The following is a 72,089-nucleotide window of genomic DNA, read 5'->3' as shown; positions in this document are numbered from 1 at the left end:
TAAAAACTCTCCCTCCTGCAATGGCATATTTATTAAGAGAAACAGAGTGGGGGTAAGAGTAGGTTGAATAGGAAGCCCTTGTGCTCTAATCAAAACATATCAGGGGATGTTTTACGACCTTGTGGAGGATGGGACAAGGTAGGTTATTTATTACCGGTTGCTTTCCAACATAATCATACGATAAAGATAACCTGGAAAACCCTAACATCTCCCTCCTGTTTTATCATATGATTATGCTACCCCAAACAACAAAGACAAGTAAGAAAAAAAAAACCATATATATGTATAATGAAGAAAGAAGAATAGGAAAAATAAAAACAACAAACAATGATAGCAACACTTTCCAGTGAATATGAGGCATTACCTTAATACCCCAGATCAAACTTATTGTGTAAGCGAAAAACCTGCTGGCCAGATGTTATTAGCAGGAAAATTCTTACACGGTCCCTTTGCCTAAGATGACCAGAATGCTATCAATAAAAAACTAAACAAAAACACAGAAACAGTACATCATTGTATCCATCACTTGCGAAGCATTTTCGATGGTCAAATCATCAAGTTTCTGTAAAACATGCTCAACAGAACAGCATCTACGCAATCCATGTTTCATTATCGTCATCACATCCGTCATCTCTAAGAAGTTGTATATGAACTTGGGCTACAGTAGAGGACACAAACTTCGACACAGCAGACTTCAAACATGGGATGACGCAGGACGTAAACAAGCACAACACCACCAGCACAACAAGCACAGGAGACAGCAATTTAAAAAGCAGTTGCCACCAGTTGCCAGAGAATAGCCACGAAAAGAAATCAAACTGATGTGGGACCTTGTCATTAGACATCGCCTGCTGTAAGTTCTTCAGTGAATTCATGGCGTCGTTGATGTGGGTGTCATTTTCTCCTGGTATGTATGTGCAACAGGAAGTCCCAATGATGTGGCACACACCACCTTGTGCTGCCGTCAACAAGTCCAGAACCATCCTGTTTTGCAAGACCATCAGTCTAATAGCCTGAATCTCTCTATTTTGTTCATCGTTGATTTGCAGTGAGAGATTCACAAAGGATTGAAAACGATAGTTCAGTGTCTCGATGAAGAGCGATAGTTTCCCAACCCTAATCTGAGGAAAGAGCGCAAGGACAACTTTGTCTCCGACGGACCATACTTTATGGTCGTCTGGAACGTTTGCACCCCAGACAGGGTCATGAGGGTCGAAGGTTGCAACTGCCCTGCGTTGACGTCCAGAAGAGTTGTGTGCTTCTGTCAGCTGATGATGTCGTATCCTGTAGGTGTGGTCTGTCACCCACACCGGTGCACACACTCCTGTCCAGTTGGCGGGCAGCATCGGATAAACCTGAAATGGCTCTCTTATCTTGACACTCATCAGTGATGTCCAAAGCTCCCATCCAGTTTCCTCCTGTCGAGCAGTCGTCGTTAATGCAGACGTGGGTCATGTTACCTTGGATGTAACGTGTAATTCACTCCAGCTGGTCTCTCTGTGTAGGCCACTTGTGGTATTGTTCATCCTCTAACAGTCACATTGAGATTTGCCCAGAATAGCTGATCACAGGCACTGTCTGCAAGTCCAGGGCGGTAAGGGTCAGCATCTTTGACTGTGACAGCACGGTGTTGATATCCAACTCCTGGATGCCGTGTCCCTGTAAAACAATGCTCTAGACTTTCCTGCTACGTTTCACACAATAATAATGAGTAAATCATCAGATACCTCTCGTGCATACACTCCAACAAACGTTAAGCAGATGTAAGATAACTTGCATGAAGTCTACTTAACCAAACATTGAGTAAATATGGGATAACTTAAAAACTGTCCCGGTCAACAACAATTCGTAAATAGAAACTACAAGGTATAATAGATAAAGAACTTCTCTTTAGCTAGACAAAGAACAAAGGTGTTCTGTTCATAAATAGTGAGGGCCTCTCACAGATAAGACAAGGAAGGGAGTATAAGAACTCCCTAAAACCTGGCAGATGTGTTGGCCTTGAGCGAAGGTATGAGATCTCCGGTTCAGGCCGGCCAGTGCTTCTACAAAACTAATTATCCTGACATTTCCCCACTGTTTATGACATATTTGCTGAAATTCACACATCACCGTAAACAACCCCTTTTCTCGACTCTCAGTCGTCGGATCACATTCATGAGGACAAATATGTTTACACCAAAGGATAAACGTTGCGATGTCATCATTCAGAATCCCATGGATCTGGGAAAAGTCTGGTAACAGATGCAGGAATTTTGCCATCAACATCATCATGTTGCCGCTCAGACATTAGGTATATCTGAGCAATCTCGTCCTCCATGGGCGATATTACTGTAGTGGCGAGACAATTAAACAGAGCACGAAGACACGGTATGCAACATCCATACAAGGTGAGCATAGCAGCAACACTGCAACTGATGGTAAAATTGAGGACACAATGGCGTTATACTTCCCAAAAGCATTCATCCACTTGTAGTGCTCTTTCATCCTCGTTTTGAGGGATCGCAGGCCTGCAATCCGTCAGGCTCCCATCAGGGGCGGTGTTGTTGGGGATGAAGGTGCAGCATTGTTCTCCAAACATTGCGCAGACGCCTCCTTTCTCAGACAACAACATATCATGAGCATTGTGGTTCTGCCTCGAGCCCCGCTTGTGTCCGTTTGCCTAATTTCTACATGTTGTAATGGATGTAATTTATCCTGTCTACGTTCTTGTTCATCGTTCACCAGCAGCAAATGGAGGACTCCCATCCCGCTGCAATTTGGTCATTTAATTCTTATTAATCAGGAACTCCTCTAGGGACTCCAATTGCATCAATTTCGGTCAAATCATCGTCGCCTCTCAAATTTAAAGATATTTTAGTTTTTACCAGCTTTTTCCCAGATCTTGGCATGTTGATGTATATACAATTTCGCTTGACTACATTCTCTGAAAGCAATGGTTTCTTTTTTTTTTTTTTCTTTTCTTTTTTCTCTCAATGGATATTATATAGACTGCTCTGTCACACACTTCACAATCCAGTAGACGTGACAGATTTCACACAATCTTTGGTCAATGGCAACGGTACAACATAAATAATCGGTCGCAAATCCATACATATGACATATTCAATTTTTTTTTTTCTCTTTGCAGCTTAGTTTGCCATAAGCAATCAATTGTTTCTTTTTTCAGTTACTCTTATAGTTACCTGAAACAAATTATCCACATTCATTCTAGATATTCATCCCATTCTTTAACATCTACAGAGGTTGTTGACAAAGTACACATATAAACATCATACTTTCATGGCAGTCCAGATCCGACACAGCAGATCATCCTGCAAAGGTCAAATTGATCTTTTAAATTGGAGGCATTCAGTGTTATTGTTTTTGTTGAAACAAGCTCTACAAAAAAAAAAAAATGTTTTGTTTTGAAAATGTTTTGAATATGAATCAAATCCATATGTTGTATAAAGCTGACTGACCTGCCCCACTATCCCTCCTCTTGAGCCATGTGACACGCACCATGGCTCAATATTGCTCACCATTAGCATAGGTTCTTTGGTGGGGTAGGTCATTTATAGATGCCATTCTCTAATCTTGCCCCTCTTTTCGTCCATAATTGAATTTCACTCTATGGACTTTGTCGTTGCACATCTTTAAAAATCTTTCAGTGATCTAATCTGCTTCTTGTGTGTATAAAATTTGAAGTGTCTTTTGCGCTGCAGCTTTGTGGTTCTGTCTGCAAGCTTGTTACCTCTTGACACCTTATCAGTCTCGTGTGTGTGTGTGTGTACTGCACACGTGCACATAGCTACTTTTCGTGGCAATTGGACTGTTTTGACAACTAGCTTAGCAAGTAAATGGATGCCCTCCCCGAATGGGGAGTGACTCAGCTAGCAAATGATTAGACATTTTCACTTTCTTGTAGTTTCTTTAGTTACTTTTCAATCGTTTATCACAAGAATCTTAGAAATTTGAATACGAATCAAAACGTATGTTTTATTTTACTCAATTGTATAATTTAGAGAATCCATATGTAGTAGTGTTGTATTACTACATATGATTTCATCATCTTTTAATTTGACTTTCTTTCCAAAACGCTTCTTAATTTCTCCGTTCACACATCTTCTACATGTTACTGGTTCTTCAGTTTTTTCTCTAGTTAACTATCAATCCAAAAGCTACGTGTTTCTTTCTAACATTCAACCTGCTCAAAATCACTCTTTCATCAATGTCGCTCTACTAATTTTCTATAGTAGTCGCCAACGACTTCAACCATTCAACCTTTCATTCAGGCAATCATTCATCAATGCTGATCATATGCATCTCACACAGTCTCCAAAAAGGAGTCTTCCCATCACATTGGTCCCAATTCATCCAAGCTCACCACACAACATTCATATATCATTTTCAACTCAGGTTTCCTGGTAGAACAATCCACCAATTCAAAAAAGACTTAACTAAAACAAACAACTGGCAAATTAATCTGAATTTTTTTCTTTGTTTTTAAATTTGAAGAACTCAATCTCTCAGATTTAGCTTGCAATTAGAATTTTGCATAATCTTATAACACAACCAATCAATTATTCCTATTAAATGTAGCATTGCAAAATCTTAAATTCACAATTTAGCTTCTCCCAATTCCTGAAAGCATGTTCTGTTGTTTTGTTAACTCCGAATTTCTCATGAGGGCTTGACACTAACATGCACTAGTGTGGATTAGTTTCTGCTCGCAAACAGATTTCTCTCTTTTTCTTTCATTTTTATCTGTCAAAATTGTTTCTGTTCTGCGGTGTAAATTGAATAGACAACAGTCTAGCAATTTCTTTATACTAAAAGTTTAGCCAATCTTCATCAACTTAACACATACGCACACACATGCACAGCTCACGCTGGCCATTTCCTGTGGTCGATCATGAGCTGGTCCCTCCCATGCACACGAGGACAGCACATTCTAATTTTATTTATTTATCTTCTAGAAGCAAGTTGCATTTCTTTACCACTTGATTTGCATATTTTAACTTCAGTGTAACACAATTTGATCCCTATTCATTTGTAATTGGGCCTACAAACAGCATTGTCATACTTCTTGTGTGGACAGGGGCTCTAACAATCTAAAAAGATTTTTGATAACCTGACAATGACATGTTTTGCTGTCATATGGGAGAGGTTTCAGATCTTTTAAATTTCGATACATGATTTGCATAGGACCGGAAACTCCTCTTGCCCCTTGCTTGAGCCGCGGCTTGAGCTGCGGCCTTGCACCTGCTCACAGGGGCCTTATTGTCTCCTGGTCTGACAAACACTTGTGACCGCATCAGTTTTCATCTTTCTAGCTTTTGTCTCTTGAATTCGTTCTCATCTCTTTGTGAAGATTTCAACCACACTCTAGCACTTCTACCACTTCTTCCACATTTCAAATTTCCCTGTACTCCATACATTTTCTTCCACTTCAGCATGTATTGCATACAATTAAGAAATCTACTTGCCATGAACTTCTCGTTTTAAAGAAGAGCAGAGCAAGAGATTTACCGTTCTTATTTCCCATCTTAATTTTAGTAGTTTAAGGTTTTACAATTTTTTTTTCAATTTTTTTTTTCTTTGAGGATCCTCAATGCAGGTTTAAATTGACCTTTCGACAGATTACTAGCCTGTTTTATTGCCGTGGATCAACGCTAGAACTGCTTTTTAGTCAATTTATCCTACCAGTCACACACTCAATCACACAAACTCCAGCGCTTTTTTAGGCCTATCCAGGGATGGGTGTAAAACCCTCCCAAACAGCTTTGGAAAAACGGACAAAAGAAAAAATCTACGCCCTTCTTCAATTAAGAAAAAGAAGCTCTGTTTTTCTTAGCCCGTTTCTTCCACTGGGACTTGAACCCAAGCTGTTCTTTGGCTTGGAAAAACATACAAAGAAAAATCTACGCCCTTCTTTGATTAACAAAAAAGAAGCTGTGTTTCTTAGTACGTTCCTTCCACTGGGACTCTAACCCAAGCCAGATCCCTCAGCTCGGAAGAACAGACAAAGAAGAGTCTACGCACCTCTTCGATGAACAAAAAAGAAGCTCTGCTTTTCTTAGCCTGTTCATTCCACTGGGACTTGAACCCAAGCTGGCTCTCGTGCACCTCTACATTTTACGCGTTTCACAACAACACAATCACACAACTTCAGGCCTTTAACTTACTTGTCCCCTGGTTCGTTGCACTACCGGGTCCCGTCAATCCACCTCTGTCAGACGAAGGCAGACCTAAGATGCTGGCCCAGCGAAGAATTCTCTTCCCAGGACTTTCTCCTCCAGGTCCTCTTAATGGACGCTGGCTTGTCGACAATGCAGCACGTCCTCCTTCGTCAGCCAGATAGCGGGTATGAGGGATCCCGGGTTTCGGCACCAAAATGTTAGAGATTTGCTCACTCCAACTTATTTTGCAAGAATCACACGGTAGACAAGCAAGTTCTTTTAGACACCTGCAGGTGGAGAGTTCACTCGTTGAAGGAATGAAGTCTAAAAACTCTCCCTCCTGCAATGGCATATTTATTAAGAGAAACAGAGTGGGGGTAAGAGTAGGTTGAATAGGAAGCCCTTGTGTTCTAGTCAAAACATATCAGGGGATGTTTTACGACCTTGTGGAGGATGGGACAAGGTAGGTTATTTATTACCGGTTGCATTCCAACATAATCATACGATAAAGATAACCTCGAAAACCCTAACAGTTTTGTCCACATATAGTGCGACCCCACCTCCTTTTTGTTCATTAGGTTCATTGTCAACATTGTTAGAGTGGTGCTCACTCTAACTTATTTTGCAAGAACCACACGGGAGACAAGTAAGTCCTTTTGAACACCTGCAGGTGGAGAGTCCATTCGTCGCTGTGCGTACAGCGATGATCGAATGAGGTCTGACTCTGGCCTCCTGCAAGAGCATTTTTATTAAGAGAAACAGGGTGGGGGTAAGAGTGGACTTGATAGGGTTGAAACCCTTGACCTCTTGTCAAAGCATATCAGGGGGATGTTTTACGACATTGTGTAGGATGGGACAAGCTAGGTTATTTATTACAGGTTGCATTCCAACATAAGCATAAAACTAATCTAGCTAGGTTATTCATTACAGGTTGCATTCCAACATAATCATACGATAAAGGTAATCTGGAAAACCCTGACAAACATCTCATATCCATCCATTTCGACATCTTTTGTTTTGTCATTGTTGAGCCGAGTGTCTTTTAAAGCTATTATTTATTTATTCTTTTTTTTTTTCTTTGATGGCGCCGCTTGAGTGGTAGCCCGTTACAGCAGCTCTGTCCTTTCTTCCCTTCTTTTAGTGTTTTGATTGTGTTATAGTGAGTTTTTTGTTGTTTTTCACCTTCTCACATCATTAAATTAGGCTAGTGCGCGGCTATGGATGTTCACGTTGTAACATTCATAGTTTGTTCCCTACTGATTTTGGTGCGGCGTCAGGTGAGCCATCCATACTCGGCATACTTAGCCTGGCGCTACACACCCCTTCCCTGCGGGTTGCGGCCGGAGATCCCCAAGGAGATATGGCCGCGGAGAAGAGGATGCCGAGCCGGAGTGAAGTGCAGGCAGCGGAAGAGACGTGCTTGCCGTCGGTCATCATGGGAAACGTGAGATCTCTTCAAAGCAAAATGGAAGAGCTAACGGCGCTAGCCAGGACGCAGAGGGAATATCGCGAATGCAGTCTCATGTGCTTCACGGAGACATGGCTAAACGATCTCTTGCCTGACTCACACCTCTCCCTGGACGGTTTTCAAGTGGTGCGGGCTGACAGGAGTGCTACGGAGAGCGGTAAGAAGAGGGGCGGGGGACTCGCTGTGTTTGTGAATGATAGATGGTGCCATCCCGGACACATCAGTGATAAGGAGCGTCTCTGCTCCAGTGACTTGGAGCTATTGGTGGTTAACATGCGACTGTACTATCTCCCGAGGGAGTTTTTACATGTTATTGCTATAACTGTGTACATCCCTCCCTCGGCTGTCGCTGCTACCGCTACGAACCGGATCCATGCTATTCTAGGCTTCAAACCCAGCACCCCCAATCTCTCCTCCTCATCTCCGGGGACTTCAATCATGCTTCCCTGGCCTCTTTCCTCCCCGCCTTTACTCAATATGTTGACTGCCCCACCAGAAGCAATAGAACTTTGGACTTGTTGTATGCTAATGTCGAGGATGCATACACCTCTTCCCCCCTCCCCCCACTTGGTCGCTCGGATCACAACCTTGTCCATCTGGTCGCAGACTACACCCCGGTGGTTAAACGGCGTCCACCTGAGAGGAGGTCTGTGATGTGGTCTGAGGAATCCACTGCCAGGCTCAGAGACTGCTTTGAGAGTACAGACTGGAAAGCTCTCTGTGGCCCCCATGAAAGTGACATTGACAGCGTGACCCACTGCGTTACGGACTACATAAATTTCTGTGTGGAGACCACTGTGCCCTCCAAGTTGGTCCGGTGTTTTCCCAATAACAAACCCTGGGTGTCGTCCGAGATAAAGGCTCTGCTTAATGGGAAGAAGACAGCCTTTGGTTTGGGGGATGTGGTGGAGCTGCGTAGAATCCAGAAGGAACTCCGGCTGAAGATCAGGCAGGGGAAGGAGAACTACGGGAGGAGGCTGGAGAAGCAGATGGGGCTTAACAACACCAGGAACGTCTGGAGGGGTCTGCAGTCCATCTCGGGCCATGGTAAAGGGGCTGATCGGAAACCGGCTGATGGGGACAAGGACTGGGCGGATGAACTCAATCTGTTCTTCAACAGATTTGATTCCACCTCCCCCCGCCCCTTCACCTCGCTCCGCACCTCATTCTGCCACCTTCGACACTCCAGCCCCCCGCCTGAAAATTTATACCATATTGACCCGAATATAAGACGACAACTATTATAAGACAACCCCCTCTTTTTCAAGTTTGAAAAATGACTTTTTGACTCAAGTTTGAAAAATTACTTTTTGAACACCAAATTTAAAGGGCTAGAGACACCGGTATATGTATAAATCGGTTTTAGTTAGCTTATGGGCTTATAAATATAAATTGACGCTCGAAACAACGAAAAGGAAGCTGTTGCTCTGAAAAATATCATTTAAATTTGCCGCACAGACGAGTTTGACTGCACCGAGCCGCCAGCCGGAAGTGACGTCTCATGACGTCTCAAGTTGTACGCGTTTAGCTTCAGTGAATGTAAACAAAAAGAGAAGAGGGGCCAGCGCAGAGACGTCGGGCCAGGTTTGCGGCCAACCCAGCTCGCCTAGCCGTGCCTTCCATTATCCTGGCGTACATTCGTTCGCGGGACGACAAGATGGGTTGAGTTCGCCTGATAGGATCCACGAACCGGACAGTGCGTGCCTGCTGTGTGCTCGTGTTCACAGTGGCCTGGTTGACTGTCATCTTTCCGGACCCTGCTGTGCATCGGGAGCGGCTAGCGTGCTATCACTCTTATTGTTCATCATCTTGTTTTATTTTTCCTGTGTTGTTTACTTGTATGTGCGTTGTGAACGCTGTCTTGTCACCCTGGGATAGTGAGAAACGTAATTTCGATCTCTTTGTGTGTCTTGACATGCGGAGGAATTGACAATAAAGGAGACTTTGAGACTTTGACTTTGAAAAGTATGTCGAAGCGTGACGGGAGGGGCACAATTCAGAAAACGTGCTCAGCTCGTCGAAAAAATGCTATTTAAGAAATAAAATTAAAAATGCGCCTAAAACCTAAACCAAACGCTGCAGATGTTCATTTCTTCATTCGCAGTGGTCAATTCGGCACTCTACTCTTTTTACTATGCCAACCTAACCACAGTGACGGGAGAGGCACAATTCAGAAAACGAGAAAATGTGATTTAAGCAATAAAATTAAAAATGCTTATAAAACCTAAACCAAACGTTGCAGGTGGTCATGTCTTCATGTGCCGAGATCAACTCGGCACTCTAAAGCCCCCAAGAGCACTTTTTACCATGCCAACCATGCGTCAAAAGAGGTTTCTGAATCGGATAAAATGTTGCTAATATTGCCGCTAGAAACGGAGCTGTCGCTATCATCTGCCATGTTGTTTGGGTTTGTTGACATCCAGATGTACAACTGTCATGTTCAGTATATTGAAATGTTTGGTTTTATTTCTCATCACTTACTGTGTTTGTATGTTTCCTATTTGTTAGTTTTAATGTCTTAAAGCTTGTTTTTGGTTGGATTGTGTTCGTTATGTCTTCATTTGTGATAGCCATAATATTCTTTTGTTCAGACAAGTTGCAAGGTCTTACCTTAGTAGCTTTTTCTGACAGTTTCGGCAGTAACTTCTGCCTTCATCAGAGAGTGTCACATGACACGGCTTTTCAGCTGTTGTTACTACGAGGGCGTGACCCTCCTGTCAGATTTGATAGGTGGGTCACACCCCCTGCTGTCCTCTCTCCGCTCCAAAATGCTGGTCCAGGTGTGTGAGCGCATGTATGCTCCTTCATCCAGCGGTGGTGTCAATTCTCTTCGGTGCGGATGACTCTGGCTCGAAAACTAGAGGATCATCTACAAGTCAGGAGGGTTCCACGCATGACTTCCACGGCGTCATCCGCACCGAAGAGAATCGACACCACCACTGGATCATGGAGGCCATAGAAATCAGGAAAAATGGACAATACACCATGAACCGAGATGAAGGAGCATACATGCAAGGCGGAAGTTAGTGCCGAAACTGTCAGAAAAAGCTACTAAGGTAAGATCTTGCAACTTGTCAGAACAAAAGAATATTATGGCTAGCTTGTTTTTGCTCGACATGTTTTGGTGTACTTGTCCGGGGGTGAACAATGAATTGATCATATTGCGGATAGGCAATTTCTCTTCTATTATGTGCTGCTTTCAATTAAGTTATCAATTCCTTTCTTTTTTTATTGTACAGTTTTAGTAAAGTCCTCATATATATATATATATATATATATATATATATTTTTTTTTTTTGAGCCTTTGAGGTATTTCGCTTTCTGTAGAATCTGTCACGTCTCGTCCCCAACTGCTCCATTATCTGTCTGTTGTCTTGGTTTCTGTCTGTGTGCTCGCCCCTCCCCTCCTGTGTGCCCATGATCAGTGTGATTGTTCCCACCTGCCTCTCGTTACCCGTCGTGTATAAAAGTCCTGTCTGCCCCTCTCTCCCTGTCGGATCATTGGTTTTGGTTTTGGTTTTGGTTGCTGTCGTTCGGTGTTGTCGTCCTGTCTTGGTGCCGTCATGTCCTGCTGTCTTCTTATTCCACGTCCCGGTCAGTAAGTCAAGTTATTGTTTAAGTCATGTCAGTTTGCCGAGTCTGCATTTTGAGTTGCTTCAGTAAAGCCTGGTCCAAGCTGCACTTGGTCGTCCTGCTCCATGCGCTACACCAGACCGTGACAGAATGATCCGACCATCACAACGACCAGCGCTTGGACCCCCCTCCACCACCAGCTCCCGCTGCGACGCCCGATCGTCGTCCGAGCTTGTTCCAGCGCCATGGGCTTGCAGCTGCCATCGGATCTTGCTCCAGCGACGCCGGACCCACGGCCGCCGTTGGAGTGCCTCCCGGCGTCATCAGAGTCACGGCCGCCATCGGGCTCCACCCCAGCGTCGCAGGACCCGCGAACGTCAGCAGACATCCAAGCCAGCTGCGTCGGACCCGCGATCGTCCCTGGCTCAACTCCCACTGCTGCGGCGCGTGATGGCTCTTGCCGCCGCGCACAGCCCCGCCTTCCGAATACCGCCGATCACTGTACGGACTTTGTGAGTGGCCGCCGATCGCGGTACAGACTTCCCAAGTCGCCGCCCCAGTGCGGTTGTGTTTCCCCGAGTTTCCGCGGAGCGCGGATCTGTTCCCCAAGTCACCGCCAGAGTGCGGCTCTGTCCCCTAGGTCACCGCCAGAGTGCGGCTCTGTCCCCTAAGTCGCCGCCCGAGTGCGGTTCTGTCCCCCAAGTCACCGCCAGAGTGCGGCTCTGTCCCCTAGGTCGCCGCCGGAGTGCGGTTCTGTCCCCTAGGTCGCCACCGGAGTGCGGTTCTGTCCCCTAGGTCGCCGCCGGAGTGCGGTTCTGTCCCCTAGGTCGCCGCCCGAGCGTGGTTCTGTCCTCGAAGTCGCCGCCCGAGTGCGGTTCTGTCCCCGAAATCGCCGCCCGAGTGCGGTTCTGTCACCGAAGTCGCCGCCGGAGTGCGGTTCGGTTCCCCAAGTCGCCGCCCGAGTGCGGCTCTGTCCCCTAGGTCACCGCCAGAGTGCGGCTCTGTCCCCTAAGTCGCCGCCCGAGTGCGGTTCTGTCCCCCAAGTCACCGCCAGAGTGCGGCTCTGTCCCCTAGGTCGCCGCCGGAGTGCGGTTCTGTCCCCTAGGTCGCCGCCGGAGTGCGGTTCTGTCCCCTAGGTCGCCGCCCGAGCGCGGTTCTGTCCTCGAAGTCGCCGCCCGAGTGCGGTTCTGTCCCCGAAATCGCCGCCCGAGTGCGGTTCTGTCACCGAAGTCGCCGCCGGAGTGCGGTTCTGTTCCCCAAGTCGCCGCCCGAGTGCGGTTCTGTTCCCCAAGTCGCCGCCCGAGTGCGGTTCGGTTCCCCAAGTCGCCGCCCGAGTGCGGTTCGGTTCCCCAAGTCGACGGTTCGGTTCCCCAAGTCGCCGCCCGAGTGCGGTGCGGTTCGGTTCCCCAAGTCGCCGCCCGAGTGCGGTGCGGTTCGGTTCCCCAAGTCGCCGCCCGAGTGCGGTGCGGTTCGGTTCCCCAAGTCGCCGCCCGAGTGCGGTGCGGTTCGGTTCCCCAAGTCACCGCCCGAGTGCGGTGCGGTTCGGTTCCCCTTGTTTTTTTTTTTTTTCGGGACATCGGGAGACGTCCCTTGGTTCTGTCACGTCTCGTCCCCAACTGCTCCATTATGTGTCTGTTGTCTTGGTTTCTGTCTGTGTGCTCGCCCCTCCCCTCCTGTGTGCCCATGATCAGTGTGATTGTTCCCACCTGCCTCTCGTTACCCGTCGTGTATAAATGTCCTGTCTGCCCCTCTCTCCCTGTCGGATCATTGGTTTTGGTTTTGGTTGCTGTCGTTCGGTGTTGTCGTCCTGTCTTGGTGCCGTCATGTCCTGCTGTCTTCTTGTTCTACGTCCCGGTCAGTCAGTCAAGTTATTGTTTAAGTCATGTCAGTTTGCCGAGTCTGTATTTTGAGTTGCTTCAGTAAACCCTGGTCCAAGCTGCACTTGGTCGTCCTGCTCCATGCTCCACACCCGACCGTGACAGAATCATGGTTTTGTCTTTATATTTTTCAATTTTGACAATAATTGGTCTGGGTCTGCCCTTGCCTCCTTCTGTTTTTCCAATGCGATAGGCTCGTTCCACATCAATCTAGATTGGTATTTGTAATTTTTCCTTGAATTTGTTTTAACGTTTTTTTTTTTTAGTACCAGTCGAAGTTTCTTCAGGTGTCTCTTTCAATCTATCTATAACCAGATTTTCTTTTTTATTGTTCCTCTAAATAGTCCAGTTTGTCTGATAGTTAAATGCACTGTCACAGATTTTGTAAATGTCTATTTGCATATTTTTATTTTTTTTACCTAGATGTGTTTTGATGTCATCAACTTCCTTTTGAGTGGACTTTGGGACTTTAACTTTAACTGCAAGCAGGTCTTAATTTCTTGCAGTTCCTTCGGAATTGTCAAATCTTGTGTTGTTTGAGTCCAGGATCATATTGACATAACCCTTTAAGTATTCTTGTTAGTTTATTAAATGCAAAGAATAGATTCTTCTGTTACTGTAATAGATCGACCTGTGAAACTGTCATGTAATCGTCCTCAGCTTGGATTTTTGTTTTGAGGTCATGAATTCGCTGGGTTCTGTACATTGGCCTGCCTCTTTTGATGGTCATAGGGTGTTTGGAGGGCACCCGGCGCGAGGATTGCTGCTCTTATTGCTGCTCTTATTGCTGCTCTTATTAAGAGCCGGGCTTGGGCAGGTCGATAATGCTAGCGTTAGCTGCTCCCGTTCTCCAACTACAATTGCAAATACCAATCTAGATTGATGTGGAACGAGCCTATCGTATTGGAAAAACAGAACGAGGCTAGGGCAGACTTTGACTTTTCTCGTTGGTCAACAGGTCTCAGGAAAGGACATGCGGTGCCGCTCTCCACTCGTGATCACCTCCCCTGCTGGTCACTGGAAGCAATTGCAGCCGCTTGGCCGGTCACCGAGCCTCTGGAAGTGCCACTAGCCGCCTGGAGGGCACCTGCTGCTAGGATGGTCACTCTTGTTGGTCACCAGATCTGGGTTGGTCGATGGTGCAAGCGAATTGCCGCGTTTACTGGTTGGTGGGTCCTGGGGAAGTACTTGTAGCCGCTTGGCTGGTCACCGGGCCTCTGGAAGCGCCACTGGCCACCTGCAGGACACCCTCCACTAGGATTTCCGCTTTCGTTGATCGCAAGTCCTGGGCTGGCCAGTGGTGCAGCAATTTGCAGCTCTCGCTAGTCGCCAGGTCCCGGGGAAGAACTTGCAGTTGCTCAACCAGTTGCCGGACCGCTGGAAGCCTCTTTCTTCGCGGTCAACCTCCGTGAAGCACTCAGTGGCAAGAGCTTGCCCGAAAGAGGCACAGGTATAGAATCTGGCTCCAACAGGCGTTTTTGGAGGTATTGGGCTGTTATATATGCCTTCAGTTTTTCAGAGAACTTGGTGAAATATACAACTGGGGATAGTTTCTTAAAAAAAAATATGGTTACACCGCTCAATTTAAAAAAAAAAAAAACACAACAACAATAAACTAATATTTTGCCAGAGTTTATTAGTATAGCCCTTAATCACAGACAAGTCTCCAAGGTCTTCACATGGCTAAAGTTAACAATTATTCTCAACATCCCCTGATCTTAACTCACAGGAGGCCAAGGAAAAACTCACATAACCCCAACTGGGGAAAAGTGAGAAACCTTGAGAAGGGACCACAGATGAGAGGATCTCCCTTCCAGGATGACCAAGCTGTAATGAATGCAGAGTAGGCAACATTGAACACACAATATAAAACAATCTAAAGAAAAAGTCAAGTAGATGTCCATAGTCAAAATGAAGAGCTGCAGGAAGATGCCCTCAGTTGTCATGGCAGTGTCTGCAAGGGAGTAATCCGCCTCAGATCTCATCTCGAAAGTCAGTGCTACTTTAAAATGTTTAAAGAGTGTTTAAACATACAATAAAGTGTTTAACAATGCAATAAAATCTTTAAAAATACAATTAACATCTTGTGTGAATAACGTAAAAATAATTACTCCACATCGCGGATTTTCACTTGTCGCGGGGCTCTTGGAACCAATTATCAGCAACGAGGGATCACTGTAGTACACTTATTTAGCTTTACGGTGGTTACCTTAAAAAGTTGCCGATAACAAGCAGGACCAATTACCAACATCTCGGTTTTATCTGGGTTAAGAAGTAGGAAATTGAGAGACATCCATCACTTAATCTCAGCAAGACACACCTCAAGATTACAACAATCCCGCAGATTTATCATTTCTAACATCATATATAATTGGGTGTCATCTCCATAACAATAAAAACTAATGTTATATTTATGTATAATGCCCCAAAGCCGAATCATGTAAATACTAAACAGTATTGGTCCGATTATTTTGATGACATTCATCATGTCTATGTAATGATTATAAACAGATTATTTTCCTCAGACAAGTAAAAGTTTTAGTTGTTACCTGCTGACAGTTTCGACTGTAACTCCAGTCTTCCTCAGAGCCGGCGACAGTCGAAACTTTTAGTAGGTAACAACTAAAACTTTTATTTGTCTGAACAAAAGAATCTGTTTATACTATAGGTCAGGGGTGGGCAATTTCGGTCCTTGAGGGCCAGTGTCCTGCATGTTTTATAGGTCTCCCTACTGCAACACACCTGATTCAAATGATCAGGATTGTTATCCAGCATCTGCAGACCTTGCTAATAATCTGACCATTTGAATCAGGTGTGTTGCAACAGGGTGACATAGAAAACATGCAGGACATCGGCCCTCGAGGACCGGAATTGCCCACCCCTGGTATAGGTCCAAGTATCGATCCCATGTAGCATTAATGAGCTCAGAGGTTGTGTTGCCATTGACTACGCGGTGGGTCCTCTCTGAGAAACAAGAACTAAACCAAGAAAGTGCTGACCTCGAAATTCCAACGTAGGTTTCAAGGCAATCTAATAAATATGTTGTGATCAACGGTGTCAAAGGCAGCACTAAAATCGAGTAATAATAGTACCGATGAAGTGTTGGATTCCATAGCTATGAGGAGATCTTTGGTCACTTTAGCAAGAGCTGTCTCAGTCGAGTGGTTAGCTGTAAAACCGGACTGAAAAGGTTCATATTGATTGTTAGCAACCACATAATCATTAAGTAGCTGCGCTATGACTTTTTCAAGAATTTTCGCAATGAATAGATTTGAAACCAGCCTATGATTACTGTCCAGTTTCATATGGTTTCACCCAGAGGTGCCCAAGTCCAATGAGCTCCTATCTAGCCTCTTTGTGGTCTATCCTTATTTCTACACACCTGATTCAAATCAACAGCTCATCAACAAGCTTTGCAAAAGCCTAATAATGATCCCTCATTTGAATTGGGTGTGTTGAAGTAAAGTAGGATCTGGATCTTGACGACTGGACATCGTTAGCCCTGGTCTAGATCTATATAGCATAATGATTTGTGGGTGTGCTTTAGCCTATTATAGGGTGAATATATTTATTAAATTACACCAGTTTTGCTCATTAGTGTTGCTTTTGAAGAGTAAAAAAAAAGTGGTGTCACACAATTCTCAGTTGCAAAGTAATACTTAAAAAATCATTAACTTTAAAATAGCAAGAGTATTACAACAGAATGAGGCTCATTGCTTTACTGTCTGTCCTATAATTATGATGATGATGATGATGATGAGGAGGAGGAGGAGGAGGAGGATAATATTAAATACAGTAACAAAAGAAAACTTGGGCCATGGTTGAATCAATGGTGTTAGGTTCAGATTTAGCAAAAGGATCAGCAGACAAAACCAGTGAGACAGAATGTTGAGTCTTTTCTCGCGAGGAGTGCATCCAGACTTACAGCAATCCAAAATACACTAAAGGTCTTGTTTACACTCCTCTCTTTTTATTCAGGAATGCCCTACCTACAATGTGAAACTAGCCCCTGATAGGTGGGGGGGGGAAGCGTGGGCTTTGTCTCATGAGAGAAGAAACGAGATTCTATGTGAAACTAGAAGTCGCAGACAGGATCCCATGAGAAACGAAAAGTGAATGTTATGGGAAACAAAGTAGTCATGTGAAAAGAGTGCATAGACAAAATGACATGTGCAGACATCAACAACTTTCTTGGATTCCCAGATGTGTAGAAGGTCAGGAAGCTCCAGACAGCATCGTTTGACTTGTTGTGGACTGGGTGATGTCTGCAAGAAGAAACAGCAAGCATTCTGCGCAATAACTTTATTAATAAGTACTCATTAGGGAACGCATGATAACATATATATACAATTTATCTAACAATTCCCCCCTGTTTTATCATAAGTTCCCGGAGAACAACCCATCACCCATATGGCCACTTCAAAAAGATTTTCAGCCAAGGGATCACATTTCGCAAGAACTAACTTATACTCAGGAGGAAACTGAGTCATAATCGGCAAAGCTAGGGTCAAGAAACAAACCGGACAGGTTTACCACAATAGAGTCGCCGACCGGGTCGTCACTAGAGAAGGAACCCGCGTCGATCGAAAGGTCATCCCTTTGGAGCAACGGGAAAGTCTCAGCTGGTGGAGAGATAGCAGTTGTAATTAGTCTGTTAATTAGGGATCGGAGACAAGGGATGCAACAACATCCACACAAGGTCAAAATGGCAGAGAAAACGGCTATGGAGACCAGGGCAGAGGAAACCAGGGTGCGGTACTTTCCGAACACGTTCAACCAGTCGGTCCAAACCTCTGTGTTCACCCCACTGTGCTCCTTCATCTTCCCGTTCAAGGTCCGCAGGCCCTCAAGGGCCTGGGACAGGCTTCCGCCGGCTGCAGTATTATTCGGAATAAACGTGCAACATTGCTCACCGAACATGGCGCAGACACCGCCCTCCTTTGAGAGTAGCATGTCAAGGGCCATTCGATTCTGGAAAGCCATGAGGGAAGTAGCGGCCAGTTGGGAGTGGACCGCCTTGAAACCCGCTTCGGACCAGTTTCCAAGCCTCTGCACGTTGTAATGGACGTAGTTAATCCTGTCAACATTTTTGTTAATAGTACACCACCAACACAGGGCGGATTCAAAACCAGCTGCCATCTGATTCACCAGCTTATACTCATCCGGTACTCCTCTAGGAACACCAATGGCGTCAATGTAAGTTGGATTAGCCGCGCCCCGCCATTCAGCGTTTCGTTTCGTTCTCGGCCAGAATACGGGAACCACGGATTTAGCAAAAGATGTTAGATCATAAGAGGACATTGGTATCAAATGAACAGGTAGCAATAGGGTTACCAAAGCGCAAATTCCGGAGCTGTCGAAAGTTTGTTACTATTACACCAAAACCAAAAATCACTACGAGCAATGGGCAAAAAAGGGGCAGTGACATTGGCCATGGACCCACACCCTAGAGAAGGTAGGGCGCCGAGCTTCTCACCGGTACCAGGTAATCTAATACATGCAAAATTACCCTTAGCTACATCGGACGAAAAAAGGGGTTTATATTTTGTCATAGAGGCAACAGGGTAAACCTTATCCCATTTAAAACAATCATGAGTGGGTGAAATGGATAGGCTTAACATTAAAGTAACAGCACACTTAGGACCTATATACGCAGGTATGATTTTCAAAAGAGGTCTTGGACCCATGCATGCAACGCAACTGGCGCCAGCCATCTTTGCGGCCTGCTCAGCCATAAGAAGCCAGTTGTTAGTATGACCGCTTATCCCTGTGGAGGCCACAAAATAGCTGTCTACAGCAGTGAGGAGCGTACTTGTGATTTTTGGTCCTGCTGACAGGGTGTATTTATTTGTAACGGGACGGTCTGCGACCGACATTGTTCTATTAAGGCAAATAGCAATAGGAAAGCGAGGATCGATTCCAGAGGACCAAGCCCACAGTTGAAAACCCCAACAAGAAGTGTTAAACAAGGTGGCATTTGGAGGACGAATTTGACCATCAGGGAGTGTAAGAGTCAAAAGGAGGCTTGTGCCCCGATTCATCAAAGTCACTCGTTTAGCAAAGAACACAGCCTCGTCACTGGAACCAGAGGGCCAATACCCTCGCATTTGTGTGGTGACAAGGGTGCCCCAGCCGGTGTTAACCGGGTGGCCAGTTAAATACCACCAATACCCGAGCCATTTATCTCCAGTAGTGGGGCGACCATTACGAAACCCTTTCAAACTTTTCAAAGGTAAAATAATAGAAGAAGATGTATTAGGAGCCACAGTAAACATTAATGAGTTATTATAAGCCCAAGACAAAAGCCATGGTACACAAGTTGGAACACGGACGGCTCCTGGAACACAAACAACATGATCAAAAGGGGATTTAGTGTCGCGCTTATGTCTAGCAATTTCTCGCCATGAGCCATATCGATTAGAATTAGCGTTAGCAGTCGCCTGAGAGAAGAATGTTCGAGGCTCATGGTACTCTATCCCTCCAAATAAAATAACCCCCGAAAAAAACACAATGGTAACACAAACCAGCAAAAGCAACCAAAAACACATGGCAGACTTAGCGCAGGCCACAGCCTGATTAAAGCACTCACCAAATGACTCTCTAATGCTCATGTTTTTGGATCTCCTCAGAGTCAACACCCTGAGCTTCGGGTTGGTGTCTTGGAAATTGGCTTCTGCTAGCTTTCGTGTCAACCCTGGATCTTGGCACCAGGATCAGGCACTATTACCAGACTTTGCTCACCTTCCGTACTTTATCCACGTGTTGCGTTCGGCTATTTTCAAAGCATTAGGTGTCATGAGTAGTACCAAAAAGGACCTTCCCACTTGGGTGAATGCCAATTCTTCCTCTTGATACTCTTGATCAAGACCCAGTCTCCCGGTACCACTTTGGGGTCTTCCTGCGGAGAAATGGGTTCATCATCAGTGTTATTGGTTAGATTCTTTTGACGTTCCAACATTTTTCTCATGTAATCAGCTAACGTGGCTTCCTCGGGGATCTCCCATGTGGTCTTGAACTGAGGAAGCCTGTAAGGTCTTCCAAACATAGTTTTATAGGGAGTTAGCCCTGTTGTACTTGTAATATTTATGTAAATTTTGACCAGGTCTAAGCACTGAGTCCATGGTCGTTTGGTTTCTTCCATACATTTCTTTAATCTGTTTTTTATAGTCGCGTTAGATCTCTCAACAACTGATTGTGGACGATAGGAACAATGGTTCTTTAGATTTATGTGGAACATTCTCCCAATGTGATCTGATTTACAAAATGTGGACCATTGTCGCTGTAAATTTTTCTGGAATACCGTATCTTGGAATGATGTCTTTGCATAAGGCTTTTGCCACTGTGAGTGCATCAGCATGTTTGGTAGGAAATGTTTCTACCCATTTAAAAAATGCGTGTATTATGACCAAACAATATTCTTTCCCTTCACATTTATGTAATTGGATATAATCCATATGTATTGTCTGAAATGGATACAATGGAGTCGGGAATTTCCCTCTCTGAGGTCTTAAATTGCCTTGTGGGTTATGTTTAGCACAGATCAAACACGCTCTGCAAAATTGTTTTGAAAAAGCTGCAAAGCCGTATGTAGTATAAATAGCTTCAACTTGTTTCACCATACCCCCCGTCGAGACATGGGTGACCCCATGACTCGAAATAGCAGCCCATTTGAACAAGTTATGAGGCAAGACAGGTTTGCCCAAAGGTCACACAAAAAGACCAACAGTGTTTTTAGTTGCACCCCGTTTTTCCCAAGAGAGCCGTTCCTGGGAGGGGCTCTGAGACTGCATGTCAAGCAACACATCAGGGGAGATGTGTGACATCGAATCATGAGCTGTGAGAGACGAGAGGACACGGAGCAGGCCTTCTGCAGCGGCCTTCGCGGATTTGTCAGCAAAAGCATTACCAAGAGAAACAGGATCAGAGCACGCAGTGTGAGCAGCACACTTGCAAACCGCTACCTTTAAAGTTAGCTGGACAGCGCCCAAAAATTGAGTCAGTAATGTGGAATGGGTGACGGGCTTCCCTGCAGAAGTTATCATGCCACGGTTGCTCCACTGCTGAGCAAACACGTGTACTGTAGCAAAAGCATACTGACTATCAGTCCAGATAGTGACGGATTTGTTTACAAACAATTTGCAGGCCCCAGTCAAAGCAATGAGCTCAGCGGCCTGTGCAGACATATTGGATGGCAGTTTAGCAGCCTCCAAAACCATGTCGGCAGTAACAATGGCATACCAAGTAAGGGTCACACCAGATTCATTTTTTCTTAGAAGACCCATCAACAAAAACCACATGACCATCTGGCAGAGGCGTATCTTCCAAATCAGGCCGAGCCTTAGCAACTTGTTGGGCAGCATCGACACAATCATGGAATTCGCCGTCGTCAGGAAGGGGAATGAGAGTGGCAGGAATGAGTGTCGTGCATCTTTCAACGGTCAGATGCAGCTGAGACAGCAACGTAGCCATGCAGGAAAGATGACGTGCAGGCGACAGAAAGGCGACAGAAAAGTCACTCACTCACTCACTCACTCACTCACTCACTCACTCACTCACTCACTCACTCACTCACTCACTCACTCACTCACTCACTCACTCACTCACTCACTCACTCACTCACTCACTCAATCAATCAACCAATCAATCACACAGGTGTTAATTAAATCGCAATTACATTGCAAGCAATTTAAACTCTAATGGAATATGTGGATGTCCATATCCGTTTCATCAAATTCCAATCCAACTTTACCTTTGTATAAGGCACAGGTGTCAAATTGTGCTTCATATACATGTGCCATCACTCGAATCGCAAATTATCTTCACTTTTAGTAATATGTTAAATTTCAAATATCAGACCAGTTTTTACTTGTCTGATTTGAAAGCGAGGTACTCGTCAGCTTGTTCCGCAGCCCCCACAATATGAGGCGCTCACACATCTACTCGGGTATGACAGTCATACCGGCCCTCCAAAAGAAGCCATGACTAAACCGCGGCCCGCGAACAAATGAGTTTGACACCCCTGGCACAAGGGCCTTCTCATTGATCAATCGCGTATCTTAAATCATGCTTTTCCTCCTTTGAAGCGACTATGTACTTCAAACCCAAACGGCACCATTTTATAGGGAAAAAAAATGTCGAATTTATTCGTTGTCGACATAATACTGGTCGCAAATTTGCATGTAGAGCATTTTTGAGTTGTTGATCATAGACATCAGTTGAACACTCTTTCTGGTCTGTGTCTAAAGTCTTCAAACAACTTATCTTGTTTTTGTTTAGTCCGGCCAATGTCTGTGTGGTTAGCTCTACGTTGAAATTTAATTTTTATCCTGCAATAGTTGGTCAATTTGTATTTGTAATGGCACCCCGTTATATTCCAATGGACGGCCCTGGAGATCAAAAGGACTCCAGGTGTCTTTAACGCTTGCCCAATGTTTGGTTAAGGATGCCATGAAAACTTGTTGTACTTCATCACCTCTCAAATTATAGGAAGCAATGAGTTGTTTAATTTGGGGTACAAAGACGGAAAGGATGGTTCGCTTTGTCAACATCTGTCTTTGTAATTTGATCATTTTTCTCATCGCCATTCATCACATTCTCAGCTGCGGTCTTTAAGCGAGCTCGTGCTGACACTGTGTCATCATCTTCCTGTCTGTGCAACAGCAAGTTCTTTTTTATCTTTTCTTCGTCTTCCTTATCTTTCAATTTCCCTCACATCTGGGAAAATGAGAATGTAATTTTGCTTTTTAATTTTTAATTTTAAGTCTTGCAAAATTTCTATATCCTTACTGCACCGAGATAAACTGTTAAACATATCTTAAAAAATAAACAAACAAAAACAATCTATGCTCTTCAAAATGGGACCCAAATGTCAGATTACAAATCAAACCTCCTCCTTCACTCTCACATTTTTTGATAGAACAGTCTACTTAGCTAGACACCGTCATATCATACTAAATAATGGCCTGGAAATTAAATATAATGTTGTTGCTGTGGTCCCTCAAAACATGTGACTAGAATTTGGACAATTGCTAACCCCCATCAATCGACAAATTATCTCCTCACTAAAGTCCCAGCCTGTTAACCTATCTGCATCAAGAAGACATTTGCAATGCAGGGGATAAGAGAATAACAAGGGACACCTTAACAATAAACAAAATAAACCCAAACCACAATCAAAACCAAATAAACTAGGCCCATGACCTATGTAGACCAACAACGTGCAGAGAGGGGGTCAGTACTCCAAATATTTCCCCATTAAAATTTAAGCCTTTTTGTGTAGAGCACCATTGATTTCTAATCATTGACCTAATTTTATCCTTAATTCAATCCCAATCACGAATGCCCACTACTTAATACTTTACTTGGTGTTCTTTTGATAAAAAGTGCCCCCCTTGCAATGTTGTTTTTAACTCCAAGTGATTCAAATCTTTGACTTGTCCTTACATGTGTCCTTGTATAGTCTTATGTCATAACGAATCAATAATTTAATTTTATCCAATGCTACAATGTATGTTCTCTCCTACTCTCACATTTTTATGAGGGCTGGGCACTCTCCCCGTTGGCCGAGTTTCTAACCACAACCCTCAGATTATTCTATCATTTCTAATTTTTACATTTAACAATGCAAATCTGATAAACCATTGTCTAGCACACCGCTTTCGTGCACCAATTTAACGCAATTCCAACCTTTATAACGAACTGATACACAAAGACAAACATACACAGAAACAAACACACGGGCCCACAACATAGACATGACAATCTTCCCAGCTGATAACAAGGGTGGGGGGAGCAACTGAAGTGCGGAGAGCCTCGCCACCGCCACGTCACATAATGCAATCCCCTCTGTCCAAAATATGCATTTGTCAAGATATTTTATATTGTCGGTGCCGACCCCTTGCATTCCAATTCATGTCGGGGTAGCGGCTTTTGTTTGCTATTTATTTTCCCATGGTTTATTTCTCTAAATTTCGGAGTTGGCAATTCGAATGGCACCTACAGTGTCCTAAAGCCAACTTTATTCACCGGACAGTGGTAAAATATTCAATGAGTGGTAAGTCTCCTTTCCTCTGCTTTTACACAAAACCACTGTTTACATAAAGGAGAGCTCAAATGAGATCACTCTCAGTCAAACCATACACACACACACACACACAATGCGCATCCTTATCGTCTCACAGGCAAGCAGGGGAGTCCGCCCTCCCGTGGATCTTTACAAAATCTAAACTCTTTAACCTTCCTATTGTGTAAGAAAAACTTATTTTTGCCTTTTTCTCAAAGTAGATATAAAACCTATCTTTTCATGGATAAAGAAGCCAAACCAGCTAAACAAGAGTTAAAAAAAACACCCCAGATGGCAGCAGAAAGCTAACACATTAGGAAGGTTAACTAGGAGGCCCCACGACACCTCAGCGGAATTTAACTGCTCCAAATTACCTGTACTTCTTTAGAAAACAGATGGGTCCGCTCTCCCATGGAATTTAACTGACTCATCAGTCAGGGGACTCCATCATCCCAGCGGAATTTAACTGTTTCTAATTGCACTTGATAGGGTCTAGAATTGTCAAGGTTTTAAGTGACCTCTTGTCACTGCACTTCCATTACTTTCAACAGAATCAAGATTTGTACTCACAATCTGCTGGGCCTTCTCCTCGGATGATCTCGTCAACCACTCCGGTGTCTAACCGACTGATCGAGACAGCCCCGTGAAAAGGGTTTCTCTATCTATATGCCTTGGCCAAGGACTTGTCCTGCGTCGAAAAGTCGGCAGGAACCCCGAAATAGGTCTTTTGAGATCCCGGACGAGCCCCCAAAAATCTGTTAGGTTTAGATTTAGCAAAAGGATCAGCAGACAAAACCAGTGAGACAGAATGTTGAGTCTTTTCTCGCGAGGAGTGCATCCAGACTTACAGCAATCCAAAATACACTAAAGGTCTTGTTTACACTCCTCTCTTTTTATTCAGGAATGCCCTACCTACAATGTGAGACTAGCCCCTGATAGGTGGGGGGGGGGAAAGCGTGGGCTTTGTCTCATGAGAGAAGAAACGAGATTCTATGTGAAACTAGAAGTCGCAGACAGGATCCCATGAGAAACGAAAAGTGAATGTTATGGGAAACAAAGTAGTCATGTGAAAAGAGTGCATAGACAAAATGACATGTGCAGACATCAACAACTTTCTTGGATTCCCAGATGTGTAGAAGGTCAGGAAGCTCCAGACAGCATCGTTTGACTTGTTGTGGACTGGGTGATGTCTGCAAGAAGAAACAGCAAGCATTCTGCGCAATAACTTTATTAATAAGTACTCATTAGGGAACGCATGATAACATATATATACAATTTATCTAACAATTGGGATGGCAACAATTGTGGCAATGACTTGTGCAGCAAAGAATGGCTTGGCAAGACTTTTCAGTGAGACACTAGTTTTTATGTTATTTGGTGAAAAAGTCCACAAAGCATCCCAAAATCTTAAAAGCAGTTTCATAGAAACCAAAATATTGATTCTCACGTTTAAATAGAAATCTTGGAACTAGTTTCATGTCCATCCATTGAACTATATCCGTAGCTACTGCGTACCATAAAAGTGACTGCGACGAGAACCCTCTCAAATGTGTCAAACAGATTTTTGTTGTGCGCCGCATCGTAGTCATAATTTCCTTCTGAGGGCCATTATGACTGCTAACCCAAACAAATTTATGAACGTCTTATATTATATACAGCATAGGCTACACAACAAACTGATAACTAACATTTTCTGGACTATAAGTTGCAGTTATTTTCAGTTTGTCTGGGGGTGCGACTTATACTCAGGAGCGACTTATGTATGAAATTATTAACACATATAATTTAAAATGTTGTTTTCACACTAAACCGCATGAGGTCGCTCTAGGCCGGTGGAATAATTGGAACTGCAACTGATGATGAGTCTGACGTAAGCCACGTAGAAGAGAAGGCGCTGCATCTTCTATTTGCGGGGTTAGCGGAGTTGTTTATAAATAACACAGAGGATGAAGATTTCGTTGGATTTAATGATTTGGAGTGACGCAGATGATTCGACAAACTTGTTAGCATGTTATTTATGCGATGGTTATTGGAACAACTTAATATGTTACGTCAGCCACGTTCTCATTTCCTTGTTTATTTAACGTTAGCATGCCGTACCTTCAACCTGTTGTTGCCTACTCTATTTTTATTTTAAATTCCCTTTCAAGACGACCGGTTTGTTCTTGGTGTTGGATTTAATCAAATAAATATCCCCCAAAAATGTGACTTATACTTTGGTGCGACTTATATATTTATATAAGTTTTTCTTCTTTATTACGCATTTTATGGCTGGTGCGACTTATACTCCGGAGCGTTTACAGTCTGGAAAATACGGTTATTTTGAAATCAGAGACTAGTAAAAACTGTTCAAATAATTAAAAAAAAGAATGATAAAAATTCTCTAGCAACATCTCTATTTTATAAAAGTGAAGACAATTTGTAATTTTTGTTTTGACACAAAGTCAATGGACAATTTGTCTTTGTGTGCCAAATATAATTACACTACAGACCAGAGTTTGACACCCCTGCTCTATATACTCCGAAGTGGAATTCCTTCTTTTTCAGTTTTGAGGGCGCTCTTCTTGCCCCTGCAGCAAACTATTGTTACAACTGCTATGATGATCAGCAGCAAGATCAGGACGATGGCAGTTGCAATCACGCCCACTGGATACACTGTATGGAAAAAAAAAGACAGTTGAGATACATTATCAGATGAGTTAATAACAAATATAGAGCACATAAACAAAAACACAGCCTGACACAAAGTACAATGTCTTGCTTACACATATGTTCATGTGCTGCAACCTTGCCTCAAAGTCCGTCCGTGCGTCTGTCTATCCATTCACTACCGCTTATCAGGACTAGAGTCGTGGAAGCAGTAGCTTCAGCAGGGAAGCAGCGTGTCCTGGGTTGTCCCCGGGGCGTCCTTCTGGTGGGACATAGCCGAAACACCTCACCAAAAAGATGTCCAGGAGGCCTCCTAATCAGATGACCTAGCCACCTCACATGATTGCTCTCAGTGTGGAGGAGCAGCAGCTCGACTCGGAGTCTCTCGCAGGTGACCAAGCTTCTCACCTATTTCTAAGGGAGAGCCCGCACACCTTGCGGAGGGAACCAATTTCAGCCGCTTGTATCTGGGATCATGTTCTTTCGGTCGAAACTTAACTCTTAACTTTATACCATTGTCTCTTCCCCGTCCCCCTCCCCTTCTGTATGTCTTTGCCTTGTTCCCTGTAAGAGTCTTTGGGTTTTTGAAAAGTGCTATACAAATTTAATGAATTATTAATTATTATTAAAACTTACAGCTCGTGACCACAGGTGAGGATAGGAACATAGATCGACTGGTAGATCAAGAGCTTTACCTTTCGGCTTAGCTTCATCTTCACCACAATAGACAAATACAGTCCGCATCACAGTATACGCCGATCAACCTGTCAATCTCCCGCTCCATCGTACAAGACCCCAAGCTACTTGGACTCCTCCATCTGGGGTAGGATCTCATACCCGACCCGCAGAGGGAATGCCATCCTTTCCAGACTGAAGACCATGGTCTCAGATTTAGAGTTGCTAAATTTTATCCCAACCGTTTCACACTTGGCTGTGTACCGCTTCAGAGAGAGTTGGAGATCACGGCTTGCAGAAGCCAACAGCACCACATTATCAGCAAAAAGCAGAGATGTGATACTGATGTCACCAAACCGGACATCCTTAATGCCTCAGCTGAGCCTAGAAATACTGTCCACAAAAGTTATTATGAACAGAATCAGCGACAAAGGACAGCCTTGACGAAGTCCAACCCTTACTGGAAATTAATCTGACGTATCGGCAATGTCAACCAAATGCTGACATCTGTGATACAGGGTACTGAACCGCATGCCAGTCCAGCACCCTTGTCCAGCCAGCACTCCAGCGTTCCACTTCCCCTTTCCCTCAAATCAATAAAGTCTTCCTCGTGCGGCATTTGGCTGTCCCGTCTTGTCTGTCACACAATCCCTTTCAGGCATGTTAACTTGTTACCAATATGCTCGTGTGTTATTTGTTAGAATATGACACTATGTTGAAACAAAAATAAAATGAAATGTATAATAAGTTTCTTCAAACACTATTTTGTTAGTTTGAGTGAAGAGCTAAATGTTTTAAAATCAACTCTATTGACTACATCTCAAATGTTGATCCCTAAAGCAGATAACATTTTCAAGTAATATGGTGAGCTATTTTTGTATTAGAAGACATTTTGTTGCCCTGTGGTCCCCCTTAAGGCCTACGTCACATTGTTAGCTGGAGTCAATAGAAGGGAAGCCAGCAGTATACACAGCTTTTATGTAGGAAAATGTCATATTGATGTAGTTTTGGTTGCCAATACAGTAAAAGAGCAAAAAATTGAAATTATATTGTGGCAAAAGTGAGGAACACGTCTTTATTCCATGACTGTCTGCTTCCGTGAGTCGTCACCTTATCGTGGTGGAGGGGTTTGCGTGTCTTAATGATCCTAGGAGCCATGTTGTCTAGGGCTTCATGCCCCTGGCAGGGTCACCCATGGCAAAAGGGTCCTAGGTGAGGCCAGACAAAGCACGGCTCACTAGAACCCCTTATGATGAGTAAAATAAATGGACTTCGTTTTCCCTCGCCCGGACGCGGGTCACCGGGGCCCCCCTCTGGAGCCAGGCCTGGAGGTTGGTCTCAAAGGCGAGCGTCTGGTGGCCGGGCCTGCACCCATGGGTTCCGGCCGAGCACAACTCGAAAAGGAGCCGTGGGTCCCCCTTCCCATGGGCTCATCACCTCTGGGAGGGGCCAAAGGGGTCGGGTGCAAAGTGAGCTGGGCGGCCACCAAAGGTAGGGACCTTGGTGGTCCAATCCCCGGCTGCAGAAGCTGGCTCTTGGGACATGGAATGTCATCTCTCTGGCTGGAAAGGAGCCTGAGCTGGTGCGCGAGGCAGAAAGATTCCGAATAGACATAAACGGACTTGCCTCCACACACAGTTTGGGGTATGGTACAAGCCCTTTTGAGAGGGGCTGGAATCTCTTCCACTCTGGAGTTGCCCACGGTGAGAGGCGTCAAGCAGGTGTGGGCCTACTTGTTGCCCACCGGCTGGGCGCCTGCACATTGGGGTTCACCCTGGTGAACAAGAGGGTCGCCTCCATCCGCCTGCAGGTGGGGGTACAGGTCCTGACTGTTGTTTGTGTCTATGCACCAAACGGCAGTTCAGAGTACCCACTCTTTTTGGAGTCCTTGGAAGAAGTGCTGGAGAGCGCTCCTTCTGGGGACTCCATCATTCTGCTGGGTGACTTCAATGCTCACATGGGCAATCACAGTGAGACCTGGATGGGCGTGATTGGGAGGAAGCCCCCCCCGATCTGAAACCGAGCGGTATTCTATTATTGGACTTCTGTGTTCAACACGGATTGTCCATAATGAATACCATGTTCAAGCATAAGGGTGTTCATGTGTGCACTTGGCACCAGGACACCGTAGGCCGCAGTTCGATGATCGCCTTTGTAGTTGTGTCATCGGATTTGCGGCCTCATGTTTTGGACACTCGGGTGAAGAGAGGGGCGGAGCTGTCAACTGATCACCACCTGGTGGTGGGTTCGCTCCGATGGTGGGGGAAGATGCTGGTCCGACCTGGCAGACCCAAACGTACTGTGAGGGTCTGCTGGGTATGTCCGTCAGAATCCCTTAATAGGTAGAGCTTCAACTCCCACCTCTGTCAGAGCTTTTCCCACGTCCAGGAGGAGGCGGGTGACATTGAGTCCGAGTGGACCATGTTCCGTGCCTCCATTGTTGAGGCAGCCGACCGCAGCTGTGACCGTAAGGTGGTCGGTGCCTGTCGTGGCGGCAACCCCCAAACCCGCTGGTGGACACTGGTGGTAAGGGATGCCGTCAATCTGAACAAGGAGTCTTTTCGGGCCATATTGGCCTGTGGGACTCTGGAGGCAGCCGACGGGTACTGGATGGCCAAGCAGAACGCGGCTTTGGCGGTTGCTGAGGCAAAAACCCGAGCGTGGGAGGAGTTTGGCGAGGCCATGGACTTCCAGACGGCTTTGAGGAAATTCTGGTCCATCCGGCGTCTCAGGAGGGGAAAGCAGTGCACCGTCAACACGGTTTACAGTGGAGGTGGCGTGCTGCGGACCTCGACTTGGGAAGTCTTACTTCATACTTCAAAGACCTCCTCAATTGCACCGACACGCCTCATTGTGGAAGCAGGGCCTGGAGACTCTGAAGTGGACTCTGCAATCTCTGGGGTCGAAGTCACTGAGGTAGTTAAAAAAGAACCGTCCGCCCATAGTTCTTAAAGGCTCTGGATGTTGTGGGGCTGTCTTGGCTTACATGCCTCTGGACATCGGGGACGGTGCCTCTGGATTGGGAGACGGGGTGGTGGTTACCCTCTTTAAGAAGGGGGACAGGAGGGTGTGTTACAATACAGAGGAATTACGCTCCTCAGCCTCCCTGGTAAGGTCTATTCAGGGGTGCTGGAGAGGAGGGTCCGTCGGGAGGTCCAATATTGGCTTCGGGAGGCGCAGTGTGGTTTTTGTCCTGGCCGTGGAACAGTGGACCAGCTCTACACCCTCGGCAGGATCCTCGAGGGTGCATGGGAGTTTGCTCAACCAGTCCACATGTGTTTTGTGGACTTGGAGAAGGTGTTTGACCGTGTCCCTCGGGAAGTTCTGTGGAGGGTGCTTCGGGAGTACGGGGTGCTGAACCAACTGATAAGGGCGGTTCGGTCCCTGTATCATCGATGCCAGAGTTTGGTTCGCATTTCCGGCAGTAAGTCGGATTTTGAGGGTTAGAATCCACCAAGGCTTCCCTTTGTCACCGATTCTGTTCATAACTTTTATGGACAGAATTTCTAGGTGCAGCCGAGGTGTTGAGGGTGTCCTGTTTGGACACCTCAGCACTGCATATCTCTGCTTTTTGCAGACAACGTGGTGCTGTTGGCTTCTTCAAGCCGTGATCTCCAGCTCTGACTGGAGCAGTTCGCAGCCGAGTGTGAAGCGGTCGGGATGAGGGTCAGAACCTCCAAATCTGAGTCCAGCGTCCTCAGTCGGAAAAGGATCGGGGATGAGATCCTGCCCCAAGTGGAGGAGTTCAAGTATCTTGGGGTCTTGTTCACGAGCAAGGGCAGGATGGAGCGTGAGATCGACAGGCGGATCAGTCCAGCGTCGGCTGCAATGCGGACTCAGTATCGGTCCATTGTGTTGAAGAGAGAGCTGAGCCAAAAGGCAAAGCTCTCAAGTTACCGGTCGATCTACGCTCACCTATGGTCACAAGCAATGGGCCGTGACCTAAAGAACAAGATTCATACAGATGGCCAAAATGAGTTTCCTCTGTAGGGTGTGTGGGCTCTCCCTTAGAGAAAGGATGAGAGGCTCGGTCGTCCGGGAGAGACTCGGAGTAGAGCTGCTGCTCCTCCATGTTGAGAGGAGCCAGATGAGGTGGCTCGGGCATCTCCTCAGGATGCCTCCTGGACACCTCCCTGGGGAGGTGGTCCGGGCATGTCCCACCGGCAGGAGATCCCGTGGATGACCCAAGACGCGCTGGAGAGACTATGTCTCTCAGCTGGCCTGGGAACGCCTTGGAATCCCCCGGGATGAGCTGGACGAAGTGGCTGGGGAGAGGGAAGTCTGGGAGTCCCTCCTAAAGCTGCTGCCGCCGCAGCTCAACCCCAGATAGGCGGAAGAAGACGGATGGATGTCTGCCGACATCTGTGGCTAGTTATAAGTCTTTAAAGCAACAAGACATCATGGCATCACAAAGGACAAACATATCACCCCACTCCTAACTGTAGGCCTGCTGGGTGAGGTCCGCCACAATATCACATCCCAGCCTCTGCCAGTCATGAAACATTGAAATTGATAATCGCAAGTCAAAGTATCGCTTGTCATGCCTGTCTGTTTTCTTTCATCCGTCACCAATGCATTTCGGGAGGCATTTTGTAAATTGCATTGTTCATAGGGTGTTATACATTACATTGAAATCGGTAAGGGTTCATTTGACTTAATTTCCCCTGACATCACGTATGGCGTACTCCCTTCAGCACCTATCCGAAAACAAGGTGCCACACTCGGCTGGCCACATATCACTGGAAGTCCGGTGCTCCAAATACAGCTTTTATATTTCAACAAGCCAACCTCAGGAGGTTGTCTTGCAGTTGTATAATTGAGGCACAAAGCAGACTGGCAGAGCAACGACGCACACTGGCTGGACTGGCAGCGCAACATACATTGCTGCATTTCCTGCTCTGGCTGGATGGACTGTGAACGGGCAGCCACGAAGAGGTCTGGCAGCATGCAAGATGTTTCTATGCTACATGGCCGGCTTGGCGACACGGCTGGGAGGTGGCTACCTAACTGAGTCAGTGAGGGGCTTGGAGCAAGAGTTCTTTATTCATTCACTGATACACTGCCTATGCTGTTCAGGGCAATCAGGTAATTCTTACGAAATCTGGTATTTTAACAGTAGCTCGCACACTTTGTCAACCAATATTTTATTATTTGTGGATTACTTTTCAAGTCATTGCTCTGTATATAGCAGTTCAAGGATAGTTAGACAGTTAAACAGTTACTAGAAGATCTTTGCATGCTGTTTTTTATAACCACTATGGCTGTTGAAACAGTGCGAATGCTCCCATTGCGAGACTAATAAATCTTACTGTATCTTATCTTTGGTTGGCAAAACACATCAAATACTTACCCTCAAAGATGGATTGTTTGTCGTCATCAGAGCACTGAGTTTGGCTCAATTTTCCTAGCTGTTTATTGATGCTGCGGCTTGGAATGAAGGCCTGAACGTTAAAACAGTAGCTTTCTCCTTGATCCAGATTAGTCATCTCTATTACATTAGTCTGAGAGATGAACACTTTCTGAAAGCAGAGGGTTAGGAGAGAAATAACAGTTCGCTGATGATAAACTCATCATTCATTTGCAGTTGGCGCTGATTTTGATGACGGCTGAAATTTACCTTGCCAGAGCTCTTGTTTTTACGATATGTGACTTTATAATGTAGCTTCTTTAAGAAAATGTCTCTAATGTTCAACTGATGATCATCTTTAAACAATGCGGTAAGTGGGTCAGTCACATACAGCGTAGTCTTCTTTTTGTCGTCGCTCACGTCTAGCTTGAAATCAGGTCTGCCTATATCAGCTGGAAAAAGAGACTGATCAGATGTGGTTTGTTAGCAGAAAGAGTAGTGTTAGCTTTGTTTAATGGCCATCCATCGTCCATTTTCTATACCGCTTGTCCCAATGGGGGTTGCAGGCGTGCTGGAGCCTATCCCAGCAGTCAACGGGCAGTAGGTGGGGGACACCCTGAACTGATTGCCATCCAATTGCGGGGCACGCAGAGATGAACAACCATCCACACTCACGCCTCCAGGCAATTTGGAGTGCTCAATCAGCCTACCATGCATGTTTTTGGGATTTGCCCGGAGAATACCCACGCAGGCACGGAGAGAACATGCAAACTCCACACAGGGAGGGCAGAATTGTAATCGAACCTGCACCCTCTGAACTGTGAGGCTGATGTGCTCACCAGTGCGACTCTGTGCTGCTTTTTTAATGGCGTAGATCAGGGGTGTCAAACTCGGTATCGGTCAGTGGGTCACTTGGTACCGGGCCGCCATGCCGCACAGGAAAAAAATATATATATATATTTTTTTTTATCGACGATCAATTCATTCTGGTCAAGACGCTCGTCCCGGTCACGTGACATGTTTTCCCAGTCGAGCGAAAACCTAGCAAAAATGAGTAAGAATTCATTTTGAAAAATATTTAAAATATTGGCAATTCTCTCCCAATTACATCCGTCGCTGTGTCTCTTGTCACAAGACGCTCGTCTCGGTCACGTGACATGTCACTCCAGTCGAGCCCGCGAGGCGAGCAAAAATAAGCAAGAAACAGAGAGTTTGGAAAGCTTCTTCGGAAAGGGAAAAAAAGCCCAATGAGGAGATCGAAGAAGAAGAGGCTACCACTTCTAAGAAAAGGAAAGCTGCATTTAAAAGAACATTTCTGGAGTCCTACTTAAAATATGGATTTATCGCCACAGGTGACTCTGACGCGCCAAGCGCATTCGGCATATGTGGCGACAGGCTAGCTAACGAGGCAATGAAGCCTTCAAAACTGCTTCGGCACATGGAGACCAAGCATCCTGCATTAAAAGACAAACCTTAACCACTTCGGCTGTCATTGTTTCCAATTACGCCTCGATGGGACAGGCTCGTTTCTGAGAAACAGCTTATGAACTTACTTGGTTCCGCGATCGTGTTTGTAAGTAGAAAAGTGATCCTTCGTTTATCACTGATAATTGGTTCCAAGATCCCTCGCAATAGGTGGAAATCCGCAATGTGGAATCAATATCAATCAAGACGCAAGTCAGCGTTTCATTGAGCGCCACACCGACTCCCGCATTAGCGGCGCGCGTCCTTCCGCCACTATCTGCCAAATTCATCACCATCCACTGCAAATAAGGCAAAAACGGAACCGAAAAGTTTATGACCACCACGAGTGATTTCATTGCGGCGATTTGACCCGGTTGGACGGCAGGATTACTTTGGATTGTTAAGTAAGGGATGTGGAAATCACCCACCATGTTGGCTTGGCCGAGCAGAAGAGGACACGTCACTTCCGGAGGCCACAAGGACAACGGCTTCTAAAGACAAGACCACTGAAAGGTATGGATGGATTGAGGATAACAAGTATAAAAGAATAATACATTTAAGGGTTGATTCACACATTCGAATCCAGACCGAAGGATAAACGAACTCCAACGGTAGAGACTGCAAGTGAACGTAGCAAACTTGAGTCAACTCGAGTCGGGAGAGTAAGTGACGCGTACTGAAACGAAGGACAACAACTTTACGAGCAGGTGAAGATATCTGAGGCGGCGTGCAAAGTGACGTTTGTACGGAACAACTTGGGACATATTTTGGATCTATACGAGCAAGTCGCCAGCTAGCTAGCGTCGCGTCGTTGGGCGTTTTGCCTGGCGTTCACCGCATCAAATCAGCAGCTCTCCGCATCAACTGCATAATTTGGAATGCCGCGAGGAAGGACACTGGTATCCAAGCCTAGTTTCTGCGGATCAGGCGACCATGCTGCGATGATCCAATGCACGAACTGTAAAGCATTCATCCACTACGAATGCCTGGCAGGGTTAACGGTATCAGAAATCAGCTCGGTGATCAACGATAAACTTGCAAGCTACATCTGCAAAGTCTGCATTACTTCGTTGTCCAGCCAAGATCTACAATCGTTTGCCGGTCCGAGTGAAAACGGGAACGTCTACCACTTCGTGAACCGATCAGGCACCGAGGATTCAGGACCACCAGGGTCTTCGGTTGTGGGTTCCGTGGCACCGGATCAGCTGTTGCAGATAATTCAAGCTGCCACAACGGCGGCGGTTAAAGCTGCGATGGAGTATATGGAGGAATTCGTCGAGCGCCGAGAAAAACGGAAAAACTTAGTGGTCGTGGGCGTCCCCGAGAAAGAACCGGACAAGGCGACACAGGATCGTGTGGATCTGGCCATGGTTCAGAAGTACTGTGACACTTTGGGCATTGATCCCGGATCCATCAAAAAGACATTTCGGGATGGAAGGAAGAAGGGCTTCAGGGTTATGAAGGTAGTATTCGACGATGGCTGTGGGCACCAGAGAATGACATTTCTAAAGAATGCCAAACGGGAATGTTTTGAAAAGGATTCCAACTTCAGAGGACTCAAATTTGTCCCATTTGTGCGATTTGACTTGACATTCACACAGCGACGTGAAGACCAGAAGCTCCGAGAAGATCTTAGAAAATTGCGCGAGGGAGGGCGGGATGTGATTATTCGAGATGGGAAGATAATTGATCGTCCGTTGCAAGTTGGAAATTCTCAACAGGGAAACGAGTGACATTTGGTCAGAATGGAGCCAATGTGGCATTTCGTGATAGTATTCGCAAAGGTGAAACTAATGGTGTTCGTATACCCGTATTTTTACTGAACGCTCAGAGTATTTGCAATAAGTTCGTTGAGTTTCTATACCTCACTAACATTCAACCCGATGCCATTTACTGTGTCTGTGAAACTTGGCTATCATCTATTATACGTGACGGTTTTTTCTCGGAAATCCTGAAAAAATTTAATTTAGAACGCTGTGATGACAGTGTTAGGAGGGGCCCGGGAGGTGGTGTCCTATGCTTGATCCCAAAAATACTTAAGTACAGACCAGTTGATGCATTAGCTAATGATTTTTTCGAGCTTTTGTGTATTGATTTGGTAACGCCTGGTGCTAGAAATAAGGAGCCTATAAGAATGATTGTATGTTATCGTTCCCCCACTCCGAATCGTGTTAATTCAACTGCAGCCTTGATTCAAGCTCTAAATAACTTATGCCGTTTCGAAGGCCCCATCGCTTTGCTGGGTGACTTTAACTACCCTAAGATTCAATGGGAGAATCCGTGTTCTGTCAACACTGCCTTGTCCGATTTTATCAATTTCATTGAAGACAACGGCCTCATGCAGCAAGTTACTGGCCCAACCCACAAAAATGGTAATACGTTAGACTTGGTCTTCTGTAATGAGCCTAACCTCTACACCCACGAAGGCCAAGCTGAGCGTTTAGGTTTCAGCGACCATTTCATTGTTCAAGGCTTCTTTGGTCCCTTCGTCTCATTTAACGAATCCAAACCTGTGACAAAATTTTTTTCCAAAACTGACTTAAATCTTTTCAGAGATTTTTTTAATTCAATTGATTGGGTTAGAGAGTTTGATGGTCTAAATTGCGAATCCATGTGGAAGAAAGTTACCGAAATTATACAGATGGGAATAAGTAGGTTCGTGCCTCCATGCAATCTGCGAAATCACAAATTTCCTTGGTCGGCAGAATCTCATAGATTGCATGTTCGGCAAAAAAGTCTTCACCGCGTCTACAGGAGACGAGGAACGGAGCACTGTTACCGAAGATGGAAGGCTGCTTCGAAAGAAGCTCGCGATAGAAAAAGGCTAGATTATTTGACCTACGAGACAAAAATGCTTGAAAATATTAATTCAAAGACTTTCTGGAATGTTGTGCAGGGCAAATTCAAAGTCAAGGCTGAAATTCCATGTCTCAAACTCCGAAATGGGCAGATCTTAACCGATGCGAAAGAAAAAGCCGATGCCTTTAATCAGTATTATTCAACCGTAGCTCTGAACTTACCAACTCTGTTTGACACTGATGTCTTAGATCAATTTGATGTTGATGAAGATTCAGTTCTGGAGGCGATTCAAAGTTTGGCGGGCAAAAAGAGTTTTGGTGTCGATGAAATTCCACAATTTCTCTTAAAAGAATTGAAGCAAAGTCTTATTCTGCCCGTAACAAAAATCATAGAGGCATCGCTGCGAGATGGCATTGTCCCAAATTGTATAAAACAATCAAAGATAACCCCCATATTTAAAAAAGGTTCCCGATCAGAATGTGAAAATTACCGACCCGTCGCTTTGTTACCAGGTTTGAGTAAGATTCTTGAAGAAACGGTTAAGTTAAATATAAATCTTTTTTTTTTTTACCGCAATCATATAATATCGGACCAGCAATACGGATTTAGAAAAAGCCGTTCATGTACAACCCAAATGTTGATGTGTTTAGACCAGTGGATGAAAGCCTTGGATGCGCATAGAAATGTAGATATTTTCTATGTGGATATATCTAAAGCTTTTGACACCGTTTCTCACCCAAAGTTGATCGAAGTACTGAATGCTGCAGGAATTACTGGCCGCGCGCTCGACTGGCTCAAAAGTTACCTTAGTGACCGTTTTCAATTCGTGTTCGTAGACGGAGAAAAATCTGGTAATTTATCTATTGGATCAGGGATACCACAGGGTGGGAAGTTAGGTCCTCTGCTTTTTTCCTTATTTATCAACTATCTACCTAGTAGTGTTAATTATTGTGATGTAAAAATGTTTGCAGATGATGCAAAGCTCTCCTTTGTATTTGAAGATTTGAACGACACTGCGTTTGCAGAAAATGACCTGACAAGTATTTTCGAATGGTCAAGAAAATTTCAACTAAAGTTATCATACGCTAAGTGCGCAGTTTTGCATCTAGGGCGTAGCAACCCGAAAAAAGAATATTTCATCAATGGAAATTTAATACCCTCGGTAAACCAATTCAAGGATCTAGGATTTACGATCACAGAAAATTTGAAATCTTCAGCGCATGTTTCGAACATCAGCAGAAACGCTAAGCAAATGATTTGTTTCCTCTATCGATCGTTCAAGTCAAGAAATATAGACACTCTCGTTTCGATTTACAAGTCCTGCATCAGGCCCATACTTGAAAGTTCAACGCAAGTTTGGAATTCATACTTGCTCGGAGACATAAAGAAACTTGAAAGCGTGCAGAAATTGTTCACAAGGCGACTACCTGGGTTGTCGGAAGTACCGTACGCAGTTCGCTTGGAGGTTGCAAAACTTGAGTTGTTAGAACTTAGAAGATTACGTTTTGATTTACACATGGTCTATAAAATTATTCATGGGTTAGTTGACATACCTTTCAATTCGCTTTTCGAGTGGGCACCTTATGCCGCGACCAGGTCAAATACATACAAGCTTGCAAAAAAGCAATCGAGGCTAGACTGTCGAAAATACTTTTTCTCAAATAGGGTAGTTAACCCTTGGAACTTTTTATCTGAGGATTTGGTTTCTTCACCTAACTTGGCTGTGTTCAAACAAAGATTGTTAGCTGTAGATCTCTCGAGATTTTTGAGAGGGGGGGATTATTAGTGGCCCAATGGGCCCATACCCTCCCCGCCATGCCCATTTCATTGTTCACCATGCGGTATCATGACATAAATATCCAATAACTACTCGCTATGCTGTATTGATTTAATTGAAAATGCTATTATCATTATGGTATATCTAATGAGCTCGTTATATGGCTGGCTAAATAAAAGAAAGAAAGAAAGAAAGAAAGAAAGAAAGAAAGAAAGAAAGAAAGAAAGAAAGAAAGAAAGAAAGAAAGGAATATGTTACGATAGCCACAGAAGACTTTTATAATAGTATTCTTTAACACTTTATCATATGTTTTTTAAACATTTTAAAGTTTAACTGACTCTGAGAAACATTCTTTAGGGCTTTACCAAAAGTCACACTCAAAAAACTACCGTGAACGTGTCATGGGTCCACTCGCCGTGCTGGCCGGCTGATGCGCCCTCGCCCTAGTCCGCGGGGGTGCGCATATCCAATGCCAAACAGCTGCCCGCTAATCAGTGCTGACCACTGCCACCTGTGCCCTTGTTACCGGCTGATTAGGGTGTGTAGTTAAAACCCACAAGCTCGTCAGTCTGCGGTGGTTTGTCTGCCTCGATATGCTTGCCACCTGTTTCTGCTATGCCACCTGATTTGTGTTTTCCAGATCCCCCTATGCAGCGCGATGCCTGTTTGCTGATTCACTGTGTTTCGAACGCCTGTTTTTATGATCTGCTCTGCCTCGTTTGTAACAAAACTAATGATGCGTCAGTTCGGAAGTAGAAAATTAGTTCGTAAGCTAATGCAAAAAAATTACGAGGCTCCGGTTGTATCTCAAAAAGTTTGTAAGTATAGCCATTCGCAAGTAGAGGTAACACTTTAATTACACAGCCATAGGGCTACCTCAGTAGAGTTTTTTTTGGTTGGTCAGTTGGTTGGTAGATTTTATTCATCATTCATTACATTCAAGAAACCAAGACAATCGAAAGGGTATAGAAAGAAGCGAAAGCTTGTTAAGCCTATGCCTTTTTTCCATTGCAAAGCATATTTCAATAAGAAATTACCTTATTTTTCGGATTATAAGTCGCGTTTTTTTCATAGTTTGGGTGGGGGGGCGACTTATACTGAGGAGCGACTTATGTGAATTTTTTTCACAAATTTTCAAAATAAAAACAATAAAAAAGTGAAAACGCGATAAACGAACCGCGATGTAGCAAGGGATTACTTTAATTTGAATTTCAAGTGACGTCAATGGCGCCGCGGCGTGGCGGTTGTTTACATAAAGGACAAAAATTCGATCACGGAGATGACAAGGGCCCCACGTACTACCAGCATCATTAGCGGCTTTGTTTGTAAGTGACACGGAGAACGAAGAGTTTGAAGGATTTAATGATTTGGAGTGACACAGAAGGTTTGAAAAACTATTATAGCTTTTACGCACGCCTGGTCCTACTCTACGGAGCTCTCTTTCACCTCCGTGGATGGAAGTCGGGGGCCGGCGCTCGGCCGGGTGGCTGTCCGGGGACGGTGGATGGGGCTCGGACATGGCTTTTACGCACGCCCGGTCCTACTCTACGGAGCTCTTTTTCACCTCCGTTTACGGAAGTCAAGGGCCGGCGCTCGGCCGGGTGGCTGTCGAGGGATGGTGGATGGGGCTCGGACATGGCTTTTACGCACGCCCGGTCCTATTCTATGGAGCTCTCGTCCACCTGCGTGGCTGGAAGTGCCACCTCCGGGGATGGAAGTCCACGCCGCCACACTCCTGGAAGTCGACGCCGGTGCTTGGGGCCGTGTGGCGGTGAACTATTTGTTATAGTTATTTGATATATTTTATTTTGTGTAGCAACTTGTATATGTTTTTATCGTTACAGTTCAGTAGTTGTTGACTCGTTGAACTCTTGTTTTGTTAAATGAAGAGCCGTTTACCAAACCCACGTCTTTCCTTGTACTTTAACGCTACAATATAGTTATATACTAGATCTGTGGAATAACGACGAGGCATTGTTGACAAAGGACGAGGAATTTGATCGATGGATTTAATGATTTGGAGTGACACAGATGGTTTGATAATAATATTGCTTATATAATGGTTATTTGAAATTGTTGGAATCATTTTAAGTGAAGCTTTGGCCTGCCAGACCTGGAGGCCTCGCCTTTACGAGTTTATCTTTTCCTTTTATCTCTTTGTTCCTTTTATGTGATAGGGATGTCTTTTGATCCCTGTCAGCCATTTGTACCTTTCCTGTCCTTATGTTGTCTGTGTGTTTTGGTTCCCGTAAGAGTCCTTCACTAACAATGAGCAGGGCTTATTTGCATAGGTGAAATGTTCTTTGTTTGATTCACAGGAACTTCATTCCTTCTATTTAGATATAGGTTTGGTTCATAGATTGTAGTTTATCAGACCTGTTTTTCTTTGTTAAGGGATACATACAGTTAGAAGTAGTTGCATTAAAGTTATCCCATATTTACTCAATGTTTGTTTAAGGAACTGCATACCGGTTACCTCACGTTTGCTTAATGTGTGTTGAAATGTTTAGGACAAGTTACTTATTACTATTGTGTGTTAATTACCAAGTAGATAAAGTTAGCAAAGGTCTAGTTGCATTTGTTCCACAGCAAAGCGGCAATCAACGTGCGTCAGGACATTTGTTGACCTCGAGGACAGGTCAGCCAACTGTGAAGGAAGACAGCTGCGGACGGCCTCTGCGGGGGGTCAAGAGCCAACAGCGAAGTGCTAATTCACACCACACTACATTATTTTGCTAATCAGCGTTGCTACAGACACAATCCCCCCTCCCTTTAGTGTAGCAACGCCTCTGTAACCAGGGCAACCATAACATTAAAAAGAGGGGCACGTGGAGTAAAGACTCAGAACTGATGGAGGTTGTAACTGAGAATGCTTTCTCTATCGTTCTCCTCGCGAGTAAACCTGTTCTGGTTGTCTTCTCCTCTTCATTCCAGCGAGTGATTTAATGTCTAATCGTATTTAGACCCAACAGAAATATAATTTATATATCGTTATATGGGCCTGTGGAATATTTTGAAGTGCAAGCGCTGTTGACATAAAGGACAATCGATGGATTTAATGATCTGGAGTGACACAGACGGTTTGATCATATTATTGCTCATATAATAGTTATTTGATATATAATTTACATATCGTTATATGGGCCTGTGGAGTATTTTAAAGTGCAACCGCCGTCAGCGGCGCACACCCGGCCGCCATTGTTGACATAAAGGACGATCGATGGATTTAATGAATTGGAGTGACACAGATGGTTTTATGAATGTGTTATTTATGTAATAGTTATTTGAATAACCTCAGCTCTTTGTTTGTGTTTATGTCACGTTAGCATACCTATCGTTTAGCCTGTTGTTGCTCGTTCATGTCTGTTCTTGGTGTTGGAGTTTGTCGAATAAATTTACCCCAAAATGCGACTCATACTCGGGAGCGACTTCTATATGTTTTTTTTCACGTTATTGTGCATTTTATGGCTAATGCGACCTATATTCCAGAGCGACTTTTAGTCCAAAAAATACGGTAACAACACACCAATATAAACAATATTTATCATCAAGAAAAGTGTTTTTTCTTTAACAAAACAAAAAACTTGTTCCATGCCTGGCAAGCTAATAAAATTTTGACACTTACTCATTGATTTTGTCAGTATAGTGCAGTGGTTCTTAACCTCATTGGAGGTACCGAACCCCACCAGTTTCATATGCGCATTCATCAAACCCCTCTTTAGTGAAAAAAATAGTTTTTTCAAATTCACAACATTAATGTTTATTTATAACTGGTGCAAAGAATGAGCCATACATGAACATCACCTTGTTCAAAGAACATAACCAACACAACGCATAAAGTCAAAACAAATTACATACCGTATTTTTGTAACTAAATGTCGCTCCGGAGTATAAGTCGCACCAGCCATAAAATGCACAATAAAGTGAAAAATATATATATAAGTCGCACTTTTGAGGCAAATTTATTTGTCAAAATCCAACACCAAGAACAGACATGAACCAGCAACAACAGGCTAAACGATACGATATGCTAACGTGACATATACACAAACGAGGAGCTGAGAATGGGCCTGACGTAACATTCAGAGTTATTCAAATAACTATTACATAAATAACAGGTTTATCAAACCATCTGTGTCACTCCAATTCATTAAATCCATCAATCGTCCTTTATGTAAACGATGCCGCGTATGCGCCGCTGATGTCGGACTCGTCGTGAGTTGCAGTTCTAAATATTCCACAGACCCATATAACGATATATAAAGTATATATAAAATAACTATCACATAAACAACAATATTATCAAACCATCTGTGTCACTCCAAATCATTAAATCCATTGATCAAATTCCTCGTCCTTTGTCAACAATGCCGCGCGTGCGTCGCTGACGTCAGCCTCGTCGTTATTCCACAGATCTAGTATGACTATATTGTAGCGTTAACAAAGTACCAGGGAAGACGTGGGTTTGGTAAACGGCTCTTTATTTAACAAAACAAGAGTTCAACGAGCCAACAACTACTGAACTGTAATGATAAAAACATATACAAGTTGCTACACGAAATAAAATATATAAAATAATTATAACATAAAAAGTTCACCGCCACATAGCCCCAAGCACCGGCGTCGACTTCCAGGCGTGTGGCGGCGTGGACTTCCATCACCGGAGGTGGCACTTGCAGCCACGGAGGGGGCTGGGAGTAGGACCGGGCGTGCATAGGAGCAGTGTCCGACCCCCATCCACCGTCCCCGGACAGCCAGCTGCCGAGCGCCGGCCCCCCGACTTCCAGCCATGGAGGTCGAAGAGCGCTCCGTAGAACAGGACCGAGCGTGCGTAAAAGCCATGTCCGAGCCCCATCCACCGTCCCCGGACAGCCACCTGGCCGAGCACCGGCCCCTGACTTCCATCTACGGAGGTGAAAGAGAGCTCCGTAGAGTAGGACCGGGCGTGCGCAAAAGCCATAATAGTTTTTCAAACCTTCTGTGTCACTCCAAATCATTAAATCCTTCAAACTCTTCATCCTCCGTGTCACTTACAAACAAAGCCGCTAATGATGCCGGTAGTACATGGGGCCCTTCGTCATCTTCGTCATCCAGTGATCGAATCTTTGTCCTTTATGTAAACAACCGCCGCGCCGCTGACGTCACTTGAAATTCAAATTACAGTAATCCCTTGCTACATCGCGGTTCGTTTATCGCGGTTTCCCTTTTTTTTTATTTTGAAAATTTGTGAAAAAGTTCACATATAAGTCGCTCCTCATAAAAAGTCGCCCCCCCCACACAAACTATGAAAAAAAAAATGTGACTTATACTCCGAAAAATATGGTACCTGCAAATCAGTGTGACTTCTGCTGTTGCCTTTGAGAGACTGGTTCAGATATGCATCGTCACAAATTTACACAATAATTCAGGTGTGTCCGGACCTCCACAGTGGAGGCTTTGCCGAACCCCTGAGACTAACTCACCGAACCCCTAGGGTTCGACCGAACCCAGGTTAAGAACCACTGGTATAGTGAAACCTCTTCTTCCAAATTTAGGACATTCCGTGATGTGATTTTTTTTCCATAGGAATTAATGTAAAATGTAAAATTAATGTTGAAAGACAGGACGACGACTTGCTATAGGAGTATGTGCTTGAGAGACGGGGGGAGGGTTGTGCGAGATGGCAAGTCGACGGGGAGTGTGGGAGAATCCATGTATGTATGATTAATAAATTTTACGTTCGCCCCACCCTCTTCTGACTACCCTGGCCGCTTTTTGCACAAGCCTTCTTATTATTGCAAATGCGGATTCATGTAATGCATTGTTGGATTTGATGTAAATATGTCACCAACTTAATCAAACTATACTGTGCTATATTAGAAACCACATTATTAAGTGTTTGATTCGGGATGGGAGTACATTCCTTTTCAAGCTCAAATGTTTTATTTGTATTTATTTTTGGTCTTTTTCTTTTTGTCTTCATGTTTGTGCCCGAAATAAAACATTCAATTTAATTCAATTATTATAACCACTAAGTTGAAGAAAATCTTACTAACTTAAGTAACTTGGAACTGGAAATGCTTTACAACTCATTGTACACTTGGTGTATCGAACACATACTAATCGCATCCTCCAACTTAGGGTCAGACATGACGAGCATATTTTCAACCTCTCTCAAGTTTGTAATGTACAGTATGTACGTGGTATGTGCACTGAAGTTTTGCAGTGGTTTCTTGAAAGCCACACAGCTGCCATCCTAGGATCCAGTTAAATTATGTTGTTTAAAAATTAACTTACTGTCATTGGCGGGGCAGAATCGTGAGGAGCTTGTGTATGGAAACTCAGTGAGGTCAGAGGTTACTCCCAGTGGGGGTTCAGACAGGACATCAGCTACATAGCAGGCATTTAAATCAGTCAGTGAACTGGTCAGATCACACATAGTTGTTGAGATCCGTATGCAATTAGAATTCCTCTGTTTATCCTTGGCAACCCTGCAAAAAATTTCACACACAATCCATTACACTTATACTGTATAAATACCAGCAGCGCAAAACAAGTGATTTGTCATATAATAGAGCAAAAAGTTGCTATTGAAAGAACTGTAGATTCTTAAAAGGTCTTACACAGAGAACTCTACGGTGTATGAGTTATCAGTTGGTAATGGTTCCCAGGTCAGAATGGTTTTAAAGTCCGTGGATTTCCAGGTCACGTTCTGTGCACTGGGATAAAAGCCTGTAAAATTAATTAACACAAATCAATTGAAATACTTTCTAATCAACTTTGTAATCAAATGACATCAAAGTTGCAACAGGAAATAAAGAGAAAGAGAGAACACTGCTGGGAGGCTGCCACTCACGTCGGCGCCATACCAAAAAAAAAAAAAAAACATAACCGCATGAACTATATGATCCTTTTCCCTCCAGAACAGAAAATGCAGTCACCTCAAAAGAATGTTTTTCAAGATTTTAAGACCCAGCAGAAACATCCATCCATTTTCTATACCTCTTGTCCCCACTGGGGTCGCGGGCGTGCTGGAGCCTATCCCAGAAATCATTGGGCAGTAGGTGGGGTACACCCTGAACCGGTTGCCAGCCGATCGTAGGGCACACAGACGAACAACCATCCGCACTTGCACTCACACCTAGGGGCAATTTGAAGTGCTCAATTGCCCTATCAAGCATGTTTTTGAGATGTGGTAGGAAACCGGAGTGCCCGGAGAAAACCCATGCGGGCACGGGGAGAAAATCCAAACTCCACACAGGGAGGGTCGGAGATGGAATCAAACCGGCACCCTCCTAACTGTGAGGCAGACGTGCTAACCAGTGCGCCACCGAGCCCCCAGCAGTAAGAGTGCAGCAAATTTGCCGTCTCACGAACGTGACATCAGCTATATGAAGTTGAAATACATCCATTAATCTGTTCCCATCAGAGTGTTAATTATCACAGAATATAGATAGTAAATGCAGACTTTGAACTATATGTCCAGTCACTTCTGAGCTTTTCAATCATAAGGAATAACGTGATTAGAGGATTATAAATGCCCCTGTGATTGATCCATTTTCTAAACCGCTTGTCCGCATGGGGGTCGCGGGCGTGCTGGAGCCTATCCCAGCAGTCATCGGGCAGTAGGCGGGGGACACCCTGACTCGGTTGGCAGCCAATCGCGGGGCACACAGAGACAACTATCCGCACTCGCACTCACATGTAGGGGCAATTTGGAGTGCTCAATCGACCTACCAAGCATGTTTTTTGGGATGTGGGAGGAAACCGGAGTGCCCAGAGAAAACCCACGCAGGCACGGGGAGAACATGCAAACTCCACATGGGGAGGGCCAGGCCGGAGGTGGAATTGAACCCGCACCCACTCAACTGTGAGGCAGATGTGCTAACCCAGGGGTCGAAAACCTTTTTGGCGAACAGAGCCATACATGCCAATTTTTTAAAAATAATTCCCGTGAGAGCCATACCATTTAAAAAAAATGATAGGCTAGATACAATTAAATGCATGTATTTGAATTAAGACCAACGATTTTTTGAGTGTACTAATGTATTCTTTTCAATAACGTCACCAAACGAGCCATAGGTTCCCGACGCCTGTGCTAACCAGTGCCCCACCGTGCTGCCTCCCCCCATATAAATGTAGAACTCATATTTATGGAGGACCAAAACCACTCAAATTAAAAATAAGTGAAAATTAAGCCCTGCGATTGGCTGGCAACCTGTTCAGGGTGTCCCCCGCCTACTGCCCGATGACCGCTGGGACCTATCCCAGCATGCCCACGACCCCTGCGGGGATAAAGTGGTACAGAAAATGGATGGATGGATACGTGAATATTAAAAACAAATTTAAAAAATGTGTATAATTGAAAAGATAAATTAAGGGAGAAATGCAATGTTTTATTGATGTATGTACTTTTGTATGTATTTATTTTGATAATTATTTTTTAAAGGGACTGGTTAGCACGTCCGTCTCACAGTTCAGAGGTTGCGGGTTTGATTCCAGCTTCGGTCCTACCTGTGTGGCGTTTGTATGTTCTCCTCGTGCCTGTATGTTGTTTCTCTAAATTCCGTCCACATCCCAAAATTATGCATGGTAGGCAGATTGTGCACTCCAAATTGCCCTGAAGTGTGAGTGTGAGTGCGGATGGTTGTTAGTCTCTGTGTGCCCTGCGATTTGCGGGCAGCTGATAGGGTTGACAACTTATTTTGATCTTACATAGAAATGCTGTTTTGGAATAATTAACTCTGTTAGTGCTTGCCAAAACTCTTGGTTGTTAAAACTTTCCACCTTCTTTGTGTGTTGTGCAAACATCTTAACTTGACCAGTGTTTTTTTTTTAATTTATTATTATTGTTTCATTTTCATTTTTTTATTTTTTTTATTTTGGCAGTTTTGGTCCATGTATATTATCACATTCACACAAATTGATGGATCGCTTTTCAATGGAATTTGGTAACACAAAAATGCTTAGAATCTCACTCTTATGCCGATGTCAGAATAAGATAATTATGATCATTGACACAAAAAACAATGAAAGTGCATTTGGAGCAACCACCCACCAAGTTAGTAAAGTGCAAAGTTTGTAAAGTGCAAACCCAGAATAAATCCCCCTATACGCCCATTTAGCACAGTACAATTGCTTCACAGTGTATAATACTCTGATGTTGAAAGTTAGAAATGATTGTCCATTTCACTTCAATGTTGTGTGCGTGTGTGTGTGTGTGTGTGTGTGTGTGTGTGTGTGTGTGCGCGCGGGTGCGTGCATGTGTGTGTGCGTGTGTGCGCGTGTGCGTGCATGTGTGTGTGTGCGTGGGTGTCAAAGTCAAAGTCTACTTTATTGTCAATTTCCTCACATGCCAAGACACACAAAGAAATCGAAATTACGTTCCCACTATCCCACGGTGACAAGACATAGTACACAATATACATAATATATTATTATATAACGTAAGTAAACAACAACAAAAAATAAAAACAAGAAGGCACAAACAATGAATAAATAGGAATGATGAATAAATAATAAATAAACAAATAACACAATAAATAAGAGGAGCAAAAATGGAGCAAGTGTGCAAACAGCAGACAGTCAGAATATGGCTCAAAAGTACAGGACGCTACGCAGAAGGGGGGAGAGAGTTCAGGATCCTAACAGCCTGGAGTACGAAGCTGTTGGTGAGTCTGGTGGTGCGGGAGCGCAGGCTCCTGTACCTCTTCCCAGAGGGCAGAAGATCAAACAAAGAGTGAGCGGGGTGACTCACATCACTCACAATCGTGGTTGCCTTGCGGTGAGATGCGAGGTGTAAATGTCCTTCAGGGAGGGGAGTGAAGCACCAATAATCTTACCAGCCGTGTTCACTATGCGCTGCAGGGCCTTCATGTTGTATTCAGTGCAGCTACCACCCCAAACAGCAATACAACTGGAGAGGACGCTCTCAATGGTGCCACGGTAGAATGTAGTCATGACGGCCGGAGGAGTACTTGCTCGCCTGAGTTTCCGCAGGAAGTACAGGCGGCGCTGAGCTTTCATTGCCAGTGACGCAGTGTTGGCGGACCAGGAGAGGTCCTCACTGATGTGCACCCCCAGGAATCTGGTGCTGCTCACTCTCTCCACCACAGCACCGTCGATGGTCAGCGGCAGGTGCTGGTTGTGACCCTTGGAAGTCAACAACAACCTCTTTGGCCTTGTTGACGTTCAGCAGGAGGTTGTTGTCCCTGCACCACGCGGTCAGAAGGTCAACCTCCAACCTGTACTGAGTCTCGTCGCCCTTGGTGATGAGACCCACCAGAGTCGTGTCGTCAGCAAATTTCACAATGCGGTTGTCGCTGTAGGTTGCAGTGCAGTCATGCGTCAGCAGGGTGAAGAGCAGCGGACTGAGCACGCAGTATGCATAAGCTGGATAAAAGAACTGGTATTCATAATGTTGTTGTTTTGTCTGTGTCATCATGTTATTGCAAGCAGGAAACATCACATTGCCCTATCCCCACCGGCGTCTGATTGATGACAAATTTGTGTTACGTCTCGCCCAATCCAAGACACAGAATGATCTTAGTTGACTGGCTCTTTTATCACAGACAATTATTCAGGGTGTTTTGTTTACCTGACATAAAAGAACCAGTCAACTAATCAATACAATTATTACAGAATGATCTTTGTCGGCCATCTGCTCCTTGTTGAAAAGCATGTACCATGTGTCATACGGAACTTCTTTGGAACTTTTTTTTGCCCACAGCCAGAGCAAACCGACTGACATGGCAAAGCCTTTCTTTAGGCTTATTTGAAAATTGCTGTGGCTCAGCGTGGGAACATGTCCAATCTGGCCAAGCACCTCGCTGACCGCCGGATGCACGCACACACACACACGCACACGCACACACACACACACACACACACACACACACACACACACACACACACACACACACACACACACACACACACACACACACACACACACACACACACTAAAGCAACGTTTCTGGCTCCACACCAAAGCAATGTTTCTGGCTACACACTAAAGCAACGTTTCTGGCTATTTAACACTTGACAGAAATGGTGGAAATGTATTGTTAATATCAACAATGGATGACATCTAATGCAATTGCACTCACGCGCCAGCACCCGGAAACCACTCTGCCTGTGATTTAATCGCATCACCAGCAATGCTAGCAACATATTTGGTGTAAACACAACATTAGCTTAGAGAAAGCATCAGCCTCTGGCTACTGTGCGTATGACTTGCGTTTGGTTTGGCTGTTGGTGTAGTGTTTTGGACACTGTCACGGCAAGTCAATGAACAGGTTCATAGTGTAACCATCCGTCTGAACGTAGTCTCTGCATATAACTTTGTTAGTGCCTTGTCCTACGGGTATAAGCTAAAGCAAATCCACACTGAGTATTTTTTTCTGGCCAAACTCTGACGCGTCGTCGTTTTCTGTGTTACTTTTCACTATTCAAATAAACAGCACACCCAATGAATGACTAAGATGAGAAGTGCACTGTTCTACTGAAAACTCAGCAATGTTAATTCATCAGACTTGCATTAGACTACCAGGTGACGAGCTGATGCACTGCAGACACATTTCTACCAGAATGTAAGAGCACCTCATTAAAAAGGCCATACAGCCTTCAAAATCTACACATTTTCCACTTTATTCTTTGACACAAAACTATAATAATTTAGTCGGACATGATTTAAAATATAACATAGATCATTTAAAAACCCATAACATAAATAGCAGTAACATATTTATCATACATGTATGTTTTAGTATTAAGGGTCATGTTCAGTGGTTGTTGTGGACAGTGTAGGCCTAAACCTTCGTTTATTGGATCAAGTGAGATGTTAGTCAAATACAGGTTCTGGGCTTTGTTTTCATAACATGCATGGCTAATCCATGCATGCTAACTGAAGCAACAATCAAATATGCCGAAAATATGCGTAACTGATAGAAATGTGTACAGTTTGCGCCAGTGATTAACGTGGCTTTATTGATGTAATGCTGCGTTCAAACCAAATATGTTGCTAGTCTTTCTGGTGACGCGATGATTCAATCACAGTCAATGGAGTTCGCGTGTGCACTCCACACTCTTTTTAGCGCTTTGCCCAGGCTGAGCCATCTGACAACTGTGTGGAAGCCGATGTCACAATGTTCAGTCTCCTGCTCTTTGTGTGACAAACTGTGTGATTCAATGCCAGTGCCCTGATGAAGTTTCCAATTTTAGTAACATCAATAACAAAGTTTATTTTTAGCACTGATTTGCACAACACATGTTGGTGGATAATACAATGCAAAACTACCAATTCTGATCTGCATCGATTTCCGTTACTGTCTTGCATATGTTTAAGTCCGAACTTTTCCCCCGTAAGATATGGACAACTGTTCGTTGTGACACCTGCCAGTCTGTCCTATTTCAGTTCCAGTGTATCCATGCACGCACGTGCCTCCGCGACCACATTGCTCCCGGTTGTCGTTCCTTTCATCGACCGCATGCATGCCAGCTCTTCCGTAATCTTTAAGTCCGACGTTATCCCACGGACAAATATAAGTAACTGCTCTGTGTTGTGGACTGTGCTGTGTATATATGGCAGTGGTGGGCCGTCAGGGCCTGCAAGGCCTTCTCTGCTGGCCTAAAAATATCTGAATCACAGACTGATGTTACTTATATTTTGTCCGATAATTCCAAACGGTCTGTCTGCTTCCTTTCATTGCTGCCCCCTGGTTGCGCTGTCTCCAGACGTGTATTTTCATATTTAAGCATTTAACCAATCACATTTCAGCCACTATTTGTTGCCAGGGTCAAAGAAATCTGCCTGGAGGCCTTCACAATCAGTTCTGTGGGCCCTGTAGCATAAAATAAATGTCGATCAAACTGAGCAGGCGTACGGAAACGTCAGCGTATTCACACGCTTCAATTGGATCAGGCATGTCCAAAGTCCGGGCCGCGGGCCAAATCCGGCCCCCGGTCATTCATACGGCCCACAGTATTATTTATGGCCTGCCTGCGCTGTCAAACTGAATAAAAAAAATCGTGAAACTTGAAACTGTAATTCCTCCTATTACCAAAAGGTGGCAGCTCCTTTCTGCGATGGCGACTGCAAAGAAAACGAGGAAAGTTGACATTGAGGGCCGTCGCTTTCAAGAGAAATGGGAATTACAATACTTCTTCACTGAAAAACAAGGCAATTGTGTTTGTCTAATTTCTAAAGAGATGGTTGCCTTGTTTAAGTATTTCAACCTAAAGAGACTCTATCAGACTCATGCTGGCATCACAACAGTGATGATTCATGCGGGGCTGTGAGTCAAAATTAAATCAAAATTAAATATTACTTGATATTAAATATTACGAAGTGGCCATGTTAATACTGTTGATGTTCTGAACCTGAAGACGTGACACAAACTATTACTTTCTGAAAGATATTGTAAATGACAAGAGCAAAATTCACTTGTTTTAAGTTTTTATAATAACAGACAACTTTGCATTACTTATAACTCCTGTTTCAAATGTTCATGAGGCAAAAATAATTTTAAATTCATGTAAATTTAAGGTATATCATACAGTTTGTTCAATGTTATCTGACTCTTCAGATATGAATGAAAGGCAGAATGTGTTTTTAGAGTTGTTCACATCTGCCTGAGTAGCTTATATTTGGTTATTTTGTCATTAAAAAAAAAAGACAATCGAGACAATGAAATTTGTTTTATAACAGTGTGTATTTGTATGAAATGTTTGTAGTTAAAAAATGAAAAATAAAAACTATTGGCCTCCAGGCCCCTTTACTTTATCAAATCTGGTCGGGCACTCCGAAGCCAGCAGGCCTGTCACAACCGGGAAAAGAATTTGTCCGCCACTTTCAGTCCACTAACTACGAGCAGTACTCCTGGCTCACAGGCTCCGAGGAACGCTGCAACTCGTATTAGCATTAGCTTTGATGGCGATAGAAAATGACTTCTTGATGGAACTGAAATGCACGGGTAATCTGCACAACACAGTAATTGAAATCTTCTTGAGGGAAGAAGGTAGGACTGTCTCAGAAAATTAGAATATTGTGATAAAGTTCTTTATTTTCTGTAATGCAATTAAAATAAACAAAAATGTCATACATTCTGGATTCGTTACAAATCAACTGAAATATTGCAAGCCTTTTATTATTTTAATATTGTTGATTATGGTATACAGATTTAGAAAACTCAAATATCCTAACTCAAAATATTAGAATATTTTCTCAGACCAAGTAAAAAAAAAAAAGATTTATAACAGCAAAACAAAATCAAACATTTGAAAATGTCCATTAATGCACTCAGTACTTGGTTGGGAATCTTTTCTACGGATTACTGCATCAATGCGGCGTGGCATGGAGGCAATCAGCCTGTGGCATTGCTGAGGTGTTATGGATGCCCAGGATGCTTCAATAGCGGCCTTTAGCTCATTTGCATTGTTGGGTCTGGTGTCTTTCAGCTTCTTCTTCACAATACCCCGCAAATTATCTATGGGGTTCAGGTCAGGGGAATTGGCAGGCCAATCGAGGACATGCCATGGTCAGTACACCATTTACTGGTGGTTTTGGCACTGTGGGCATGTGCCAGATCATGCTGGAAAATGAAATCATCTCCACTGAGCTTTTCAGCAGACGGAAGCATGTAGTGCTCTAAAATCTCTTGGTACACAGCTGCATTTACTCTGGACTTGATGAAACACAGTTGACCAACACCAGCAGCTGACATGGCTCTCCAAACCATCGCTGACTGTGGGAACTTCACACTGGATTTCAAGCAACTTGGATTTTGCTCCTCTCCAGCCTTTCTCCAGACTCTGGCGCCTTGACTTCCAAATGAAATACAAAACTTGCTTTCATCTGAAAAGAGGACTTTGGACCACTCTGCAACTGTCCAGTGCTTCTTTTCCATAGCCCAAGTCAGACGCTTCAGAAGTGGCTTGACCATGAGAATACGGCTATTGTAGGCCATTTCCTGGACACGTCTGTGAACAGTGGCTTTTGATACCTGGACTTTAGCTTCAGTCCACTGTCTTTGAAGCTCCCCCAAATTCTGGAAGCGACTCTTCATCACAATGTCGTTAAGGCTGAGGTCATCTCTCTTGGTTGTGCAGTGTTTTCTGCCACATTTCCCCCTTCCAACAGACTCTTTGTGGATGTGCTTTGAAACTGCACTCTGTGAACAGCTTGCTCTTTGAGAAATTTCTTTTTGTGTCTTACCCTCCTGATGGAGGACGTCAATGATGGTCCTCTGGACAGCAGTCAGATCAGCAGTCTTCCCCATACTTGTGATTTAGTTTACTGAACCAAGCTGTCTGTTTTTCAAAGCTCAGGAAACCCTTGCAGGTATTTCGAGTTAATTAGACGATTCAAGTGATTAATTGAATACCCTACTACTTTACTTTTTCATGATATTCTAATATTTTGAGATAGGATATTTGAATTTTCTTAAGCTGTATGCCATAATCAGCAATATTAAAATAATAAAAGGCCTGCAGTATTTCAGTTGATTTGTAACGAATACAGAATGTATGACATTTTGGGGTTTTTAATTGCATTACAAAAAATACAGAACTTTATCACAATATTCTAATTTTCTGAGACAGTCCTGTATATCATCTCCGTCACTATCTTGCATATGTTCAAAAGTCCGACATTTGAGTAAGATTTGGACCACCGTCCATTGTAACACCTGCCAGTCCGTCCGATTTCAGTCCCAGTGTGTCCATGTATGACGTTATCCCACGGAAAAATATAACTGCTCTGTGTCGTGGGCATCACAGCTTTCGTCCAAAGACAAGAAGAAAAAGTCAAAATGTGTTACTTTGTGTTGCAGCTGAAGCTGCAGATTCCCCGCAATGTTCTCAATTCTTCTTCAGGGCATAGTCCATCAAGCACTTTTTGACAAACTCCCCCTCTGAGAACGGCTAACTGTATTTAGCAATTTTGTACGATATTACAAAGCTGGTCGAGGTTGCTGCATCCCTGGATGTGTGAAGCTTGGTAAAAAAAAAAAAAAAAAAAAAGCCTTGCTGCTTTCGCAGTTTAGCAAAGCTTCCGATGTCCGTGCCCTTTCAGCATCATTCAAGTTTCTCGTGTTTCGCCTCGTAATGCCGATTCAAATTGTAGTCCTTAAACACGGCGACCTGCTCCCCGCAAACTAAATACAGCTTTACCTTTGACAACCGTAAATAAATACTTAGCTGTCCATTATTTGTTGAAAACTCTGCATTCAGCATCTAGCATTCTATTTTAAGCACGAGCAGACATTTTTTTCTGGGCTAAAGTCATGTGTCTTGTGACAACGATCCAATCATGTGCACGTCTTGCTATGTCATTATATGAAATGAGACAACTTCAAAATAAAAGCAAAGCAGCTTTGGTCCATTCATGAAAATTTATGAAATTAGAAAATATTTTTGGGACATTTTTAATTAACCCTTAAATGTATGTGGCACGGGACAAGCAATGTCCAGGTCTTCATATGGTGTGGTTTGACTTTTACCTTGCGCACAGGATCCTCATGCGGGGCGCATACAGGCCGCTTAAAGGGTTTTAACTAGTGCTGTCAAGCAATTAAAATATTTAAAAGCTATTCATCAAATGTTTTGTTGTTAAACCATAGCTAATGGCACATTGTATTTTTTGTAAAAAAAAAAATAAAAAATAAAAAATTGCAAATGATACCCTGACACATGAATATAGATACACTGATGCATGTGGAAGAGCATTGATTTTCTTATGCAGACGCATTTTTTATTGAATTTAATTTAATTCATAAAAAGTCACACAAACAGCCCCTCAACAGTCCATTCTAAGAATTAAAAAAAATGGGCAATATAAAAAATAATACATGCATATAAAATTCAAACAAGGACTCCGCCTATAGTGCAACTAACCATTTTTAAAGTTTGTTTTGACCTTAGCGGCCATATAACTTAATTCACCATATTAACCCTGTAAAAATGAACATTCCATTTGACGTGACGCCTTTATTTCTAAAAATGGATGAAATCTCTGCAGACTATTGCCTAGTGTGGTGTACTAGATGTTTATTTTCGGTCTCGCAAGATCTGATGAAGTGTAGTTTTTCTGCGGTAACAGTACATGAAAAGAATACAAATTATATTAGGCCAAGCAACATCCATCCATCCATCCATTTTCTGAACCGCTTAGTCCCCACGGGGGTCGCGGGCGTGCTGGAGCCTATCCCAGCCGTCATCGGGCAGTAGGCGGGGGACACCCTGAACTGGTTGCCAGCCAATCGCAGGGCACACAGAGATAGACAATCAATCGCACTCACACTCACGCCTAGGGACAATTTGGAGTCTTCAATCGGCCTACCAAGCATGTTTTTGGAATGTGGGAGGAAACCGGAGTGCCCGGAGAAAACCCACGCGGGCCCGGGGAGAACATGCAAACTCCACACAGGGAGGTGGAATCGAACCCGCACCCTCCTAACTGTGAGGCGGACGTGCTACCCAGTGCGCCACCGAGCCGCCAAGCAACAGTACATGAAAAGAATACAAATTATATTAGGCCAAAATGAGTCTTAATCCCGTGATTAAAAAATTTATGAATTTAAAAGAGGGTTGAAATTAATCGTGGTAATAACTCAATTAACTGACTAGTTTTAACCCCTATTTACTAATATGGATATTTTTTAATGTATTTGGCATGTTCATTAATTTTATAATTTAAATATCAAAATTATATATGAAATGTAAAATGAAGAGAAAATGAAGTTAAGGTTATGTTTGTATTTAATTATTTTTTACAATCTTTCTCCATTTCTGGCTTTAAATTCTATGATTTACCCAAGTTTGCATATTTCGCTCTCTGTTCTATGATTAAAATGTTTTCAACTCCTGGTGTTTTTAAAAGCGCTTCTCAGACGTTAACGCTATGTTGCAGATCTTCAAGAATGGCGAGAACACAATACTCCCCCACCCCACCCACACACTACCACCACCATCACCACCACGAAAACTTAGTTATACGTATGTGGTTGGATGCAATCAAGAGAAAACCTCACATTGGCGACTTGAAGATCAACGTAAGTCGGCGGACTGGAGAAACTCACCTATAACGGCATTTGAGTGCAGAAAGACGAGTATTAGCAGCACCGGAGGTGCTGTTGTCCTTTTTGTCCTCAGCATTTTGTGTTAAATTCCACGCGGTTCAAGTAATCCGGTTGAAAATGTGTACTTTGTTCTTGGAGGTGTTATAGGTAGTGTATTCAATACTCAACTGACACCTTTCGGTGACGCTTGTGTGACTCGAACAATTTGAATGTGCAATCCATTCACTATCGACATTGAATACAAATAGACCCCGCCTTGAGCTCATTGACATGTTGCTGTGATACGTAAGCGCGTCCGCCACGTTTAATGTGGTACATATATATACTGTATATATGTACATCTGTGTGTCGCGCCACTGAGATAGATAGATAGATAGATAGATAGATAGATAGATAGATAGATAGATAGATAGATAGATAGATAGATAGATAGATAGATAGATAGATAGATAGATAGATAGATAGATAGATAGATAGATAGATAGACATACATACAAACACACACACACATACACACACACACTCGCACACACACACACACACACACATACATACATATTCACCACAGGAATGGAGTGTTATGCCAAATTGAACTTCACAATATCTATCAGCTACACAGTCAGCAAAGTTTTATTCACCAAATAACGTTACAATAACAATAATGGTCAAATACTACCTTAAAACATACCATGTCCTAAACTCTTTTGACTTCAAGTATAAAATAATTTCTATTTGCTACAACTAAAATGCAACTGAGGCATATTTACTCATGGTGCCATGATCCACATTGGATATGGCTGCGTTAACATACGTTTCTCCGCCCTCACGGGTCTATTTATCTCTGACCTAACACTTACCTGACTTACCCAGCCCCACTGAGGCATGCCCATAAAAGACGACAATAAATCACTGCAGCAGCATGCAATGTCCAGTCGAGGGTATCGACTCTGAGTTTTTTTTCAAACTGATAACCTCACACATGGATTAACAAAGGTCTGAATAGTAATCCACCATGTCACAAATAGAAATATAGTGGTAAAAAATCCCCAAACTAGTGTTGGCTCGTGAGTGAACGATTCGTTCAAAAAGAACGAAGCTTTTCAGTGAACGAGAGTGAACGAATCACTTCCTAAAACGATTCGTTCTTTTATCCTTTCATATAACTTCAACCAGTAGGTGTCAGTAATGCCCATTGAAGCTGGTGCCACCTCGCCGTAAAACAAAACGAAGAAGAAAATGATGTAACTTCCCGTTCACGAACCAGTCGTGAATTGCATTTCCCGTTCACCAACGAACGAATCTGTGAGTGAACAAATCACTCACTGAGTGAATCACTCGCTGAGTGATTCGCATTTCCAGTTCACCGCGAGAACGGATCAGTGAGGGAACAAATCCTGGCTTTCCCGTTCGCGAACGAGTCAATGAGTGAACTGCCTTCCTGTGCATCAACGGATCAGTCAGTGGACGTGTTGCGTCTCCTGGCGTGAACTATGTAAGCCAGAATGTAGATTTACGATTCACTTATAGTAGGTTTTAAATAACGTGTATGCATATATATGCCTAAATATTGTTATCCAATATATCGACTGCAGTTTCACATTAGATTGCTGGTTTGAGATGTACTTTAATTATTATTATTATTATTATTATTATTATTATTATTATTATTATTATTATTATTATTATTATTATTATTATTTTAATAAACATTTAAGTTATAACTTGTCTGATGTTTTATTCCTTGTTTTTATATTCGCCAATCAAAACATAAAAATCCGACATTTGGTTAACTGCTTTATATGACAATATGTATGTGTTTTACGTTGTTATATGATTTGGTGTCCCCAAAATTAACAAATGTCGGTGTAACGTTTTTTTTCAACCTTTTATTCAAACACAAACACATTCGATATAATAACACCATCAACTACAAGCCAACAAATACAAAATTAAAACATCAATATCGGCATAAAGTGTGTCGGCTGGCAATGGTATAGCGGCAATGCTGTCTGTCACTCACTCGTGAATCTTCGCGAACGACCAATCAGCAGCGCCAGCGAGCGATAGATGGAGGAGGGACTTTACGAGTCAGTGACGTAATTTCCCGTTCATGAACGAGTCAGTGACGCAATTTCCCGTTCACGACCGGGTGAGAGACCGTTGCAAACGGATCAGTGTGTAAGTGTTGTATTATAGAAAGAAATGTGTTAATTACCCGAGCCAATTAGTATTATATATATATATATATATATAAAAAAAAAACTTTTCCTCACCCCCCGTGGGTGGTCTCTTTTTCCCTTCAAGCTCGGGTCCTCTACCAGAGGCCTGGGAGCTTGAGGGTTCTACGCAGTATCTTTGCTGTTCCTAGTACTGCACTTTTCTGGACTGAGATGTCAGATGTTTTTCCTGGGATCTGTTTCAGCCACTCCTCCAGTTTGGGGGTTACTACCCCTAGTGCTCCAATGACCACAGGTACCACTGAAGTCTTAACTCTCCAGGTCTTCTCCAGCTCTTCTCCAAATGGGCGAGATGCGAGAATATATATATATATATATATATATATATATATATATATATATTGGGGGGGGGGGGGTGTATTGTTTGATGTGCGTGTGACAACAACTATGCAATGGGCCAGACATGCTGAAAAAGTGATCAAAAAAGGCAAAGGTTCTGATGTATTTCATTTAGATAATGATGATGAACTAGATGAAGATACAACAGTCTTCTTCCAAGGGTCCCAGCAAGGCAGAGGAGGAGGTAGAGGCCAACAAGGTCGCAGGCCGCCATGTAATTCAAAACCCCCACGAGATTCAGACAACTGTTGGAACTGTGGGAAACGAGGACACTTTGCAAGAGTGTGTCGTTCTGCAAAACAATATCAATCAAAGGGTGCAGGAAGGGGCAGAGGAAAGGCCAAATTCTCAGCATGACTAGATTCCCCCCCTTTGACCTCTGATGCTCCTATAGAGGAAGAAATAGTAGATGTCCATACAGCATGGGACATTCTGAGTGCATTAAAAGAAAAAACATATGTTACTCTAAACATTGGAGGCAGTGATGTCGAGTTTTTGTGTGATACCGGGGCTTGTAAAACCGTGATAAAAACTAAAGTCCCAAATCTAAAGGCCTCCCAAAATACTATTTGGGTGAAATCTGCTGATGGGCAGGTACACAAGGAAAGTATCTCTAATCCAGTTGAAGTGAGAGATAAGGAAACTGGAAGCATGGCTTCAGTTTCGATTGTCCTATCCCCAAAATGTCCCATAAACCTGTTGGGACGAGATCTGATGACTCGGTTGGGAATTGCAATAATTCCAGTAAAGGATGGCATGTGAGCATGTAGAGTGAAAGATGTGGACTCATATGCTGCACAAGCAGGTGAACAGATTTGCTGCTCCTATGCCATCCCTCCTGAACGAAATCCTAAACTCCCAAGCAGATTGCTGAGTGAAGCTCGAAAACAATTGTCCCAACCTGAATCAGAAATGACTTGTACTGAATTACATGTCACCATGAATATTCTCACTGATCCACAAGATGACTATATTGGAAGTTTTCTCAGTGACACAGAAGTAACTTTAACAATCACTGCTCTGTACACTGATCGCAGGTCATTTGCAGCTGCCGCTGTGCTCTTGCCCGCTCCTCAGAAAGACAGATACAAATTGTCGGCTGTACCCCACATCTCATTGTTTAAACCTCACAGTATAACGTGGGCAGATGTGAGTTCCCGAATTAAACTTGCTGGATCTGAGACTGATTATGAGGACAAAGGTGATGGGTGGAGCTACAGTACCAGTTGTGACGTGTGGAAGCAAACAGTGTGTGAAGTAGCTGTAGGCAGAGCAGGCGCTTGTGCGCTTCCCTGACTAGTTGACATTTGTTTGAATGAAAAGGAGGAGGGGGAATTGGCTGGGCTTCCTGAAAAACTGTGGACCAAGGGCCCATCTGATGTAGGACTTTTAAAATCCATTTCCCCAGTACAGATCAAACCAAGATCAGAGTGGCGTCCAAGAGTTAAACAATATCCTTTAAAACAGGAGGCAATGAACGGGATTGCCCCTGTTATAAATGATCTTTTGACAGGAGGAATCATTAGGGAGTGCTCGGATTCTCCTTGCAACACTCCCATTTTTCCAGTCCAAAAGGCCGACAAAATTAATTGGCGAATGATACAAGATTTACGAGCAGTGAATGATGCAGTGCAAACAAGAGCACCCAATGTGCCTGACCCACACACACTTCTGAACACTTTGAAACCTAATCAGAAGTTTTTCACAGTAATTGATCTCAGCAATGCATTTTTCTCAGTGCCAATTCACCCAGACTCACAGTTTTGGTTCGCTTTTACCTTTAAAGGACAAAGCTATACATACACCAGATTGCCACAAGGATTTGCTGATAGTCCAACTATTTTCGTTCAAGCTATCATGGCCTGTTTGGCTGATTTTCAGATGTCAAACAAAATCCAACTTCTAGTTTATGTAGATGATCTCCTGGTAGCCTCTGAAACTGAAGCTGCTTGCAAGGCAGACTCCTTAGCATTGTTACACTATCTCTGCAAAACAGGGAATAAAGTGAGCAAAAATAAGTTTCAATGGGTCAGACAGGAAGTGAACTATTTAGGTCACACTTTGTCGGCTTCTGGAAGACAGATACAAAGAACCAGAAAGCAGATTATTTCAGATACACCGAAACCTGAAACAAAAAAACAAATGATGTCATTTTGGGGGCTCTGCAATTACTGCAGAGCATGGATCCCAGATTATGCGGAAAAAACACAACCGCTGCTGGATATTGTGCATGGAGTTCCCATGACAATGACAGAAAAAATCATGTGGACACCAGTAGCGGATGATGCTTTTGTAGTGCTGAAACAGGCTCTGATAGAAACCACAACTCTTATCTTGCCAGACTACAATAAAACCTTTGTGCAAACAGCAGACTGCAGGAATGGTTTTATGACCTCAGTGTTGCTGCAGAGTCATGGTAGCAAACTAAGACCAATTGCATTTTATTAAAAAAAACTGGATCCAGTGGCTCTGTCTTTGCCAGACTGTGTCCAAGCAGTATGCGCGGCGGCGCTTGCAGTGAGACAATCTGCAGATGTGGTGCTCTTTCACAAAATGGAGCTGCTGGTTCCACATGCTGTAGATGTGTTGCTGCTGCAAAGCAAAATGAACTTTTTGTCACCAGCCAGACATCTGTCCTACACTGCTATACTTCTGTCACAACCACGCATCGTGATAAAGAGGTGCACAATCCTTAACCCAGCAACGTTGATCCCGTTGCCAGGGGATGGAACACCACGTAACTGTTTGGATGCTACAGAACATCTACAGCTGCCCAGAGAAGATTTAAGTGACACGCCACTTGACAAGGGGGGAAAGTGGTTTGTGGATGGATCATGTTCAAAGGATCCTAAAGGAAACAATCAAAGTGGTTATGCAATTGTGAAATTGCCAAACCAGATTGTTGAAGCAGAGAAGCTTCCATACACCAGGTCAGCACAGGCTGCTGAGCTGATTGCTCTAACAAGAGCTTGTCAATTAGTGGAAGATAAGGAAGTCACTGTATACACAGACAGTCAGTATGCGTTTTCTACTCTGTTCTATTTTGCGAAACAATGGGAGCGCAGGGGGATGACAACATCAACCGGTAAGCCGGTTACCCATGCCTCCTTGTTAAAAGACTTGTTGCAGGCCATTCTTTTACCTGCTAAACTAGCTGTGTGTAAATGTGCTGCTCACACCACTGGCAGAGATGAAGTCTCAAATGGAAACAGATTAGCAGACAAAATTGCAAAAGAAGCAGCTGCAGGGAGACATGGCCATGGAATTTTTTTAATGGGTTCAGAGGACACGCAACTCATAGATAAGACTGTACTGACAGATATGCAGGGCAATGCTCCAAAGGTGGAAAAACGAATGTGGACGACAAAAGGTGCAATAGTGGATACAGATAATATCCACCGCATCAATGACAAACCTGTTTTACCAAAATCACTTTTTAAGGCAGCAGCTCTTGCGACACATGGGCCTTGCCAACTCATGGCATCCCCCAAACCATTTACAGTGACAATGGTCCACACTTTGTGAACCAAGTTGTGCAGAACATGGCTGTACACCTTGGAATAACGTTAAAAAAACACTGTGCTTGGCATCTTTCGAGCGCAGGCCTGGTTGAACGGGCAAACTTTACTATCAAAAGCAGGTTGAAAAAATGCATGGAAACAACAGGCAGACCTTGGCCAGAGTGCCTCGACTCTATATGAGAATTACTCCCACTTCCGAAGGACTAACACCTTTTGAAATCATACATGGGAGACCATACAGACTACCAGTGTTCCCTGCAGATTTGCAAAAAGCAGACGAAGAACAGACCATGGCAGATTATCTAATCAGGACGCTCAAACTGAAAGATGTGTCCAATGCAAATTTACTGCCGCCTGATCTCTCCCCCTCACAGGTGGACAACCCCATCAATCCAGGAGACTGGGTCTACATGAAGGTCATCAAAGGAAAGAACTGGGCCAGCCCGCGGTGGGAGGGACCGTTTCAAGTTTTGCTTGCTACTCCCACGGCGGTTAAGATTTCTCAACGGCCCAGTTGGATTCACCTCAGCCACTGCAAGTTGCAGAGAGTGCTGGACCCCTAATTCGGAGTGGTGGGGAAGGCTAACTACAAAGGAGCCCCATCGTTTAGGGTGAGGCGTCTCAATGTTGGTGAAGAATTCATCGATCCCCACTCCGCTAGGCGAGGGGATGTCCCGGTGTCTCTGCCATCCTAGTAGCAACGGGGCTCCATATGCCAGATGGATCCTCTGCTGCGTTGTGGTTGGAGCGTGCTATGGTCTATTGACTCATCTGAACAGACCAAATGACAATGTTGCCCGTGGAAAACGATGGTCGCATGATGAGAACTTTGAGGACTGGTCATGGGACCCCAGAAACCCATACGAAACCAACGCTTGGTACCGGTATGTCAAGTTCACTGTGAGAGCTCACACACAGGAGGGGTGTTATGTGTGTTCGAAACTCCCCCCTTCCTCCACGCAAGTTCGCTTGGAGGCCAGAGCAATGAATGTCACTGAAGCAAAATGTATGGCATCCATGGGAGGAGTTGGATATCAGCACCGTGCTGTCACAGTCAGTGATACCGACCCTTACCGCCCTGGACTTGCTGACGGTGCCTGTGATCAGCTATTCTGGACAAATCTCAATGTGACTGTTAGAGGACGAACAATACCACAAGTGGCCTACACAGAGAGACCAGCTGGAGTGAATTACACATGTTACATCCAAGGTAACAGGACCCACGTCTGCATTAACGACGACTGCTCTCCAGGAGGAAACTGGATGGGAGCTTTGGACATCACCGATGAGTGTCAAGATAAGAGAGCCATTTCAGGTGGTGAGGGCTCTCCAACCAACATGGCTACACCATCGAACGGAACATACTTCATACAGAATGGCTGGTGGCTATGTGGTCACAAGGTTTATCCGATGCTGCCCGCCAACTGGACAGGAGTGTGTCCACCAGTGTGGGTGATGGACCACACCTACAGGATACGACATCATCAGCTGACAGAAGCACACAACTCTTCTGGACGTCGACGCAGGGCAGTTGCAACCTTCGACCCTCATGACCCTGTCTGGGGTGCAAACGTTCCAGACGACCATAAAGTATGGTCCGTCGGAGACAAAGTTGTCCTTGCGCTCTTTCCTCAGATTAGGGTTGGGAAACTATCGCTCTTCATCGAGACACTGAACTATCGTTTTCAATCCTTTGTGAATCTCTCACTGCAAATCAACGATGGACAAAATAGAGAGATTCAGGCTATTAGACTGATGGTCTTGCAAAACAGGATGGTTCTGGACTTGTTGACGGCAGCACAAGGTGGTGTGTGCCACATCATTGGGACTTCCTGTTGCACATACATACCAGGAGAAAATGACACCCACATCGACGACGCCATGAATTCACTGAAGAACTTACAGCAGGCCATGTCTAATGACAAGGTCCCACATCAGTTTGATTTCTTTTCGTGGCTATTCTCTGGCAGCTGGTGGCAACTGCTTTTGAAATTGCTGTCTCCTGTGCTTGTTGTGCTGGTGGTGTTGTGCTTGTTTACGTCCTGCGTTATCCCATGTTTGAAGTCGGCTGTGTCGAAGTTTGTTTCCTCTACTGTAGCCCAAGTTCATATACAACTTCTTAGAGATGACGGATGTGATGACGATAATGACACGTGGATTGCGTAGATGCTGTTCTGTTGAGCATGTTTTACAGAAACTTGATGATTTGACCATCGAAAATGCTTCGCAAGTGATGGATACAATGATGTACTGTTTCTGTGTTTTTGTTTTTAATTGATAGCATTCTGGTCGTCTTAGGCAAAGGGACCGTGTAAGAAGTTTCCTGCTAATAACATCTGGCCGGCAGGTTTTTCGCTTACACAATAAGTTTGATCTTGGGGTATCAAGGTAATGCCTCATCTTCACTGGAAAGTGTTGCTATCATTGTTTGTTGTTTTTTATTTTTACTATTCTTCTTTCTTCATTATACATATATATATGTGTGTTTTTTTTTTACTTGTCTTTGTTGTTTGCGGTGGCATAATCATATGATAAAACAGGAGGGAGATGTTAGGGTTTTTCAAATTATCCTTATCGTATGATTATGTTGGAATGCAACCGGTAATAAATAACCTACCTTGTCTCATCCTACACAAGGTCGTAAAACATCCCCTGATATGTTTTGACTAGAGCACAAGGGCTTCCTATTCAGTCTACTCTTACCCCCACTCTTTCTCTTAATAAATGTCCTTGCAGTTGGGAGAGCCAGACTTCATTTCTGGAGCGAGTGAACTCTCCACCTGCAGGTGTCTAAAAGAACTTGCCTGTCTCCCGTGTGGTTCTAAATAAGTTGGAGTGAGCAAATCTCTAACAAAAACAGTGAAATTGTTTCTTTGAGAGGCTTTCATGACTCCATACAGGATACTGGAGTACAACACACACTCATAACATTATTTTCTGCCTAAATACTATATGTACACTGTACTGTATACATGTCATGATCGGGAATGGACCAGGGTTTATTGAAGGGAAGGGGGCAAACAAAGACACAGCCGGGACAGAGACTCACGGATAGCAGACAAACAGAAGTCCACTCGGACACGGAACAGAATCTGACCGTGAGCCTCCACACAAGACCGGGGGGAAAATGGACGAGCAGGACAGGAACTCTAGGCATAGACACAGACGGGAGACAACAGTAGACACCAACAAGGAGGAACACACGGGCAGGGTTTAAATACATGAGACAAAACACAAACTCCAGCCGAATCGGCCTCAACAGATGACTTAAAGGCCATATCATAAAAATGTGTCTTTAAACATGTCTTAAATGTTTCTAATGAGGTAGCAGTTTTAATGTCCATTGGTAGAGCATTCCAAAGCTCTGGAGGAGGAATCTATCCGGATAGAAAATGCTCTAGACCAGGCATGTCCAAAGTCCGGCCTGCGGGCCAAATCCAACCCCCAGTCAGATTTCATACGGCCACTACAGGTTAATTAAAGGCCATATCATGAAAATGTGTCTTTAAACGTGTCTTAAATGTTTCTAATAGGGTAGCAGTTCTAATATCCATTGGTAGGGCATTCCAAAGCTCTCGAGCCCGGATAGAAAATGCTCTAGACCAGGCATGAAACTTGAAACTATAATTCCTCCTTTTACCAAAAGGTAGCAGCACCACTTTAATAATATCAGTCTGCATCCGTTCTGCGAACCCGTCTCCACTCAGTTCTGCCATGCTAACTGCAAAGAAAACGAAGAAAGTTAACATTGAGGGATGTCGCTTTCAAGAGAGATGGGGATTACAATACTTCTTCACTGAAAATCAAGGCAATTGTGTTTGTCTAATTTGTAAAGAGACGGTTGCCTTGTTTAAGGATTTCAACCTGAAGAGACACTACCAGACTAAACATGCTAACACATGTGACAAGCTAACAAGGAGTGACCGTACTGATAAAGTGAAGCAGCGCCAAGCTGAACTGGCATCACAAAAGCGATTCTTCACGCGAGGCTGCGAGTCAAAAGTAAATATTACTAAAGCAAGCTATGAAGTGGCCATGTTAATACTGTTGATGTTATGAACATGTAGACGTGACACAAACTATTACTTTCTGAAAGATATTGTAAATGAGAAGAGCAAAATTCACTTGTTTTAAGTTTTAATAATAACAGAGAACTTTGCATTACTTATAACTCCTGTTTAAAATGTTCATGAGCCATAAATGTTTCATGAGCCAAAAATAATTTTAAACATGTAAAGGTATTTCATACAGTGTTCATACAGTGTTCACACATTTAATTTTATCTGACTCTTCAGATATGAATGAAAGGCATAATTTGTGCTTTTAGAGTTGTTCACATCTGCCTGAGTGGCATATATTTGGTTATTTTGTCATTTGAAGAATAAAGACAATTGTGACAATGAAAATGGTTTTATAACGGTGTGTATTTGCATGACATTTTTGTAGTTAAAAAATGTCTGAAAAAACTATTGGCCCCCGGGCCCCATGACTATGATTATCAAATCTGGCCCTCTTTGCAAAAAGTTTGGACACCCCTGCAATAAAGCAACAAAGTGCGTTGAGAAAACAGTCAGGTGAGATCATCCAAAACTTCAATATAAATTGCTCTTGAGCACATACATTTGAATAAGAGTCCATATTGCTTTACTTCCTTCCTCCCTTCTTTTACACAAAATGGTCCAAAACAATCTATACCGCTGTGAGTGAATGGAGGGGTAGCTTCCAGTCTTTCAGACGGCATATCCCCCATCTTTTGTTCTTGGTTGTATTTCCTGTACCTTCTACATTTGACGCATTTGTATATGAATGATGACACTTCATTACTGCAGCCAATTATCCATATACCATTAGCACGAATTTCATTGACTGTCATTCCTCAATACAGGTTGGAGGTCGACCTTCTGACCGCGTGGTGCAGGGACAACAACCTCCTGCTGAACGTCAGCAAGACCAAGGAGATTGTTGTTGACTTCCGGAATGGTCACACCCAAACCCTGCCACTGAGACATCGACGGTGATGTGGTGGAGAGAGTGAGCAGCACCAGATTCCTGGGGGTGCACATCAGTGAAGACCTCTCCTGGACCACCAACACTGCATCACTGGCGAAGAAAGCCTGTACTTCCTGCAGAAACTCAGGCGTGCAAGTGCTCCACCAGCCATCATGACCACATTCTACCGAGGCACCATTGAGAGCATCCTCTCCAGCTGTATCGCTGTGTGGGGTCGAAGCTGCACTGAATACAACAGGAAGGCCCTGCAGCGCATAGTGAACACAGCTGGAAGGATAATTAGTGCTTCATTCCCCCCTGAAGGACATTTACACCTCCCACCTCACCCGCAAGGTGACCACAATTGTGAGTGATGTGAGTCACCCCGCTCACACTTTGTTTGATCTACTGCCCTCTGGGAAGAGGTACAGAAGCCTGCGCTCCCGCACCACCAGACTCACTAACAGCTTCATACTCCAGGCTGTTAGGATCCTGATCTCTCTCCCACCTCCACCCACGGCTGCTTAACGTCCTGGCCTTTTGGGCCCCGATGGCTGCTTTGCACTACTCCACTTGCACTACTCCACTTGTACTTTTGCGCTATTATACTGACTGTCTGCTGTATGCACAAATGCACCATTTCAACCAAATTGCTCTTATTTATTCATTGTATGTGCCTGCTTATTTTTACTCTTTGTATTGTTTACTTGAATGTTTTGTCTGTGGACCAATTGGGTGTAATATGTTTTGTCTCCACCATGGGATAGTAGGAAACACAACTTTGATCTCTTTGTATGTCTTGAAATGTGAAGTAATTCACAACAAAGCAGACTTTGACTTTGACTTTAGCAGGAGCGACTCTTGCTTTTCCCATTACAAGGGTGCAGTGCACTTCTCCAGACGTTGTCATTGTTCTTAGGTAAGAACACATGCCATAACCGGATACACTGGCATCTGAAAAGCTGTGTAACTCATACCGTTGCACTTCAAGATTCAAGAATTTTTATTGGCCATGTTTGAGCATGCCAAACAAGGAATTTGACTTCAGTACATCTCAGCCTCTGTTCAACATTTAGGTGACTAACAACACTCAGGACATGTGTGAAAATTGACAAATATTCACTTGGTTGAATGTTGATGGGACCTAACAACGCGATATTTTGATATCAGCCAGGTTCTGAAAGTCTTTAAGCCAACACCTGCCGCTGACCATCGACGGTGCAGTGGTGGAGAGGGTGAGCAGCACCAGATTCCTGGGGGTGCACATCAGTGAGGACCTCTCCTGGTCCGCCAACACCGCGTCACTGGCGAAGAAAGCTCAACGTCGCCTGTACTTCCTGCGGAAACTCAGGCGAGCAAGTGCTCCTCCGGCCGTCACGACTACATTCTACCGTGGCACCATTGAGAGCGTCCTCTCCAGTGTCTGGGGTGGTAGCTGCACTGAATACAACATGAAGGCCCTGCAGCGCATAGTGAACACGGCTGGTAAGATTATTGGTGCTTCACTCCCCTCCCTGAAGGGCATTTACACCTCCCACCTCACCCACAAGGTGACCACAATTGTGAGTGATGTGAGTCACCCCGCTCACACTTTGTTTGATCTCCTGCCCTCTGGGAAGAGGTACAGAAGCCTGCGCTCACGCACCGCCAGACTCACCAACAGCTTCATTCTCCAGGCTGTTAGGATCCTGAACTCTGTACTTGTACTTATTTATTGTGTTATTTGTTTATTTATTATTTATTCGTCACGCTTATTTATTCATTGTTTGTGCCTTCTTATTTTATTTTCTTGTGTTGTTTACTTGTATGTACATTGTGAACTATGTCTTGTCACCATGGGATAGTGGGAACGTAATTTCCATCTCTTTGTGTGTCTTGGTATGTGAAGAAATTGACAATAAAGCAGACTTTGACTTTGACTTTCCTGTGTCACAAAGTTCTCTAGCTTCTTTTACAAGCTGAATAGCCACCTGTTCCGAGTCCACACTTAGTAGACCGTCATCAACATAGAGGTCACATTGAATAAATTTCACAGTGGCTTGACTGAGCTTATTTTCTGCTTGGGCACATATGCTTTAATTCGAAGTTTGCTCAACCAGGAGAAGACGCTGCTCCAAACAAGTGGACTCTCATGCGAAACACTGATGGTTGCTTATCCAGGTTATCATTCTCAAACCATAAGAATCTGAAATAATCTTGGTCTTGAAGAGCAACATGAAATTGATGAAACATGCGCTCAATGTCACACATGACGGCCACATGTCTTTCCCTGAAGCGACACAGAACTCCGATGAGGGTATTTGTGAGATCTGGTCCTGACAGGAGATGTTCGTTCAGAGATGTATTTTGAAACTTTGCTGAGGCATCGAAGACAACACGTATCTTATTAAGCTTCTGGGGATGGTAGAGACCATGTACGTACTGTCATTGTTTTCCAGGTTATCTTTATCGTATGATTATGTTGGATTGCAACCTGTAATAAATAACCTAGCTAGATTAGTTTTATGCTTATGTTGGAATGCAACCTGTGATAAATAACCTAGCTTGTCCCATCCTACACAAAGTCGTAAAACACCCCTTGCTATGTTTTGACTAGAAGTCAAGGGCTTTCTCTATTCAGTCCACTCTTACCCCCACCCTGTTTCTCTTCATAAAAATGCTCTTGCAGGAGCCGAGAGTCAGACCTCCATTCGGTCATTGCTGTATGCACAGCGACGAATGAACTCTCCACCTGCAGGTGTCTAAAAGGACTTACTTGTCTCCCGTGTGGTTCTTGCAAAATAAGTTGGAGTGAGCACAACTCTAACATGTACCATACTGGATGGTTGTTTAGCTCAGCTTCTGGCACTTTCTCAGCATCACCTCTGTCTGATATCTTGCATGATTGCTACGTAATCCTTAAAGTATTGTTCATCTTTCTTGAGGCGTCTCTCCAGACACTTCAATCGGTGTTCGACGCAAATTTGATTATTTGGCAATTCAGGTCTTTCTTTCTTAAATGGTAGTGGCATTTCCAAGTGACCATCTTGCTTTCGTTTGATGCCGTCTTTTACTTTTGCCAGAAACAAAATGTATTTTTGCGACATTGGGTCTTCTTCAACACTTCTTTCAACAAAGTCCATCTCTAACACGTTGACTATTTCAGCAGGAAATCCTTGACTTTCTTCCTGTATACAAAGTGTACTTCAGATCTGAGCTCGTGACTTGTATCAATAGGAGGCATGACTTGTTTAACCATAAAGCGATGACTTATTCCTAGTTCGTCTTCATGTGCACTTTCAATATCTCTATAGCCAATGATAGTCCTACCAAGCAGGAATTTCTGTGCAAATGGCTGGTCTCTGTCATCACTGATGACCTCTAGAGGTAGTAAAGCTTGAGGACAATTATATCCTATCAGCAATCCTACCTCACAGTCAAGCTTGGGTGCCATCTCCCTTGCAAGATGTTTCAGATGGGACCAATTTTCTGGAGTCTTACTTGTAGGAATATGTGATCTATTTGCAGAAATATAGTCTTGGATATAAGTTGTTGGAAATTTGATTCTTGTTTTGGAGTTTATCCCTCTTACTTGTAGGTCTTTCAACTTGTGACTTGACACGATCTTTGTTTTGGAAGTCATCGTGGAGATCTTGACTTTGACTGGCTCACACTTTGTATTTAACGTCTTAGCTGTGCCATTTAAGATGAATGTAGTCTCACTTTGGGTGTCCAGCAAGGCATACACAAGTTTTTCTTTCTTTGGTTCATCCACTGTTGATACATAGACCGGAATTACTGAAGAAGTACATCCTTGTGACTTTTGTTGCACTATTCTGTTTGAGGTAACTTGTGTGGATTTTTGTTCTTGTGTTTCCGACACCTTTTCTGTTTCTTGTTTTGTATGTGGTCTGTCTTGAATATCCTTTAGTGTTTGTTCCTTGTTTCTTGTATCTCTGTCTTGATGGAGACAAGTTGGATGAGGCTTTTGGCATTTTTTACAAACACTCCTGGAAGTACAGTTTTTGGAATGGTGACCTGGCTTTAGACAGCCAATACTTCACAAATTTGACTCTTTCTTCCACTATCTTTGTGAAGATCCTTCGACATTTGTGA

General features: G+C 43.8%; 1 protein-coding gene and 2 long non-coding RNA genes across 10 annotated transcripts in view; 2 read left to right on the top strand and 1 right to left on the bottom strand.

Annotated features, from left to right (window-relative positions):
• LOC137839800 (uncharacterized) overlaps window positions 1-14,732 on the top strand; it is a 21,772-nt gene extending 7,040 nt beyond the window's left edge. Inside the window, exon 4 of the long non-coding RNA XR_011086045.1 lies at window positions 14,038-14,732. This is a non-coding gene — a long non-coding RNA (uncharacterized lncRNA). The remainder of the gene's footprint in view (window positions 1-14,037) is intronic.
• A 3,712-nt stretch (window positions 14,733-18,444) lies between these two features.
• Window positions 18,445-57,945, bottom strand: f3a (coagulation factor IIIa). Of its 8 annotated transcripts, none has more exons than XM_049758474.2 (8): window positions 56,909-57,717; window positions 45,455-45,563; window positions 45,129-45,322; window positions 34,705-34,782; window positions 33,083-33,264; window positions 32,816-32,984; window positions 26,634-26,796; window positions 24,953-25,331 (listed from the first exon to the last, which is right to left on the bottom strand). In XM_049758474.2, the coding sequence occupies exons 1-7, from the start codon at window positions 56,982-56,984 to the stop codon at window positions 26,654-26,656; spliced, it is 951 nt and encodes a 316-aa protein (XP_049614431.1). In that variant the 5' UTR covers window positions 56,985-57,717; the 3' UTR covers window positions 24,953-25,331; window positions 26,634-26,653. The 8 variants fall into 8 exon arrangements, 7 of the variants coding, with proteins under 7 accessions (XP_068505463.1, XP_068505460.1, XP_068505461.1 ...); XR_007489163.2 differs by lacking the exon at window positions 24,953-25,331 and adding an exon at window positions 26,907-27,052 and having other exon boundaries at window positions 26,648-26,796; window positions 56,909-57,724; XM_068649362.1 differs by lacking the exons at window positions 24,953-25,331; window positions 26,634-26,796; window positions 56,909-57,717 and adding exons at window positions 18,445-19,977; window positions 57,766-57,945.
• LOC125991011 (uncharacterized) lies at window positions 56,808-70,132 on the top strand. The gene is made up of 3 exons (XR_007489168.2): window positions 56,808-56,881; window positions 67,891-69,070; window positions 69,165-70,132. It is a non-coding gene; the product is annotated as an uncharacterized lncRNA (long non-coding RNA).
• The last annotated feature ends 1,957 nt before the right edge of the window (window positions 70,133-72,089 follow it).

The sequence above is a fragment of the Syngnathus scovelli genome, chromosome 21, assembly GCF_024217435.2.
Source record: "Syngnathus scovelli strain Florida chromosome 21, RoL_Ssco_1.2, whole genome shotgun sequence".
In the NCBI taxonomy this organism is placed as follows: domain Eukaryota; kingdom Metazoa; phylum Chordata; class Actinopteri; order Syngnathiformes; family Syngnathidae; genus Syngnathus; species Syngnathus scovelli.
This window is presented reverse-complemented; position numbering and strand designations above follow the sequence as displayed.

Excerpts from the sequence above, each read along its gene's own strand:
- f3a (XM_068649359.1), bottom strand. The coding sequence starts at position 56,984 with ATGCTGAGGACAAAAAGGACAACAGCACCTCCGGTGCTGCTAATACTC. Across the intron at positions 45,564-56,908 it reads GCACTCAAATGCCGTTATAG|GCTTTTATCCCAGTGCACAG; the intron begins GTGAGTTTCTCC and ends TTAATTTTACAG. Across the intron at positions 32,985-33,082 it reads AAAACAAGAGCTCTGGCAAG|AAAGTGTTCATCTCTCAGAC; the intron begins GTAAATTTCAGC and ends CTCTGCTTTCAG.